Source organism: Epinephelus moara, chromosome 21 (genome assembly GCF_006386435.1).
Source record: "Epinephelus moara isolate mb chromosome 21, YSFRI_EMoa_1.0, whole genome shotgun sequence".
Lineage (NCBI taxonomy): Eukaryota > Metazoa > Chordata > Actinopteri > Perciformes > Serranidae > Epinephelus > Epinephelus moara.
Window position 1 is genome coordinate 17,585,542 of NC_065526.1, and position 72,089 is coordinate 17,657,630.

At 41.9% G+C, this 72,089-nt stretch overlaps 1 protein-coding gene across 1 annotated transcript; it reads left to right on the top strand.

Moving 5' to 3' along the window:
- The first annotated feature begins 2,559 nt into the window (after window positions 1–2,559).
- Window positions 2,560–43,589, top strand: LOC126383012 (BMP/retinoic acid-inducible neural-specific protein 3-like). The gene is made up of 8 exons (XM_050033361.1): window positions 2,560–2,964; window positions 3,111–3,399; window positions 12,027–12,229; window positions 24,422–24,642; window positions 32,619–32,724; window positions 32,806–33,042; window positions 38,777–38,999; window positions 42,295–43,589. Exons 2-8 carry the CDS (start codon window positions 3,143–3,145, stop codon window positions 43,427–43,429), a joined length of 2,382 nt encoding a protein of 793 aa, XP_049889318.1. The 5' UTR covers window positions 2,560–2,964; window positions 3,111–3,142; the 3' UTR covers window positions 43,430–43,589.
- The last annotated feature ends 28,500 nt before the right edge of the window (window positions 43,590–72,089 follow it).

A 72,089-nucleotide genomic window follows, 5' to 3' on the forward strand; every position in this document is an offset into this window, starting at 1 on the left:
AGTTGCGTAGCCTTTCCATTTTGGAGAGACTTTCAAAGAACAATGGGCAAGTGGCACACAGTGTGTCCATGATCCGTTTCACACTGCGCTCATCAACTACAATTCATTCTTTCACAATAAAAGGTGCAGGAGAAGTAATTACTCAGTAAAAACACGGTTTTAGTCGAGGGGGAGCTACGGTGTGTTATCAGTCGAAACAGAAAAGTGTCTCTGGGAGATGCCAGAGCTCTTGAGAGAAATTAGTCATTTTTATGTCATGTCAACAGAGACGGCGCCAGCCTTCACATGCACACAGTCACAGACAGTCCTGTCTCATGCCAAAGCCTTCATGTCATAAGGTGCAGCCGAACCTCTTTCCCCTGACTTCCTCACGTGGGAAGAAATCACAATGTCATTCTTGACTTGTGATTACTTTGGCACATTGCATGTTACCGGGCTAGAGGCGTTTGTGTTGAGGCATATTGACACCACCACCGCGTCAAGCCCTTTCACATCATCTTTCTTCCTGGAAAATTCTGAGTTTCCCCGCCCTTTTCTCATCCGCCGCGAGAGGTTGATTCAGCGGGACGGTCGGGGCGTAAATGATCAAAATCGGCTGCGTTCGTCCTAAAGCTCAGCAGGCGGCTGAGGAGCGGAGGGAAGAGGAAGGGGGGGAGGGAATGAGTCAAACGAGAGATGACAGAGAATTCAAATAGAGAGGAGAAGCAAAGACGCCAAAAGAAAAGGAGAGACTGCTGGTTTCGGGGTGGTGGAAGGGAAGTGAGGGATGTCAGGCTGGGAAACTAGGATAGAGAGAGGAAAGCAAAGGCAGGAAGAGAGGAACGGAGGGGGGCTGGAACTTTTCAATTACAGCACACACAGACAACAAAGACCCAGATTTCAAGAGACTATAACAGTCTGCAGCCCGGAGGGAAAAGCTCATTTAGCCTCCTTCATTTCTCCTATCCTTTCTCCACACAAATTACAAGTTGGAATATTTAATGCGTTCCTTTTGTTGCACAAGCAAAATGCAGACTTCTGTATCATTACAGATGTCCCGAGTTCAGCTACCTGGGGAGGCAGATCCTCCTGTTGGAAGATTACAAGGAAAAACTACCCACCCCCCCTGCTTTAAATTTCAAAGTGTTTCAGGTGATTGAGGCCGGTCAGCAGCTCAGACAGTGACTACAGCTATTTAGGCTTTGAAGATGAGATCCCTGGTTATTGAACTGACTGTCTTAATTTGCGCTTGAAAAAAAAGGAGAAAAAACAAGACGTCCCCTGGCATCCTGGGGGGAGCTTGCCAAATAACATTAAAGCAAAAGGGAATCAATGGAAGCAGGCTATTGATTCAACCCCATCATGGATAACAGACACTCTCCTCGCAGCCCATTTAACACAGGGAGGCCTTTGTCAATCCGGTTTTCAGTGTGAATGACAAGCATAATGACAAGATGGCCAGAAAGAGCGAGACAAAAGACTCTCCTGGCAAACATAAACTATAATTGCCCCAACATCAAATAACTTTTGGCTGAGGAATTTAGCTTCTTTAACGTTGTTGTATAGTCCCTGAAGAGCAGACACAGGAGTCTAATTAGAGATTCATCTGCTGTACCTGTCGACCCCCAAACACACACACACACACACACACAGATCTACATACCAGCTACCTCCTTCACCTTAATTTGAAGGCTTGTGGCAGCTAACTTCCCTCTAACGTCATTCAGCTCTCTCACGTCTGAGAGATTTGTCGACTGCGCGTCAAGTAGTTGTGATGTTGCTGCGAGGAAAGGCAGGTGGGGAAAAAATAATCCACATCAGCATCTGTTCCTACACCTGTCTCGCCCATCACTGTCTGAGAAACACCATTAGCGATGTGAATCCACACTAAAAAGGTTTGGAGCGTTCAGAGTTTACAAGTTGCAGGTTAAACGTTTCTTTCTGTGTAATTATGAATTTCCTTTTACACTCAGGTTTCTTTCTTCTTCTTTTTCTTTTTTTTTTAGAAATGCAAATTATAACGCGTGGAGATGGCAAAATGACGATGCACTCTTGAACTTGAATCATCCAAGAAACCTGTTTCCTGATGATGGCCTGTAATTATTCTCACTGGTAAATCCAGCATGTCACCATAGGAAAGGTGGACCATTTAGTCAAGCAAAGCTGCAGGCTCTGAAGCAATGGCACAGGACAATAAAGGCAGAAAAAAACAACACTGGGGGATAATTAGCCTATTATCAAGCTCATTTGAACACTTTTAATGTGGCACGTTCACACAGAGAGGAACACGCTGTGGTGGCAAATAATGAGGATGAATTATAGGAAGGTGTAATGGTGGTGGTGAGTGATGGAGGAGGCAGATGGACTACTATCATCATCATCACCTCAGAACTTGAATACACCCTGACTGTATGTTCACCCTCATCATGATGCACTTGCTCGCCCTCTTGCTTTCTCACTTGTAAAAAAAAAAAAAAAAAAAAAACCTGGGGAAGAAAAAGCTCTCTGTGTGGAAGCAGACGCTCATTCATCCAGCAGCTCACTCTGCAGCGGAGGAGGAAGAGGAGGAGGAGGGGGGAGACCAGCTCACACGCAACGTTTAGCAAGAATTTAGCAGCAACTTTAAGGATCATACGGTGCGTAAAATGGATTTCTGCACAGGATGGAGAAATTTTGCATTCTGGAAATATGTGTGACCGCGCGGACGGGATGAACTCCTCTGTGCTCGTGCCTCCTCCACTGCTGCTGCTGCTGCTGCAACTTCGGGAGCGGGTGGATGGTGCACGGATGCGGGAGGATCATCTCCAGAAATAAAGTTGAGCGAGAGCCGAAATCAAGTTGGAGTAGCGCTTCAAAGAAAGCACTCATCACGACTTAATGAATTTGGCCGGATCACTCAGCTGGAGAGGTTTTATTCGCAGCTCTCGCAAGACAGAGTTCACTTATTGCTGAGAGCGCATCGTTTGATCTCTATTGCAAAATCAGGTAAGTGTTTACAAAAAATATTGGCACTGTTTTACTCTTTCATATTGGTGTTATTTTGTGCGCGTTCTGCGCTCCAAAATATGCGCGACGCACTACTTTCTCCATCCATTAAAATGTGTGAAACTGTTCTGTCCTCTCATCCACAGTCCGGAGAGAATGAGGTGTCGCTGGGTGAAGCATGAGCTGTCAGAGAATCAGTCATAAGCGGCTGTCTCTGCTATGGGAGGGGGCGGCTCTCAGCCTCTGGCTCTGCTGCTGCTGCTGCTGGACCTCCGGGGCCGCTGGAGCCGCATCCGCCGCCGGACAAGGCGACGGCGCCCCGGGCACCCTGGGCTGGCTGCTGTCCGATAAAGGGCCCTTCCACCAGTCACTGGAGTTCACGGAGGCTGCGGAGAGGTACCAGCAGGGCTTCACCACCAGATACAAGATCTACAGGTGAGGCAGATAGAGAGCTTTCTCTCTCTGTGTGCGCGCTTTATGTATTTATGTTTCTTTCAGGTGTTTCGAGCTGCGAGTGTTTTTGCAGGTTTTCATTTCACCCAACATGCCACCGGATAATTTCACTGATGAGCACTTTGAGCCGGAGAGGAACTAATCAGTGAAAGCAGCTGCTGTAGTGTTTGGATTGAAAACCTGCGCACTCTCAGGATTGCCCTCACAGGTATCAACACCTGCACCGAATTAGTTGCAGGCTGATGAGCAAATCTGAAGAATCACTGTAGCGATGCAGAGCGCGCCCTTTGCTCCTGCCTTTAAGTATTCGGACTGAAAAAAATATGACTTTCTGCTTCAGTGTTTGACGTTTGATTATCAGGCGGGAGTTAATTCCCTGACACTGTGTGAACAGTTCCATCCTTTTAGTGACTTCCTGCAGTGTCGTTGAGCTGCACTTTGCTGCTGCCTTTGTCTAAATGTTCCTCACCAGCATTCTTAAGAGGCAGTGAACTGTATCTTTGCTTTTGTGCAGCTGTTAGTAATCTATTATGTGGACGGATGCATCATTGTCTGTGGTTAAATTACACACACATGCAATAAGATGGGTCTGAATTAGATATATTATTACATACATGTTTTTGTCAGACGGCTTTGTTTTTATTTTGTTGTCTAATACAGTTGTTAGGGTGTATATACGTTTAAATGTTAGATTTTGCTGAGAAAAGGACATTATATGGTTATTATCTCTGCCAGCTGTTCCTGTGGAACAAGGCCCTCCTGTGGCCTTGAGGGAATCATGTGTTTGGCCGTTTGTGTCTGTCTGTCTGCAGCTAGAGCTGCAAACTACTGGAGCTATCTGCCTAATATTTTGCGTGCACTTGTATGACTGTGTGCTCAGGAATCTCTTGTGTTTGCAGTGATTAAAGCCGTCATTAAAGAAGTATTTCACTGCTGGAAAGATGGCCTTTTAATAATAAAACTGGGATGTCTATGCAGAAGACGGACGCAAATACTTTTGAAATTGCTGCTACGTGACCATAGAAAAGGACGCTTTTTTGTAGGCTACACCTACCAGAATGCACTGCGCTATACTACACCGATAAATGCACCTGCTGGTGGGTGATGTAATGCGAACATGTCTGTTTGGGAGGGACAAGTCCACCGGGCGTAGCTCTACACTGTCAGCCTGCAATCCGGTTTTGCTTCGTCCTTTGCACAGCATCATACCACACTGTGAATGTTTCAGAGGTGGGGCTTTTGCCTGTCCAGTTGTAGACTTGCAGATTTTGCAGAGTAAGTAGGCTATGTAGTTCAATGAGGGGTTTTTTTGTCTTTCATTTTGTTTATTGTTGTCATTTCCCACTTTGTTGTGCTGCAGCCTACAAACAAAGTTAATATCCTTAAGATTCCAGTCATGAACAACTTGGATCAAAGATTTGCGGCTGTGTTTAAGATGTTCATCCTCATAATGATACTGTATCTATATTTCATACAGAGTGCCTGTTAGCAGGAGAATTTGATCTGCTCTGTGCAACACACTGCAGCTCCATCAAAAACAGACAAGCATGTATTTTTATTAGTTTCTGGAACGCTTCTGAAATGTGCTGTGCCATGTCTGCTGGAATTACAAGAACTGTCTAGAGTTGCAGCAATCAGCTCAGGTGGTGGAGATCTGTAATCTACTAAGCGCACTATTGTCGTTACATATTTGGGTCTATTATTTTGTTGAATGTCTTTGTTAATATCTGCAGTTGTTAGGCTGTACATATTTGAGGTTTTCAGGTCTTGCTGTGAAGAAGACATTCTTGTGAAGTCTGTTTATTGGGGCAGTTTTCATTATATTTAGCATTTAGGTGACTTATCAGTGCCTCGAGGCCCAAGTTTCCTCTTTCGAAAAAATATACTTTGTGTGCATCTGTAGGTGCATGAATCAACTGGTCTGTTATCTCCTCTCAGGAATCTTATAGGCTATGGTGTTTATCTCTCAGTGACAGCTGCATTTTTTTTTTTTCAATAGACCTGCTGCATAAATGTCCCAATAGCCCCCCTCCCTGAATTGAGGCTGCTTCTCTTCCAAACCTCTTCCATATTTAGTGAAAATCATTGAAAGTGACAAAGGATGGGACAGCTCTGATTGTCAAAGGCGGGCCACCGTCTATACTGGCTGGCTTACAGCTCGAGGGTCTTTTACCCTGAAGCAGTTGATCCTTCAACCTGTAAGGTGCCTGCTCGCATTTCGAACCAAAAGGCTGTTTTAAAGGTTCAGTGTGTAGGATTAAGGGGGATATATTGTCAGAAATGGAATACAATATAACAAGCATGTTTTCTTTGGTGTATAACCACCTGAAAATAAGAACCTTTGTGTTTTTGTTACCTTCAAAAAAGCCGTTTATTAGGCTTAAGCTGAACACTTGGATGAGCATTGAGGACGAGTATCATCCAAGTAAAATGTGTCAATGTCCATACTTGTGATGAAGGAAAATCTTCATTTGGGCAGCTGTGTTCAATCTCTTACTCTTGTGATGAAAAATAATCTGAAGCCTAATTCTGAGATTGTTCTGTAAATAGTTTTCTGATAATTAACCATAAATATAGCAAGTTCTAATCAGCCTATCAATCATAACAACAACTCCTGGTTAGGCGCCCACCCGCACTCCCCCGATTGCAGATGCGGATACAAATTATGTAGTTGAGTGAACACATACAGATAATGGTGTACTTGCTCAGTCCTACAATTTACATCTACTACTGCCATGTTGCACAGCCATATTTCTATAGTAACCCAGAAAAGACAAACCAAACACTGGCTGTAGACAGGGCCATTCACGTTTTCGCTTCAGCCACTGTAGTTCACAGCACCTCTGCGATGAGCCAAACAGCGTCGGCAAAACATCAACTTTTAACATGAAAATGCTTCAATCAGTGTGGGTACCCACAAAATGAGGCCTGAAAGAGGCATACGCCACTTCCCATGCAAAAGTTATGATCTATAAAAAAAAAAATAACTTGATGGGTGAAACTTTGACCCATGCTCATGAACATTTTGGAGACAAGTAATTGGCGACGCAGATGGTGAGGTGGAAGCCTGATTGTAGAAGTTGTCGAATACTTGGCTTTTGTTCGGACGAACATTTTTAGTATGGATCCTACACATTCTTTTATAAACAAGGCCCCAGATCAGTTTGTTTTGGCAAGGAGGAGACCTCTATGGATAATTCAGCTCCTGGTTAAAACCTCCTAAACGTCTGGATCTTAATGTATCAGAGGTGAAAAAAAAGGAGGAGCATACAGCGCAGGAGCTGAGCTAGCGGTACAACTGTGATGAGCCAAACAGCATCGGAGAAACACTGATTGGCAACGTGAAACTGCTTTACGGCACATTTATACTCCTTTTATGTGTGTAAATAGATGCACTTTTTCAAATGTTGTAAACGTCACTGCCCTCATAGATACAGCCAATAGATGGCGCTGGAGTTTCTGACAACAACAAATGAGGTGACGATGGAGAAGGTCTTAATAATACACCTGTTAATGGAGACAGCATTGTAGACTCCGTCCACATTGTGACATGGATGAAGAATTATTTTCACTATATTGCCAATTTGTCCCGCTCTGCCATTTTTAAAATGTCTTCGGCATCTCCTACAGTCGTATGTCGCTTAAACTATGCTTCACTGCCCCCATGATCTCTGGGGAATGAAATATCTTTCATATAAATATGAAATGAATGCAGAGTATGGACAGACAGGTCCGTCCGTGTCCATATACATATCTAATGTTAAAGCATAAATGAGCCCTTTTCAGTGTTTTACCAGTTTTCATCACCCAGTCTGTTTGCATTGGAGAGAAAGAGACCTCTGTGTATAATTCGGCTCCTGGTAACAGGGCTCCTGAACGATGAACACTATAAGGAATTCTAACCTGGAGTTCACGCTTGGCACACACATTTTCAGCTGGTTGCAATCTGCAGTTATCATCACTAGATGCCACTAAATCCTGCACACAGCTCCTTTAATAATTAGGGATTAAGGGTTTCGAGCAAGACTCCAAAATTAGACCAAATTTTGGTTGAACAACCACTGCAACAAGATGTCAATTTGTCAGTCAGTTTTAACCTGTTCATTTGCCCCTTTTGCCCTATCATATAATGTCTTGTGGAGATGGTATCAGGTAAATAATAAGAAGGCGTTTACTCCTAGAAATATGTCCTAAATGTAATTTCCACACACCCAGAGTTGCAGATGCTCAGTATTTTTCTACATAGCCTGGAGTCTGAACTCCTATTCTGCCTCTGACCTCTGTAATAACTGAAACACCACCATGAGCGTCACATGGCCGTCACTCATGAAGCAGCAGCATGTGATTAAGCTGTCCATTTGCTCCTCTCATATTGTTTTCAATCATAGTAGATGTTTTTATCACTACTGATTGCTTCCAGTACGTACAGTAAGCCTTCGTATTTGAATTGCTGAGTGCAGTCCTACGGCAAACACCCTTGTGATTGTCATATGTGAATGCTGATGGAATAGCTGTAGGCTAAACCCTGGGCTGGAACCACAACACCCATCTGTCCACCGGGGACGGACACTCAGCCTGTCCCCTCGTTATAATGATTGGCTGTAATGACACACTCCACACTGTCCCGGTTCCCCAATTATTTCGCTGCCGATCATTTTTCTCGTGGCAGTGATTTGATTGCCTCCCAGAAGGAAAGGGAGGTACACAGAGCAGCAGGCAGCACGGTGGGAGAGGTAGACATTAACTGATGCTATGGAGGGAGGCAGGGATAGACAGAGTGAGGAGCAGTGATATCTCCCAGACGGTTTGTGAATAGCTAGAGTTCAGCGAGACTTGTGTCCAAAGGGCACAAGATAACAAATGATGGCAGCTGATGATGTGAGACTATATTTTGGTTTCACGTCTTTCTGTTGCTGTGGGAGTTGCAGCGCTGCATTACAATAAGTTCTGTTTTATCCGTGCAGGAGTTATTTTAAGCTGTGACAAGCTTGTTCAGACAACGGTGACAGATAACAAGAGGTTCCCAACCAGGGGGTACGTGGAGGTATTGAGGAGTAGCTCAGCTAATTTGAAAAAGAAGGAATTATAATTTGGTTGAAAAGTATATATATCCGCATATGTGTCTGGCTATGACAGGCAGCCCGAGTCAGTTTTAACACCAGAGCACCACTAGTCTTATTTAACAAGGAGTTCTTCAAATTGACATTTGATATTTTGGGAAATTCGCTCATTTCTCTTGAGTTAGATCATTAATTCATAAAGAGAACTGAATAAGCTGAGTGGATTAAAGCCTGATATTAAAACAAGTCATTTAGCAGGGGTTGTTATGAAAGAAATGTATCCCCTGATTTTATACTTGCTCTTTTACAGTGTAAGTCTATAAGGAAAAAGTCTTTTTGGACCCAAAGGCGTCATACGATGGAAGTTAAATTAAGGCCAAAACACACCGGCGGTGAGCGGCGTGTCAAAAACTACACCACTGTTATTTTCATTGTATAATGCCACACCTGCAGCTAGACACGCTAGGCGCTCTTAGACGCACCGCCCTGCTGCACTTTACGCCACTGTTGTATTTCCATCCTTACTGCCCCTAGAATTAAATGCATTGTACATACCGTAGCTCTTTTTCTCTGCTCCTATGGCAGCTCTACTCTTCTCCTCACCACTGACGCTAAGAGAACTCTCTTGCTGTTGCTTTGTCTCGTTTTCAATGAAGACTGGATGAGGAGAGACTTGTTGAGATCGAGAAATATCCTGAGTTTAAACGACTCACAATCCCGTCAGTATAAAGGTGGAAGAGGTACAGATCTTTCAGTAACAATCATTTTGTGTGGTTGTCTCTTGATGAGCTGCAGCGCGACGTGTCTGGGGTGCGCTGGGGGCCGCACTTGATGCATGCTAACTGATATTATGTGTGGAGGCGGTGTCAGTGTGTTTTCAGCTTTATGATGGAAATACATTTGTGAACCCTAAATGGTCCGGCTTGTTCCGACTGGTTTTGCCTCAACTGTTTTCAAAATGGCAGCCGCTGCACAAACTTTCTCATTTTTCAGCTAAACAGTGCACTAAAACATTTCATAATAACATTAATATTTGAGGTTAGAAAAAGACAGTTTCTGTGCTCTAGGCCCCTGGGGTTTTTGCCAGAGTGCTCTGAACTCCTCAAAAATAACTTCAACTCTAAGTGGAAAATTAGCCCATATGATCTTTTGTTATCTTCGTCATAAATCAGTTTGAGAGGCGGGCCTTCTGTGGTGGTCACGACAACTGGTGGTGGCAGTTGCTAGATATCCAGAGCTATACAGCCCAACGATAGACAAACTGCCCCGAGTCATCCTATAATATACTTGGAAATGCGAAGCTCCTGGACCAGCTGGTGTTGGGCAGAAGCCTCAGGTGTTACTAAAATGACACTGGGGGCAGCCTTTTGTGTTGTATCTTGACACAGAAGGGGTCTGCAGCTAGGTTTAGGCACAAAACTACCTGGTTATGGTTAGGAAACGACTGCAGATGTTGCTTAAACACATCCAGCTTTGAGTGTCACCAACGTGGCAGGAGAGGCAGCAGTGTGTCGCTACAAAACACCTGAGTTTGAGTGGCACAAACACCTCAACAGAGGTTGTTGTATGTTGGTCCCGAACACCAGTCTCCTGGGTCAAAGTCCTATTTTTGCTGGACCCTCCCCACCAGAGCGGACTTTGACGCTCTTTAAACTACATCTGCTGCTCTCAGCGTCTAATAATGACACGAATGGGTTTACATTGGAGTTGGTGGAAAGCCCTGTGCATCTCACACAGATGCTTAATGGCAGCCAAGCAGTGAATTCTGACACCCTGGGAGCGACTGAGAATGTGGATCTGCATGATACATGGACCTACACTTGTATAGCACCTTTCTAGTCTTCCGACCACTCAAGGTGCTTCTTACACTACGAGTCACATTCACCCATTCACACACACATTCATACACTGGTGGCCGAAGCTACCATACATTCTCGGGGTAATAATGGACTCAGACTTGAACTTTAACAGCCTCATCAAATCAATAACATCAGCAGCTTTTTACCATCTAAAAAACATTGCCAAAATCAAAGGTATAGTGTCTAAACCTGACTTGGAGAGACTTATCCATGCATTTGTCTCTAGTAGGTTAGACTACTGTAACGGCCTGCTCACTGGCCTCTCCAAACGGGCCGTAAGACAGCTGCAGTACATCCAGAATGCTGCTGCTCGGGTCCTGACCAGAACCAGGAAGTACGAGCACATTAGTCCTGTGCTCAGGTCTCTACACTGGCTTCCTGTGGCTCAGAGAATAGACTTTAAAGCAGCTCTGCTTGTGTACAAGTCTCTCCACGGCCTAGCACCAAAGTACATCTCTGACATGTTAGTGCCATATGAACCATCTCGGACTCTGAGGACCTCAGGGACCGGCCTCCTGCTGGTGCCCAGAGTCAGGACTAAACATGGGGAATCAGGATTCCAGTTTTATGCAGCTAAAATCTGGAACAGTCTTTCTGAAGATGTGAGACAGGCCTCTACTCTGACAATGTTCAAATCTAGGCTCAAAACAGCTCTATTTCACTGTGCACATGACTGAAAGGATCTTATCTGCACTCTTCTCTTTTAAAGTTCATTTTATAATGATTATTTATGTTTTTATTTTGTATTGTGATTTTAATGCATTTTCTTGTTCTGTAAAGCACTTTGAATTACTTTGTGTACGAATTGTGCTCTACAAATAAACTTGCCTTGCCTTGGCTTACAAGGTGCCACCTGCGACTCAGTTTAAACACATTTACACACCAATGAAACAGCCATCGGGAGCAAATTGGGGTATAGTATCTTGCTCAAGAATACTTCAACATGCGTGCTGGAGCTTCCTGAGCCACAGTGTCCCTCAGGAATGTAACACTCCCTCCAGGTTGCTATAAAACCCCCAAATTTTCTGACAAAATAACTAGGACATGACCTCTGTGCCTTAGCTATGGTTAAGAGTGCATCAAAAAGAGTTATCAAGTGAACAGACATTTGAAATGAAAATATAAAGTGCTGGATAAATGACTAAAATGCTGAGCTTCTGCTCCGAGTCGTAGCAGTACAAAAGCAGATTTGAGCGCACCAAAGCAAACGATGTCAAGCCTCAACAACAACAACCCACTTGTATAATGTATCAACGGTGTTAAATAACATCCAACGTCGATCAATGCGAATGAACACATCGTTGCCTTAATAGACTTAATGTGATTCTCAGGGGAAAAATAAAAATCTAAACAGTGGATAAAAAAACTGGCCACAACACAACCTGTTTGCCAACACTTATCTTGTACTTCCTCTGGTAAAGAAAAAATACAAGAAGGTAGTTGTTTTCTTATATATAGGCATTTTCAAAGGCATGTTATTAGAGCTCCCTGGGGGAAACATTACAGCTTCATCGCGTGTTAATGATTTATGTGCATGTGTGTGTTGTGATATATGTAACACAGATTCACCTCATCCTTTGCTTTCTACACAGCTTGTTAAAAGGCCACCTGGGGCCTCATACACCACTAAAGGCTGAAAACCAAGTGAGCAAATGTCTCTGTGCATGTGTGTGTGTTGTTGTGTCTCCAGGGAGTTTGGTCGATGGAAGGTCAACAGCCTGGCGGTGGAGAAGCGGGACGGTTTTGGTGGCAGCGGCGGCCTGGCTCTGCCCCTCGACCCCGACTTCATGCACACCATCCGCCAGCTGGGGAGGCGGCCAACCCTCCAGACGATTACAGAGAGTCTAATCAAGAAATATGGCACCCACCTCCTCCTCTCTGCCACTCTGGGAGGTACAGTGGAGTACGCAGAGCTTCAAAGCAAGCCTGATTCACACTGTTTTTAATGTGATTTTTTTTATTTTCCTTCAGCACATGGGGCACCGTTTTTACCGTCTGTTGCTTTCTAAACAACAAAGCATATAATAATTTTTCTGGATCAGTGTTTTTTTGGCTCAGGGAAAACATCAAATTGCTCTGGTTTATTGTACAAAAAATAAATTGGAGAAGGCAGTGAAAGGCAGATTTTATATTTATGTGTGGCTTTAAAAATTGCATGTTTCCCTTTGCGGAGCTTCAACACTTTTGTGCAGCACTATCATTTGTATTCATTTGGCTTATCTTTCCTTTCTTTAATAAATCAATATCAGAAATGATCCCTTATTAGGCAAGGTGAAAATGTGGGTGTGAGAAGTGTCTGCTTGAAGAAAATATGAGGGAGCTATCCAAATGCAGATTTTGTCAAGAACAGCTATTGGCAATGTACCTTGAAATCCAGGATTATTTTTGATGTTTCGAATCGCTTTTATCATATTCCCACAAATACAGCAACTGGCCAAAAAAACAATCAACAGTAAACATACGGTTTGGCTGTCAGTATCTCAGAACTGAGGACAAAAAACAATTCTTTATAGTTTAAACATTTCATACCAGTGTTCAAAAATCTCTCAGGCAGAAATCCATCATAGGAAAGACAAAGATACAATCGGCTCCTCTGACAGTGGACTCAGCACACAACAGAGAAATTTTTTAATAACTCTTGTGTTCCACCTGAAACAGCTCTTGATACAAGACGTTCAGACTTTGACTGACAGATAGCTGATGCTGTAGGTGGTAAAACTTGATCCACTTGAAGTAGAAGTCTACCGCAAGCAAAAGTTTTGAGCAGTCAGTTCAAGTGTTTGGGGGAATTTGGTATCACTTTATCACTTTTAAGAAAGCTGTTTGCTCAAATGTCTGATATGACCTGTGTTAAAGTTTACCTGACAAGAACCTCCAGCAGCCCTGAGAATCATGACTTCTGTCTGCCTGAGACGAAGGCAAAAGTCAGGTGACTGTTTTATAAAGCAGTGAAACATCATAGGGAGCGAGTTGAGGTGGATGGATACTTCAACAAAGGGTGTAACTTCTGTGTGCCCACATATAAATCACACTTTGTTTCTGGTTGGTTGAAGCTGTTTCCAGTAAGTAGTTATCAAAATCATTTTTGTAAGCCTCTTTTGTGACAGTTTTCAAAGGCACCGACAAGTAAGCCTCGTTTCCACCAAGCAGTGCAATTCCACTGTGAAAAGTTGTGGATGGTACCAATGGGACCATTCCGTATCGTCCCCATTTTTGGTCCCCCCTCTGTTGGGGTACCTAGCACACAGATCTGGTACTAAAAGGTGGAGCTGTGAACACTGCAGTCTGTTGATTGGTCAATAGAGGACGGTCACTCTGCTCAGGGCTGAGCTGTGGCTGGTTTCGAGGCTCATGTAACCACTGTTCATACCTTGGCAAGTTCTACATTGGCAAACTATAGCTATAAATATATGAAATGATGTTTTGCTGCCTCTCACAGCAGCTGTAGACAGAGAAAAAAACTCAATTCAGTGGGCCGACTGCCGGCAACTTTTAAGGTAGGACGTTAACTTGTAACGTTACTCAATTAGTAAAATAACGACGTGAATCCATCAGCACACTTCAAATTTCAATATGACAACCTTGACCATTACGTTAATTTTTATTCTCTCTTGGATGAGATACACTTTTAGTAATGAGTGGATCTTCAAGCGTTTAAAATATATACATTAGCTTCGATGTGAAATGCATATATTCTTATCCTCACATGGAGAAAGAAAAGCATCGTGGAGCATCAGTCCTGTGGGCTCCAGCCGGCTGCGCTTGCCTGAGAAGGACTAAATGCACAAACCCGCTATTTTTAAATATCCCATAGAAAGAGACTCTCACTGCAGCCTGTTCTATTTTGTTCTGAAAATGTCGGCATGTAGCCGAGTTCTGTGGACGATAAACGAGGTGCAGACTTCCCTCTTTGTCACCAGTAATGAGGAAATACAGTGAGTGCTGGACGGAGCAGTGAGTGACAACAACACCGCCCACATTTAAGGGTACTGTTTGCAGTGGAAACACTTAACGGACCTAGGATCTAGGTAACATATCTGAAGTGTTTGGTGGAAACGGGGCCGTAGAGCTCTTAATCTCATCCCAAGCCCAAGGGGTCCCAAAAAGCCTTAAAGGTCAGACCGTGTTCGGGCCGAAAATGTGCGGGCGGGTTGGTGAGGGAGCACTTTACTACCCTTAATGTATTTTATTAATATTTATGTAAAATGTAAATTCAACATATATTATAGATATTATATATTGATTGTTTTATATCTCTTGTTTCTTTTGCTGTAGCCTGGTGGCTTTTGACCAATGATCGGCCTAGTCAAACAAACCGAGGGGATGGCGTTAGAGAGCTGTCAGTGTCAGTGTTACTGTTAACCAGGTCAGAGAGAAGAAAATGTGAGAAGATGGAGGTGGTGATAATTAAGTTGAAGTTAACCAAAGGTGGATATAAGGTCATCTCCCAGGTAGCAGCTCCCTCTCCTTCTCTCTTTGCAGGAAGAGAAGGAGAGGGAGCCTGAGGGGGGGCTCAGGCTCAGTTTTTCATGTGATGATCTCGGATAGGCCGGTTTCAGGCTACAACTCACTCGGGTCAGCTCAGTTCAGATTTTAGTTTTTTTGATCCGTGGATAACTCTACTGACAAGTAATGTCATCTTGCCAATAGGCAAACATTTTCATGTGAATGTTTTATGATCTGCCATCACCATGATCAAGGTCTGGATTGGTTTAGGCCGGGCTCAGACTGTCAGAGTTTTAAAATCCTACCTGATTTTGAAGTTGGGTTGCGTCACGCACATAAGGAGAAACTTTACAAAAGTTTGCAAGGGGACAAAAACAGATTTTAATGACTCAAAGAGTCAGTTTTAATATCTGTCATCAGTAGTATGCTAGCTAACGTTAGCCTCAAGGGCTAGAATGTTTACTGTTGCTTGGTAACAACATCAGCTGCTCTGTGCTGACATGATCATGACCGATCTGATTTCCCAGAGAGAAGCACGACTAATTATTACGCAGAATGATGTCTCCCAATCTTCGTATTATGGCATGATCCGCCCTACTCTGCCTCTGATTGGCTTACCATAATATTCTTATCCCAACCTTAACCAATTGCAGTCCTCATGCCTAAACCTGACCAACCCAACCAACAAAGGACAGCAGCACTCTCTGAAGCAGAATAAGGCCTTGCGTTTCTGCGCTCTGCAGCACTCTGAACTCCTTTAGTTGAAATAACTTCAACTCAGGGCAGAAAAGTGCCCCACGTAATCTCTTTTATCATCATCTTTTTCCCATTGTTCAATTGGATGATTTGAGAGGTGGGTCTTCTGTGGCTGTAACAACAACAAGTTTACAGTTGGTAAACAATGGAGGAGAAACTGGTGGTAGCGGCTGCTCGATACCCAGAGCTATGCAGCCCGACAATAGACAGCAGGTTGTCAAACTGCCCCTGAGTCATCCTAAAATCGGGGTGAAGCTCCTGGACCAACTGGTGGTACTCCCCATGATCCACCCTCTTTATTAGGGTCTCATGTACCCACACAGATCTCTGTTTCCCTGTGCCCAGCAAACTATTTGCTGACAGCCTCTCGGCCTCAACCAGAGCTACAGCGAGTACCCTCTGCCTCAACGTTTTAGGAACTAGCCACTAATCAGTGTGAAAAAAACAAAACAAAAAAGCAGTATATTGATTACACGGGGAGGTTAGTGTAAGGACATGATGGGATGGTTGCCTGGCAACAATAAAAAGGCACAGTGGTATTCAATTTTTTTTTTTTTTTTAAAAAAAGGCAGTGCAATGCGCCTTGCGTTTTGCAACCTCCAAAATTCTGTCTGTGTGATCAGAGCCTAGGGCAGGTCATGCCTTCACCTTAGTCAAAGGTCAGATGAGTCATTCTGCATAATAACCAGCCTTATGTTTCTGTTTGGGAGAGTGCTGTTGGAGGAACAGACTTTCGGAGGGTAGCATGTTGTTGGACAAATGGGCTTTTGGTCCAGTGGCACATATTTTGGACTACTGGGGCTTCGGGATTACGACCCCTCAGAACGAAGGGCAGTCCTCCATAAAACAACAGAATTCATGGTTAAAAATGTTGCCAGTTAGTAGGAAATGGGAAATGACAAGCTCTCTCCACATCAAAGTCACACAGTGTTCTTACCCGAAAATCAGTGTTGTTTTCCTGTAACCATGACTAACCATGACTGTGATTTTTTTTCCTGCATGCTGTTTTAGTGACTCAGCCTAAGCAACATCAGCCAAAGCAGTAGCAGAACAGAACAGTCATATGAGTCATTTCTGTAATCGTCACATGTAATAGTTATAAAAAGCATCGACAACCAATGGCATGGGTCAGTAAGTGCTTATGCTTTACTTTGGAAGGAAACTTTATTTTAGTTTCATTTAGTTTGAGGAACTTTTCATAATGACGCACCATCGAGCAATGGCTCATATATTTATTTGTGTGGTCAAATTTGGAAGCTTTGGATGAGTCAGATCTGGGCACTTCCTAGTTAGAATTTTTGCTAATTAAACTAACGTGAAGAAAACCAGAAACCTTCGGCTTATTGACAGCTTATTACAACACAGGATTTCAGGTATTGACCCTTGTTTGATTGATTGGAACATGTCTGCAAGTGGATATTACTGATAATTCCTTGAATCAATTAAATAGAGAGCATTAGCATGAGCATTGCAGCTACAACTGTCACCTTATATGGAGTGACATTCTGTAAATGTGGCAGGAGACTAGTTTGGGAAAAGGGCCAATGAAACTTGTATTGACTAAATGGCCTCGACACGCTGTTGGAGTTAAGAGAGGATTTAATGTTGTTAAGGTTTTCTAAAGAGCACCCACTGTGAACACACTCTGTAATTCAGACTGCACTCAACACTCTGTTCACTGAAATCCAAGATACTGGCTGTATTTTCCCGAAAAAACAGCCGTTAAAAAACAAACATTGCTCTTATTAATGACCTGTTAGTTATGTAGGTCATAGAGTAAACACTACGCTTTTGCTTTTTACCTGCAAATGTAATAACCCACAGCTGAATGTAGCAATTTCACACAATTTCTCCAGGGCACACATTGAAAGTTACACTGAGAAATGTGAAGAAATCAACTATTGCAATAGAGGCACAGTAGATGAGGCAGTTTGAGAAGAAATGTCAGCAACAACACCAAACAAAAAAAGTAAATTGCATCACTTCATCACAAAAACGTCCCGGGGCCAGCTACATAAAACTTATGACGAAAACTTGGTGCACTCACAAAGACAAAAATGTGCATACACATTCTTTTCAATATACAAGTAGCATGTTCACCTGATTCTGTTTTATGAATCCTACTTCTTGAGAGCAGGCACATGTCAATTTCCTGTCGACAGCACGATCATGTCCCCCTTTGGGTGAAAACAAGCGCTTTAAGTGCCAGTGCCAATTTGACAAAAGGAGTGTCACCATGCCTAAAAGCTGAGCGTTGTGTTTTGCACGTCAAAAAACACACAAAAAAAATACAGTTAATGGTTTCCTTTAATTCCCCAAAGAGTGAAGGACAGTAAAAGAAGAGACACATGGCTTTAAGCCATTTGCAGAGAAGATGAAAATGGTAAACTGTGGGATAGAGGACTGCACTGGGATTGGGATCCAGCTGGTCCTAACACAAATCTCACAGGAACAGGCAGTTTTGTCTTTGCCATGGGAGCAGGCGGTCACAAAATAAATAAACATGCAGGTCCCAGAGATTTATTAGCATGAAGTTCAGCTACTTTCACTCCTGTCTCTCTGAAGCATCTCCTTCTTCTCACATGGTGAAAACTATTTTTAAGAACATAACAGAAAATGCATCAATACAGTGTACAAAGTGTAGCATGACAGAAATGAAGACAAAATGGCTGTCAGCGCGAAAATGAGAAACACAGTTAAATAAAATACCTCGTTGGCTGCTTGTCATGAAAAGAGTTTCCCAAAGCTCTTAAAGTCCTTCATACGTCTCTCAGACCGTCAACCACCAGCTTCAGCCTCAGACATTTACGAAACAAAAGTCAAGCCTAGCGAGATCGCCACAGAAATACCGACGAGGAAACAATGAAGTAATTGCACATCAACTCGATCACATGGTCCATCCCAATACTCACACTTCCCCTCAAAATTGGCCCTAGCCCTTGTTTTTGCACGTTCCCGCAAAGGGCTAGGGCATCCCAAACTTTAGGGAAGTGCTTTTCAGCCCTTAAAATCCCCACTTAATTTGAAGGGCTTACGAACCCATCTCAACTGAGGGGAAGACTGAATTTCCCAGGATGCATTGCGAAACTATCCAGCCAGGTGAGTTTTCCAGGAAGATGGCAGCCTTAATAAGAAAGCCAACGCACAATTATAAGTACCACATGTTAGGTTTCTGCATATGCATTGTTAACTGTAAGCGCTGACTTAGAATACGAATGCTTGGAAATCGCTAATTCACGATGTAGCCAACATGAATATCTACAGAGTTCTCCTTGAAGCCTACGTTGACGATACGCATGACGTAGGTGAACACGTCTGTTACGCTAATTTGCATGAAGTGGCGTCCCAATTCCTGGGTAAAATTCCCTACCCCTCAACACTACCCCTTCGTTGTTGAGGGGAATCTATCTGGCGAGTGCACTTGAAACCAAGGGGTAAGGTAAAGGGAAGAGAATTGGGACTGACCCTTACATTTTATCCTTAATGAACTAAATTATTTATCCATGTATTTATTGAGTTAGGAACTTGGTTTTGCGTCGTGCACAGTTTAAACTAAACATTTTTAAGCAGCACTTACATGAAGGATGGAGATGTCAACATGTGAAGTAGAAAGAAGATAAGACATCACAATAAAAAAGAAAAGGAAGGCAAGTTGGATATTTGGAGGAATATCTCAAGATTATTACACTGAATCTCAGAGATAGCACAATAACTGTAATTTTAAATGTAATTATGCACAATTAAATTCTCTTTACTGACAGGTATTCATATATCACTTAATGCTACAGTAAATCATGTGTTCTCCCTGCAGGATAGGAGGAGACTCACTCTACTGATTATCAATCTATTGTGTGGGCATGTATGGTCAGAATGTTCAGGGGCTGACACATATCCTGCGGGAATGGGCGGGAATAGATAACACACTCTTCAGGAACAGGCAGTAATGGTCAGAAATCCAGTGGGAGCAGGAAGGAGCAGGATTAGGAAAACAGTCCTACAAAGGTCTATACTGTTGGACGCAGCCAGTCCATACATGTACATGTGTGGTAAACACTTCATCACAGGTTAGTTAATAATGTTAAAGTCAACATTTATGATGTTAAAAGTCACAGGCTGTATAAAATAATGCACGTAGCTACCGTGACATCATCCACAGGTTTGTGGTCTCCCGTTTTGAAGCCTTGAGTTTGGCATTTCGGTTATGTTTTTTTGGAACCAAAAGTGACCATATGTGAGCGAGAGGGTGGCGCTGTCGAGGAGCGAGGAGTGGATCTGACTGATTAGCCGAGGACACTATCAGCAGACAGCCTCTAACTCAAAGCAGTCCACCCTTAAATATGCGTAACTTTAAAAGGAGCAATTAGCGAAATTCATCATTTCTAGATTGAAGGAATTAAAAAATTGCTATGTGAAGAACTAGAGGTGTAATTTCATCTGGAGTATAGCATGACCTCACACACCCTCTCTCTGTGTTGATCTCCAGCCCATTGTTTACAAGCCGGTCCGGCTGCGCGTTCATGTACGTTCATGTGAATCCCCCCCCCCCCTCCTCCTCCTCCTCCTCCTCTCGGAGCCCTTGGCCCTCCCTCCCTATAAAAGGCTACAGCCAGTGAGAAATGAAAGCGTGTATTTTCGAAATGAAATGGCAGAGAGCAGAACGTCCACCTGAAGACGACCAGGATCTGACATTACCTCTAAAGAAACAACGGTTGTTGGCGAAGAAGTTGTCGGATAAAGAAAGGGACAGAACTCGGATTAACATTGGCCTTGCATTTCCAAGGTGGAGAGCGCTGCAAGAGCTAAAGGGGCTACAATCTGACTTGGAGCTAGCTCTTCTTCTCCTAGACAGGTACAACATGAAGTCAAATGTCTGTTTTAATTAGTGTTACAGTAGCGTTAGGCACATGTCGCGATTCAATTAAATTTAATGTTACAATCGTAGCATGGGTTAATGTCTGGAGCTTGAGTTATTAGCGGCTCGGTCCCAGCAATGGGTCAGGCATTTCAGTTGTGTTAGGTGAGTAGCCCGGCAGTCCAGCTAACATTTGCAATTAGCATTGTAAAATATAGCCCGGCGGGCAGCCTGGCGGCTGTGTTTAGCTACTCCCCTGCCTACTTCAATGATGATGGTACCTGTAATAAATGCAATATATTTGCTGAAATGGAGGCGAGGCTCAGTGACTAGAAGAGCTGGTAGAAGCACTCCATAGCTGCAAGCTACTCCAGTAGCCGTAGTAGCTCTAGTGCTAACTCTGGGAGCTAACGCTAACATTCCTCTCTTCTCCATGAGCCGAGAAGAGTTGGAACGTTAGCATGGCAGCTGACTAGTGCTAACGCTAATGTCCCCACGCTTAAGCAGGCTCCTGGAACGTTAGCATGGCAGCCGACTAGTGCTAACGCTAACGTCCCCACGCTAGAGCTCACTGGAGCCGAGAAGCAGGCTCCCGGAACGTTAGCATGGCAGCCAACTAGTGCTAACGCTAACGTCCCCACGCTTCTCAGCTCCGACTCACGGAGCCTGGCAGAGAAGCGTGGGGACGTTAGCACTAATGGGCTGCCATGCTAACGTTCCAACTCTTCTCTGTGAGACCGTGAGCCCGGCTCCCGGCTCAGTTGGAGTTGGAGCGTTAGCGTGGCAGCCGAGTAGTGCTAACGCTAACAGGAAAGCAGGGAAATAGCTAAACACAGCAGAGACCGAGAGTGAGTGAAAGACATCGCTAACTGTTAAACTAAGGTGGCTGTTTAGGTTTTATTTCCTCGCCCCTGTGGCGAGTGAATCTGCCTGCAGTGAAAGCGGGGGCTAACCGGTGCTTCCTCCTCATGCTCCACTTCACTCAGCTGTTGGAGAGCAGAGGTAGAGGGACGAGTGGCTCGTGACACACTTTGTTTTGCTCTACAGGCAGTGCACAACAGCGAACCTAGCGGTGAAATGATTTCGCTTATTGCTCCTTTAAGCCTCATTAAAATGCAAACAGGTGACGCTCGTTATAAGGCAACAGAGGATTTACAGCACCTGGCATGAAACAATACACAACACGGCCATGGCTTGTGCTAGTGTTCCTTCAGACAACAAAACTACCTGTGCTGCTGAAGCCAGTTCATAACTTCTTTTGGATATTTGAGGACATTTATGAAAAATCTGAACAGATTCCAACGGAAAACAAATCTCACATTTTTATGCAAATTCTGCCAGTTCTGAAAAACTACAATGTCAGCCACATCCACAATGAATTTGAAAAAACACATTGAGTTGAAGCATCCAACTGGTATTGGGAAATATTTGTAAGTGAATGATGAAAAAAGGAAGGCACACACACTCGGCACAGGAGGGAAGAAGTCATCAGACATAGCTACTCAAATGTAGCCAACATTATTGACATTACAAATAACTTCACCAACCTATTAAAAAAAAACAATTTTTAAGCACTACGCTGAAAATATATGGTCACACTTAGGCTGCAAAAATTGAAGATGTTTTCAGGCTGTCCGTGTGTTTCTTGACACAGGATCTTAAGAATATCTGGAAGGAATTCCTTCAACTTTGGCACAAACGTTCACTTCTCAAATAAGAACTGATTACAATTTGGGGTCAAACATTAAGGTCACTTTGACCATCTCATTCTCGTGAACATATATCTCAAGAAGGCCTTGAGGGAGTTTCCTCAAATTTGGTACAAACATCCGCTTGGACTCAAGAATTAACTGATTAGAATGTGATGGCTGAAGGTCAAAAGGTAAAGGTCACTACAACCTCCCAAACACATTTTTTGGCCATAACTTAAAGCCATAGTTGGTAATCCTGTTCAGAAACACTTTTTGTTATACTGGGTGAAATGGTCCTTCCATCCTGAGAGTAGTCAATACATAATGTGTTCAGAAAAAGGAATGAAAAAAATGTGACCTCTGTGGCAGCTGCAGGCCTGTAAAATTGGAAAGAACCAATCAGATGCCTTCATGTCTCATATTGCCTGAGCCCCCCTCCGTCCCTCCCTCCTCCCTGCGTGCACTCATCACATGTCACTGTTGCCGGAAATATTCAGCACACTCAGCAGAAATACCGAGTTAGCAGGAGTTTGCTGAACAATGGCAGAGAAAATGCAGCCAAAAGTACCACTTCCAGCGTTACTTGTAATGGCTCACCCCACTAAACAGGCTGAGAAGAGAAAGTCAGAGGCAGAAAAGGCTGCGACGAAAAAGGCTTTGGATAAAGTGAGAGGACAAACCAGACATCAACAGCAGTCCAGCTTTTGAACGGTGGAGACAACTGAGGGAGCTGAAGGGCCTGAAAAGTGATGCAGAGGTTGCTGTCTTTCTGTTGGACAGGTAATTATTTGTTTGCTTTGGGGGGATTTGTTATTTTACTCGGCTCTCCTCTGCTCTGCTGACTGCAGGATGCGCGTTCAGGCATGTGGCTTTGGACCGAGCACTGACGGGAGGGGGAGCAGGGGGTGGAGCTTAGAGGAGGTGCCACTTTCAAATCTTGCTAGCTCTCCAACATTACCAACTATGGCTTTAAGAATTCACACACTAATTATGACAAAATTTCACACAAATTGGACAAACTGATGAAGTGATGACAGTTTAGATTATAAAGGTCAAAGGTCAACTTCATTGTGACATCATTATGTTCTGCAAAAACACTTTTCTGGCCATTACTCAGCATCATAACTCAGAAACAGTCAGATGCTAAATTGGTGACACTAATCTGATTGTATAGCTCTTCTTTGCTGACGAGGGTAAGGTGTGTGTGAAGCATCCATGTTTTCACCAAAATGGATAAAAACTGTAAGCACAACTTGACTGGTTCGTGGAGGTATACAACCACAAAGAGGTAATTCTAGTTGGTTCTGTAATCTTAGTTCAAAATTCAACTTGCAAACTATGATGGTGAACAAGTTCATTTTAATCTCTATGAACTGACCTAACAATCTGTGAACGCACACAGCACTGGTTGTACCCGCTGCTCCACTCACGAGTCCTGTCAGTGTGAAGAACAGCAAAGAAGCAGTGCCGTTTCGCCAGTTCTGACTCATCGGCCAAGTTCTCCAACAGCACCAGAACAGCTGTCATTACGTACAGCCATTACACACAGCTGTGGCTATTTATAGCGCCCATACCACTTATTCATCACACGAGCCTGTAAACCAGCTCAATCATCATTATTAAGCGTCAGAGAGAAGATCAGTGGTTAATATATCGAGCTCATGTCAAGACAAACTTCACAAAGTGTTTTAAGATTCAGGAGAAAAGAAAGAAATCATGGCACTAATGTAAATAAAAAGAATGATCAAATTAAATTGGTAAACAACCTAAACACTTCTCACCACTCACATCTTATCATATAGCTATTTTAAAATTTGTGTGTACGCTGGTCTGAAGTCTCACACTCTCACAGCACATTCTTCTTTTATAAATACCAGGTTATGTGTGGGGAAATGGTGTATGCAGAGTTTTTGTGCCTTTGTGAAAAGACTTAATGAATCTGTTGTATAAGTTTAGTTTTACTGGCTGCTTTGTATTTACCTGCAATATCTGTAATTGTTAGAGATGTTATCAAGTGTATTATATACTTATCTACCAGAGAAGACCTGAGATCTGATTTGTCTTTAAAGTAATTTTTGGCCGATGTAATTAAGATAATTAGAACAATTAGGGGAAGCTGATCAATGATCTTGGATAAGCTCTGCGTTCCTGATGAGTTTAATAGATGCAGGGACCTTGCCTGTGCCTTTTCCTCCAATCATCCAAACCATCAGTTCCCCCACAGCACTTAATCACTACTGTGCTTTTTTATCCGATCTGAAAAGATACTAATGAAAGGTGATTAGTGCTGCTCTGTCAGAGCTAATGAAGCTCTCCTTCCCTCTGCCTGACTGTTACCAGGGGAGGAGTCTTTGACAATATTTGTGGACAAACGGAAGCTCAGCCAGGAGTCTTCGCCCGCGGGGGCCGATGGCAGCCGTAGCGGCAGCAGCAAGAGCTCAAACACTACGGGGATGGTGACCCTGGAGGCCCTCCACCAGCTGGCTGCTTCCTACTTCACTGACAGAGAGAGCACCCTGCGCAGGCTGCACCACCTCCAGATCGCATCAACCGCCATACGGGTATGTGGAAGTCAAGGGAAACTGTAAATACAGCAGCAATCTGTTGGTAGATGAAACACTGTGCAGCGTCTGCCCGAAGGCAGCTGTGTAGTTTCCCTGGCTTGAGGTTTTTTAGCCTCCAGCATTTATACATGGGGAGATATGAAGCAGCGAGGTGGACTGGCTCGTTTTTGGGTTCAGCTTAAGTTACTGAACATGTTTTTAATAACTTATTCAGTCGTCAGGGGAGGAAGTTATTTCAGTCCTGACCAATAAATGCAGACACATATCACAAAGTTGAATGTGGCTCAATATGCGTCAGTACAGCACCCCAATGACATACTGGGTTATTTTAAGTATGAACATATGTACATGCCCACATAACTTTAGAGATAAGCAAAATGTATGTATTTATTAGGGTTGTCAAAATAATGCGTTAACTTCAATTAATTAATCACAGAAAAATAACGCGTTAAATAATTAACGCTGATCAATCGCGTTCTGTGGTGCCCTTTGACCTGGTGTGTTATTGAAGGCCACAGTGGCTTTGTCACATGATGGAGGCAGACGAGAAGATGCTGCTTGGCCCCGTGAATCGAACATTTACATTTACAAAAAGGCCCAGATGTAACCGTTGATAGGAGCACCGTTCTCTGCAATTTCTGCAGTAAGGAATTTTCACACTATCAGAGTACTTCGAGCCTGAAATATCACCTCAACACAAAAACGTTTAGCAGCAAACCCTGAGGTCTGAGTTAGCACAACCTCTGATGTTAGAGCTGGCAGCCAGACTCATCAAGCCCCACTCGAGCAGGCTTTCAGACGCAAACTGAGAAAGGCCCCGATCAGACGGAAAGCGCTTTGCAGGTTGCAAATCACTGGGCATGCCGTACTGCCTTTTTTTGTTTTATTAAATGCCACTAGGTTCAGGTTCAGGTTACTTTATTTATACCCATAGGTAGATTTCGACGAGGTTTTTTAAAATTCTTTTTAATGAGATTACTAGTGGGGAAAAAAACGGTTGCTGCGCCTTTTTATTGTTGCCAGGCAACCTCAGACAAACCTCCTTATAATAACCTTTCCGTGTAATCGATCTACCGTTTATTTATTTTAGTTATTGATAGTAATTAATATCTAGTTCCTAAAATGATGAGGCAGAGGGTACTTGCTGTAGCTCTGGTTAAGTAAATAGTTTGTTTGGTGCAGGGAAACAGAGATCTGTGTGGGTACATGAGAACCTACAATAGAGGTTGGATCATGGGGATTACCACCAGTCGGTCCAGGAGCTTCACCTCAATGACGGCCGTTTCCAGGCATATTTAGGACGACTCAGAGGCTGTTTGACAACCTTCTGTCTATTGTCGGCCGTATAGCTCTGGGTATCCAACAACCGCTACCACTATCTCCTCTATTGATTCAAACTGTTAACTTGTTGTCGTGACCACCACAGAGGGCCCGCCTCTCAAATCATCCGATTGGACAATGGGAAAAAAGATGATGAAAAAAGAGCTGACATGGGATGTTTTTCCGCTTTGAGTTGAAGTTTTTTCAACTGGAGGAGTTCAGAGCGCTCCGGCAAAAATGCCACTAGCCTAGAGCGCAGAAACACAAGGCGCATCGCAACACAAAAATTACAAGCAAAAAGCTTCATTCTCATTAAAAACAATTTTTAAAAAATGCCTCCAGCTGCTAAAACACTTCCTGTGTGATCAGGGCCTAAGTCCACCTGTGACCGAATAACTCCCTTACAAAATGGATTGCAGACCAGTTTTAGCAGTAGAGGATGGGGGGACAAATGTGTCCAAAATCCAGCAGCTTTACTAAGACACATCTGCCAAAATTCATTTGAACTGATTTTTTTTTTTTTAAATACTTTCACAGTAAAAATTGATGTATACGATTAATTTGGTTTAATTAATCACAGAGTGTGTAATTAATTAGATTTTTTTTTTAATCGCATGACAGTCCTGGTATTTACTGTTTGTACTGTGAGCTTAAGATGAAGCATTCAGGTCAATTACTTTAGTAAAAGCAAGGAAACGATAAACAAATGAAGGGGTATGACGTCAGTGACAGCATTGGAATTTTGCATCGGAGCCAGATGTTGGCGCCACTTCTGTTGAAGTTAGTGAGGCAGGCATGACAAGTCCCACTATATTCATCATATCTGTGTTGTTTCACCTTCGACTGAAAAATGCTTCCACACATTACGTGATGCTGACTGATGTTTTTCATTTAAATATCCACATTTGTTTTCCTCATACTGGTCTCCAAACAGATGATGGCTCTGTTCAGCAGCTGCATTTAGCTCAACTCACGCCCCTGTTTGGTCATGTGTCATGATGTAGCGATTTTGGACCAAGCAGGGCAGGTCAACCTATTATTGTTGACCAGACTGCGATTATAACCAGATCGATTCAATAATGGCTCTAATTATAACTGGCTGGACTCAATGAAATGGCCTGTCAGAGTGAGGTAAATATCCTAAAGCCAAAAGGATCTGACTGTATGCTACAATGCCTTGCAGTTTACCTCAGTGATTTACATTGAGTCTAGTTGATGAGCCTATATTATTAACTTGCACACACATAAGTCTTGACAGCAATTAAGCTCAAGAGGCTATAACATTGTTGTGCTCTCTGTTGTTTCTTTAACACCTCCATGAGGATTATGTCTCACCAGCCTTAACGGTTTTACCTCTAAATTAATGTAGGATGTCTCAGCAGAGATATTGCTGTCGACGACGTTTTATTAACAGTTTGAAAGTTGGTGACAAATATGTTTAAAATACTACCCGCTGTTTGGAGAAAAGGAGATTGGTACCAGTGTGTTCAAGCACTACACACTGACATAACGACCCTTCCTTTTTTTTTAAGTTTCCTAGCCGATACCAGTGGTTCCCAACTGGTCCAGCCACAGAGTCCAGATTTCTCCTTGTAATTAGGTCCACACAGTTTAATATCTTCAGCGTCATACTTGCGTTTGGCCATGTCGTCAAGCTAGTTTGCTGTCTCTGTCAAGTAGCTGTCCATTAGCCATTCACCCTTTAGCGGGAACTTAGACTTCAAAATAAAAGCTATGCGCCAGAAATTCACTTACTTCAAAATAAAGTGTGTTTTTTTACAAACTTGACACGTTCACGAGTTACTTGCAGTCCATTCAGAATGGAAACGCGACACACTTTTGGACCACAACCCACTAGTTTGGAACCACTGCACTATACCACACTACACCACAACTTTTTCATTTCATTGCTTATGTTGTAAATGTTACATGTTTGGCATCAAAATATAGTTTAAAATATTATAAAATTATAAAATATAATTATAACTGAGGCGGCGCTAGCTAGCTCCAACCCAACCCAAGTGGTGCGCAGTACAGTAAACATACATATATGCATAACCAGTCAAAAATATTCTCCAGGATTGACCATTCATTGATTAGCCGTTGACATCCCTGCCAGTAGGGCCTGATTGTAGCTTTAGAATAAATGTAATGGAGTGCTCCAGGAATGAGTCCTAAAACCCAGACATGAGTCAGCATGTTAGCACTCTCTGTTCCCTAATCTTGAAGTCAATGGGTTTATTGAATGGTTAGATGCCTGAAATAAGGTCTGTGGTTTCACTGAGATTTTCACATTTTGTCCTGCAACATAAAATACGTCAGTAAATACCCCACTCGTTAGTTTTGAAGCTTTCATGTGTCTTAAAAAGGCGGATGCTAACAAGTGGCTAAATGAGACTGAGCTTTACAGCCTCATTGTGCGATGGATTTTAAGTCATGCGACTGTAGTGTAGTTTGTTTATAGCCTAAGGTTAGCTTTTCATTTCTGGCAATTGCATTAAGGCTTAAAAACTCAGAGTGGTGGTCATTTCTGAAGATTATCTTGCTGAACAAAACAAATAAGTATCATAAGCGTTTGTTGCCACAGAGCTTATTTTCTACACTAATTTGAAATCTAATGAAAAATCCCATTGGCATTTGGACTTGGGAACTGCTAACTTCCATGTCGGCCAACAGAAAAACATCATCCCTCAAGCACTCTATGGAGCAAACGTGCAACATTTCTCCCAGAAAGTGGGTAGAAGAGCATAAAATATATATACTTAAGGAAAGTACATGTACCTCAAAGTAATGGTGAGGTTCAGTGCTTCTTTCCACCACTTCCTGAGATTCAGTCACAGCACGTTAGCCGAGCAAAGTTTAAATTCATGACACTTTGGTAGCTCAACTTTAAGATAACATGCACTAATAAATCCTTTAATTCCAGCTCAGGGAATTTACTTCCATAACTTCTTTAATCAGGTGGGATTAAGAACAAATGCTTATTTGCAGAATTGGCCTGACACCAGGAGATTCACCTGTTGTAGCTGCAGGGGTGCCGCACATCTAGCTCTCCTGTTTTGCTCTCTTCCTCTCGCAGCTTATTGTTGCATAAAACTCATGTGTGCAGAAGGACCAGGGACCATTTGATTTGCATCAGACTGATAAATGTATTTGTTGAAGCAAATACATTTATCAGTCTGATGCAAATGTATTTGTTGAAGCTAGATGGTCAAACGTGTCTTTGCCAATCACCCATTACAGACTAATTGACTGACTGTTTTAAAGCAGTGGAAAACAATATTACAAGATACAAGGTCTCCGAGCCACCGCCTCCCCGGTGTCAAGCTTTAAAGAGGAGAGTGAAGAAGCAGAGCGGAGCAGCAGCCGTGCGTCCTGTACTATAAAACACCAATCATCCATTTTATCATCTGAAGTGGCCATTAGAGTGTACACATTAATCAGCCTGAGGGGCAAACGTAGATGCTAAAGTGAGTAGCCGCTGATGAAGACAAGTGCCCCATACCCCCCCCTCTTCTTCCAGAACTGAGAACGTGCTCCTCTGGTTATGCATCAGCTTGATGGATTAGAAATATCATTCCATTAATTTCCAGCAAGGCGGACTTCCATTCATTTGCCACTTTGCGGTGTGTGTGGAGTTCAGGCAGATTGAAGATAAGAGAGAGAGAAAGAGAGGGAGAGATGAATCCTACGTTTTATGAGAGATGTAAAGCAGCACCTGCGATACACGGCCATTCATTAAAATCACACACAATATTGAGGGTTCAGTGAGAAATGGAACGGGATGCTGAGCACAAACTTATGCTAATATGCAGTAAGTTATGTGTTTTTGTGTTTGTCAGAATTTCAAAGTTTAACATCAAAATAAATTACTGTTCGAAATAAGCCGAGGAGCGAATCAGTTTCAAGTTTTCCAGTCGCAGGGAGGTTGATTTCTTCTCTCAGATCAGAGCAAATTTATCTGTCTGAGAAAGCTTTCTAATTGAAGACCTTTTTAATATTACCTCGGTGACTCGCTGCATTCAAATTTCATTTGAGGCATAAAAAGCCTTTGATGAGTCTTTTTATGTTCTACTGTCCTTCTCTATTTGAAAATACACAAGAGAGATGAGTCAATATAGGTCATGTCGATGTGACATGACGGATGACTGTCCCCACAGACTAAAATAATGCCTACCAAACACTACAAGACTTTGAAAAGACTTTTAAAAGACAAAAGTCTGACACCTGCTCACATCTAAAGACAAAGTGAATTTCCGTCACAGGCAAAGATTTTGTAAAGACTGGTGATCTTGTAGGGTCAATATTTTCAAGACTACAATTTCTTTTGAGATTATTTCCTTTTCTTCTCCTGATGGAAAATATTACACCAATCTCCCTTCAGGAAATATGACATATTAACAGTTCCTCTGCAAAAACACATAATTCAAGAAACACAGATAAAAGACGTCATATGTCGACAGTATTCTTGACAATTCACCATCAATACAATCCATAAAGATAAACTGTGTTTGTGTACAAATGTTACATTTTGGATTTTGTCGCCTCAACTTGCTGCCAGCCTCTGTTGTTTAGGTGCACTATTTTAGTTGGAGGAGATTTTGGGAATGAGAGGCAAACTGTTTCAAAAATTAAGATTCCTTACTAAAATAAGTTCTGATTGGTGGATCAGATACACGCCAAATGAAACACTGACTCCACCAGTTCTCCCCATTTTCCATAGTCCAAGAGAACCAAGATGGTCTTGTTCATGGTCTTGTGCCTCCCCAGAGTTCCCTCCATGTTTACAGAGGACCTACAATATGATATTATCCCGATACTTAGGTCACGATACGATATTATCGCGATATGTTGAGTATTGCGATACAATATATTGCAATTTATTACCTTTTTTTCCAACTGGGAAATATTTCCCCAAGGAAAACTTTGTCAACGTTTTACCTCATAAGAACAGTTTTCAGTCTGTTCATCTGACTTCAGTCATTTTTATTGCAGCAAAATGTGACACAAAGCAGACAGACTGACCAACACCATCATAAAACCTGTCAGAAATGCTGCATACACCTGACAAACTGAACTGTTAGCAGACTTAACGCCATCTGCAAGGCCAGATTAAGCGCGAGTGAAACATTTTACATGCATGTATCCTGCTAACTCAATGGCAACACCCATGTTAAAAGTGTTGTCTGTTACATTCTTGAGCTGCATTTTGCAGGAGGTCGGTGATGTGCGCTCCAGTGTGACTTTCGTGTACTGCTCTAGTTTGAAGAACGTGAGACAGCGGTCGGCCATTACTCTGTGAGATAATGTGCCGTTATTGTCACGTATGAATCCAGTGACCTTGAAGCCCAGGCGTCACAAGTTAATGCCACCCGTCCTGCTGTACTCAGATTCTTTAAGTTTATGCTTCACTTCTCTGTAGAGCTTGGGTACGGCCATTGGGACGGAGTCGCATACCTAGGCTCCAGTGTTTTTAGCATGTAACAAAAGCCTTTGTTTTCAACAGCTCTGTATGGACGCAGATCTTTGCACATGAAGTAGATGTGTTATTTTCTTCACTCTCTCAGAGTTGGATGGTAGGTTGATTTTCAGCAAAGCGGGTTTAGCATTAGCTTGGCCATCAGCAGCTAACACTATCAGTATTTTAGTCTCATATGACACAGCTTGCAAACGGCGTGCATCATATCCAAGTCCTCCTTTCCTCCCATGTCAAAATCCATTATATGTAAGTCCAGATGTTTGATTTAAACAAATATTCTGATTTCTTTCTCCAGTTCCTCCATCTTTGTTTTGATTAACTTCCTGCCAAATGCCACTGACTGAGACGTCTGCTGACCTCACCAGGAAAAAAACATTAGCACCATCTAGTGGACCGATAAAGCAACTTAAAAATACAAAAGTTCTATTAAAACGTGTTTGCAAAAATTAATAATGTATATAATAGAAGTATCAAAATGTATCAATTCAATCAATCAATTTTATTTATAAAGCCCAATATCACAAATCACAATTTGCCTCACAGGGCTTTACAGCATACGACATCCCTCTGTCCTAATGACCTTCGCAGCGGATAAGGAAAAACTCCCCAAAAAAAACCCTTTAACGGGGAAAAAAAATGGTAGAAACCTCAGGAAGAGCAACTGAGGAGGGATCCCTCTTCCAGGACGGACAGACGTGCAATAGGATTCGATTTGTATCGAAATGTATTGATACAATATCCCCATGCAAAATATCGCGATACAATGCTGTATCGATTTTTCCCCCATCCATAATGTTTTCTGTCTACCCAGTATGCTGCTTCCTGTTTGGTGCTAGAGAGAGCGCAGCTATTCAGTTTCACTATTTGCATGAGTCAATACTAAAACTTTGTTGTCATATCAAGACAAGATAAAGACTGACTTCAGAAAGCTCAGATCAATTTTATAACCACCTTACACCAACAGTAGAGTCAAGGGATGGCGCACCAACTGAAGTAAAACTCACATTATTTTATTCCAGAGTTGGAAATATGTCTGTGCCAGTGAAATCACTTGAAAGGTGGTTTGGTGTAAGGCTGGCTGTCTTGTTCTGTGTATTTAAAGAGAGGAGGCATCCAAACTCAAGAGCTGACAATTAAAGAAAAAAACATTGACATTCTGTTGATTTCCTCGCAGGTGACAGAAACCAGAACTGGGCCGCTTGGATGCAGCAACTATGACAATCTGGACACAGTCAGCTCCGTACTGGTTCACAGTCCAGAAAACAAGGTTCAGCTACAAGGTAAAACTGGCTAATAATTTCACAAAATTTATTTTCACAGGATCTCAGCCCATCTTCATTCAGTGTGTATTCCCTTCCCAGGGCTGCAGGTCATCCTACCTGGCTACCTGCAGAGCCGCTTCATTCAGGCAGCTCTCGACTACATCGGCTGTAAATCTGAGGGCCAGTTTGTGTGCCAGAGCAGGGACTGCTGGTGTGAGTGCAGCGCGGACTTCCCTCAGTGTAACTGTCCTCTCTCTGACCTGGACACTCTGGAAAGCAACCTGCTGCGCATCAGAGACACCTGGAGGCTGACCAACCAGGAGTTTGAGGAATCCGGTGAGTCAGGGATTTTAATTCACTGTGACACACCAAAATGGAGCCTGAAAATGTCAGCTTGAATGGCGCTTTCAAAAACCCACGCTTCTAAAATTCTCAGAATGCTGGACTTCAGAATTCAGGGGTATTTCTGAATAAAAAAAGAATAAATTCAAACTTGGATTTAAGAGCCAGCGTGAAGAAAAACATGTTTTGTTTTTGTTCTAAATGCATTCTTGGCTGTTGAACACTGCCAGCTGCCAGGCGCTGAATCCAGAGACCTGTCAGTCATTGTGTCAAATCAAATGAGGCTTCTGGTGTTCTCTAGGTGCTCAGGGCTGCAGTGTGTGAACATACACAGATATTTTTAAAGAGTCCATCTGTTCTCACCAAAGTGCTGTGAAGAATCACAATAGAAAGTGGAATTAAAGGCATAGTTCAACATTATCCAAAAATACGCATATTTGCCTCATCTCACTCGAATATGGGATTTATTCCCCAAAATCCTAGACTGTTACTCTGAAGTATTGTCAGTAATTTAAAGGTATACTATGTTGGTAACTGTTTGCAATCACAACATTCATACTTGGACCCCCCTGCCTACACTGCTTGTACATATGAATGAAAAGCCAATACTTTAGGAGGCTAACAACAGCCCCCCTCCCACTGCACTGGCTTTTGTATGTAATGGGAAAGGTTACGATCGGTATTCACACACAAGTCAAATGACTCTGCTGTAGTCACGTGTATTTATCAGCTCTGGCTCCAACAGGCAATGATGGAAATACAACACCTGGGTGAAGGTAATTTTAGCCCCTTTACCGATTAGATGCAATGACACACCACCACAAAATACCATCTGTCTCCACCCAAGCAGCGCTCAAACATTGTTTCAAATAGGGATGCACGATATTGGATTTTGCCGATATCCAATATGCTGATATGTAACAACTCATTTGACCGATAACTGTTATCGTGATGGCCCAACAGCAGATGGAGACCTGAAATACAATACTTTTCAGTGTATGTAATATTCAGCCATTGTGCAAATTAAGAAATACCATTTTGGCCGATACTGATGGTTAATTTTAAAGCAGATACCAGCCAATAACGATGACGTGCCGATATTCTCATGCATTCCAAGTTTCAAATATTGGAGGAAAAAATGAACTTCAGGCATTTATAGATGGAGCAGGAACAAATGCATTTGAATTAAGTTAAAAAGCCTTTATTCAAAAACATGGTGCTTATATTAAAAAACAGGTTTTCATCAGGGTGCTTTTCAATGGCTTTTTAACTTAATTCAAGTGCATTTGTTCCTGCTCCATGCATGAGTGCCTGAAGTTCATTTGTCCTTCCCATATGCTGACACTTTTCTTCAAGAGCACTTGTGATTTTCTTGAGTTTCATATGACACAAACAGCCCTCGAGCACACCACTACCTCGTTCTCCATTGTTTCAAATTAGTTTGCGCTGAGTTTGAAGAGACTGGATAAATAAAAGATATATAAAAAAAAGTAACCAACATTTTCCCTGACCTCCATGCTACTTTCTACTGTTTATTAACCTGTTTTCTGGTCTGTACGTGACACAGGCAAGCATGCTTGTCTACTGCAGAGCCATGTACATTACTCTAGTCTATTGGCAATGAAAAAGGAGTCTGTAGCCTATTTTTAGTGAGTTTTTCTGTATTTAAAAACCTGCATATGCGCGCTAATTTGGATGTAAAAGGGTTATAAGCAAACCACTGGCACCTACAGCCTTGTTTCCACCCAGGAGTCTGGTTCAGTTCAGGTCATTACACATTAGAACAGTTATTTTGGTGTTTCAATTGTTAAAAGTTGTGGATGATATCAACAGAACTGCTCCGTTTCATCCCATTTTTGCGTTACCCCTCTGTTAAGAGTCAAACAGAGAACAAACATTGCTCTTTGTCTTCTCCTTTCTGTTAATGTGCTAACTGGCTAACTAGCATCTTGAATCTATCCTGTCTGTTTCCCTTGACAAACCAATTAGTACAGACTACCGCCACCTGCTGGTATGGATTTCCTCTCATACAGGCGCAAAATGTACATGCAAGTTGGGTGTTGGCTGTCTTTGCGGTGTGTTCAAGTGCAACATTTTGGCTGAGACTTATATTGTGTTCACACCAGGCGCGAATAAGACACTTTGCGTGAGTGGATTACATGTAAAGTCAATGTAAAGACGTGATTAGACGCAAATTTTTGCCAGGCAGCGCTATGGACAGGACGAGAATGACGCGAAATACGTGAATTAAATGGTCCGAATTAAACAAGTAGCGCCATTTCGCGTCATACACTTATTCGCGAGAGTTGAAATATCTGAACTTCAGTGACCAATTCGCGCTGCAATAGCCAATCAGCGTTGAGATCCTCTGGGATGTATGACGCCAAGGACATACCGGCAGAAGTTTATACATCTTTTCAGTGATTTTACGCTTGTGTGACACACATTATTCACACGTATGAAGAGAGTCAACACAAAATATTTTAGCATTCAAACTCACACATCGTGTTTGATACGCTGCAACAGTCAACCTTTGTCATCACTAGTTCTGTGATGTTGGTTCATAATGGCAGAGGGCAGAGTCTGTGCAGCTAAATACACCACCAGACACTTGATGGTCATATCTGATAATTGATTACTTTTGTACGAGTCTATACATTGTTTTTTTGTATCTTGCATCGTATATCTCTAAAATAATAATCTTTAATATATACTTATAATAATGTATTCTGCAAATATGCTGTCTACATAAAAGGGTATGAAACATACAAAAAATAAATGAAAAAAGATGATAAAAGGGAAAAATATGAATATGAAATCATAATGATGTTGAACTACTCCACTTCAGTATTGAGCTAACCACTACAGCTGGAGCACCACTGAGCTTATCATCATGGATGGTGAATGTAACTCTGCACCACTGTGGAGCTCCTTCATTGATTGTATGTCATTGATTGAGAGGCCTGGTGTATAAGAGCACACTGTATTCCCCTCATTCATGGCTCTTATAGTCATTTCAGCTCTGCGCTCTTGAAAAGGGCATCTACACACTTAAATGGACCAACAGTTACACAAAGGCTGGCCTGCATCCAAGCATCTAATAATATATTATTGCATTAATTTTGAGACAGTGCTATAATTACCATAAACACACCATACCAGGAGATTAGTCGCCCCGACTGGCATTTACACAGCAATTTACGCAGATATTTGCAGCTCTGATTGATTGTTTGTGGCACAAAAAGGGAAGAGGAACCTGCTGTTAGAAGAGGCAAAGTTTATATGGCTATACTATTACAGTATCATGGCAGGATGTATTGATGTTTGTAGAAAGCTCCTGTGACACAAACCCCTGTGGTGCTCATACTGAGTGTTTCAGGTTTGTGTCAGTTTTTTATTTTAAAGGGGCAGTTCACCCCAAACTCAAAACTACACATTTTCCTCTCTTACCTGTAGTGCTGATTATCAATCTAGATTATTTTAGTGTGAGTTGCAGAGTGTTGGAGATATCAGCCGTAGAGATGTCTGCTTTCTCTAGAATATAATAGAACTACATGGCACTCAGCTTGTGGTGCTCAAAGTGCCAAAAAATACATTTGAAAAACTCATCATCAATGTCTCTTTCCAGAAATCATGACCTGGTTACTCAAGATAATCCACAGACCTTGTTGTGAGCAGTTTCATGTAGGAACTATTTTCTGTCTACCAAACTATACCTGCCAACTGTATCACCACGTAGAAGAAAGTGTGCATCTATTCACAGATGAAAAGCTCCTGCCTGTGACAGAATGAGATGTTATCATTAATGGCGTCCTCATCAGCTGAACTGTAACCTTAGCTAGTTGCATACTTGCTTGTGCACATTAATACAGTTGTGTTAGACTTCCTCGCTGCCCATCATTTTGATGGACAGGGTTGTATAATTGCATCATAGTCTATCATTACCCGTCACTTTAATTTCCATTTTTAATGATAATGAGACATATTTAACAGCATTTAATTATCAATCATTCATTTTTATTTTGTAATAATTAATATGTAGAACAAGCTATTAAATTGTGCATTTATATGGAGTGGTGTGATTTGTTTGAATACTGGAGCGCACCTATGAGGCATGTGCATGCATGCAAGTTGTGGCTCATTCCGAAGGTTATGTAATAACGGTTCCTGATATAGGAACGACCCTGATTCCTGTCACTGCGGGTGGTGGGCCCATAGGCCAGTGGCAGCAGGTAACTTGTTCTGGCTAAGCCTGGCCCAGCCCGGCCTGGCCACCAGTCACTCGCTGGCAAGTTCCACCCCCAGGTCTGGCTCCAGGGTGGCGCCCCGGTGTCCCCACACCAGGCAAGGTACTCAGTGTCCGAAAGTCATCAGGGTCTTAATGAATCGCTCAATGTCTGGCCCTTCCCCTGGGACCACTTTGCCTTAGGAGACCCTACCAGAGGATATTAGCCCTGGACAACACATCTCCCATGGGGACTTGCAAACCCCTCCACCAGGTTAAGGTGGCGATTCTCTCAGGAGGGCTCTCCTACCAGTGTGGCACGTCCCACTGGTAGGAGGGATGAGGGTCTAGTTACTGAAATGTCGCAATGAATTTATTGTTTTTGCAAGTCAGACAATTAGCGGGAGTTTGTCAACAACTTGCAACAAAATGTTTTTCGTCGTTGACTAAATTTCTTTTAATAGCAGATAGAACAGGCATCCCATATGCGAAGGTTATGTCCTTGCCACAGCGGCCGCAGGTTTATTTTCAGGTTGCGGCCCTTTGCTGCATGTCATCCCCCCTCTCTCCCCCCATCACACTTAGACTATCATATCAAATCCAATGAAGGCAAAAAAAGGCCAAAATATGAGCTAAAAAAATAAATAAATACATAATGACGGAAACATGGGAAGGCCATCCCTCATCCCTCTCCTATGCACCTGTTATGAAATAGATGTGTGAAGTACTCTTTTGTTCTGGAAAATATTTGGTTAACATGAACTCTGGTTCCTATAGATTATCTTGAGTAACTGGGTCATGATTTCTGCAAAGAGACATTGCTGTTAAGTGTGTTTTTGGTGCTTTGAGCACCACAAGCCATGTGGCATCTCGTTTCATTATATTCGAGGGAAGGCTTTTCCCTTTAATTCAGCCTGTTCAAATTAAAAGGAATGTATGAAGAGAGTGACAGAGACTGGAATGCTTTAATGTGTGCACGTTTGTGAAATAATTTGTACCGGATGAAACACAGATGTGTCACCGTTAGAAAAGTTTCCTCTTGTATCAGAAAATGTCAGGCAACTTTTCAGACTCACATCATTTTTTGTTATGTTTGACACATGTGATTTAAGTCACTGTGCCTGTCCCTCCCTACTTCACATTTTTGAAAGCAGGAATAGCAATTTTGCTTTCAGTGTCACTCATGCCTAATTAGAGACCAGTTGCTTTGATGGTGTATAGTACTGCAAGCAGGTAACAGGTGGTGATTAACATATATTTCTTTTCACAGAAACAAAATATGAAAGGAGTTTGTTCTCTGACATGCTCATGAGATCAGCATTCCTCCCTCCAAAGAAAATCAAAACACGCTTTCTTGGCATGTTGCAGCTGTTATTTCTCCTCTTGAGCTGTTTGCTTTTCTGGGACAAACAATGAGGAGTCGACAGTTTTTTGGGATATTGTTACCCTGCGGCTCATAGCCACAGGCAGAGTTTACTTATTCATGTTCTTTTTCCCTACCAGAGGAGTTCCAAAGCTTTGTTGGGAAACTGCCAACCCATTACGCTGTAAACACATCTGTCGTGGAACACATGTGGAGGACGGATGCCAGCCTGCTCCAGCGCTACAAGCAGCTTGAGACCAGTAGCGCCCAGCTTTTCACCAAAGCTCGCCGCACCGCTAACAAGCTCTTCGGCCTCAGCAAGAGGTGCCGGAAACAGCCCAAAATAGTCCTGCAGAGGCCGAGGTAAGAGGCAAGGCGAGAACAAGAGAAGAGAATATTTATACTGCAGCCTGTTAACCCAAGGTGCTCCCCAAAACTTATAATTATGAAAATGATTTATGCGCCGGGCGCTGGGAGAAAGCAGCAGAGCGGGACGGTACTTATTAGAAGGCACTTGAGGAAAAGTAGTTGTGGAGTGAGGTGAAAAGTGCTGACAGGAGTAAAGCTGCTCCTCTGTTCCACCCGGGGGGAAAGACAAACGGGATCATGTTTGGCCAAACAGACGCATTTCACTGTCTGCAGGTTTAAACAGCATCACAATCAATCCAGCGCCTTAAAAATCCTCATATAATAATCCATTTATTTTAACCGAATCACATCCAGGAATTTAAGCTGCCGTGGCCAGTAATACATGACGACTTTGCTTATATTTATGACTGTATTTTTTTTACTGTTACAGCTGCTGCTTCAGCAGCACTCCCACCTGGATACTCTATTTTAGCAGTCTATCAGAGACCACTGTGGTCATAACTTCACTCAGATTTATGTCTCTCTCATGTGCACTCTATGTTGATAGCTATTTCTGGCAGGGAAATTAACTAAATGACACAATCCATCAGCTCACTAGTCAAGTGCAGGCACTGCCTCCTCAGTCCACAATCCAATTACACGTCTTTATCACACCCCCTCTGCTTGTAAAAAAGAATTCAATAGCGGTTTAGGGTCAGTGGTTAAGTCTGTTTTTTTGTTTGGTTTTTTTGTCCATATAAAACTGAGTATTTGTGGTTTTCATTTTCACATCGTAATTGTATTTTTAAAGTGTGGTATGTAACCCTGGAGAAAGGTAGTTGATTGTTAAGTCTCATTCCCAGGTCGTCAAATACTGACACTTTGGTTTGGTGATTCGATCTGACTACCATACACAAAGTGTCCTCATACAGTGGTTCGTATATTATCCAATAAATTAGCGCCCCATGAATGTCATCATCACTATGGCTGTACCTGACTCAGAATTAAGCCAGTCGAATCAGATTTGGCTGTTCAAAACCAATATTCAACTATTCGTTATTTTTTTCCCATATAGTGTTTGAGAGTTTAAACAGGGTTCAGCAGAACGTCCATATGACAGTGACCTTCACGTAATATAATAAACAAGCTTACTACGCTAATGACTGATCAGAAATGTGCAACAACCAGGCCCCCAGGAACTGTGCCGGGCTTTGAAGCCAATTTTTATAGTGGCCAAACAGTGGTACTACAATTTCCGGGGTCTGTCATGTGATGCCACTGGGCCCAGAAAGACTTCTTCTCATAGACTTACATAAAGAAAGAGACATCTATAAATCCGTGGATACGTTTTTTTGAGTGTCACAACCCCATCAACATGACTCATTCCACTGTCAAGATTTAATCTATTTGGTCCGAGAACATTTCTAAAGTTTAAAAGAGCTGCAAAATTGATTTATTTTACCCCCATACAAGTTAGCGAAGCCAGAAACTGGAAGTCAGCCGTTCGGCCGACAGAAGTTGGCCTCTAAGCCACACTCAGCTGCCATAACTCCCATAGGCGCCTGCTCTATGGCCCCAATGATGTGATAGCAGTGCCGATTATCTGGGTAATTTCATACTGCAGAAATAGAGCAATTTTGGCTTCATGTGCCACTGAGCAACTTTCAGAAGAATGAACAAGGCCCACCACCAATGCTGTATCCAGGTCTCTTATTACATCAATGGCAACAACATCTTTTGCCAACACTAGATATCAAACAAAAGCCAGGGGCGGTATCTGTGAGGTGTAAATTCACCACTTCTACACAGAAGGCGGAAGATAACCTCTCCTCCTACGGGCAGCTGCCTCTGTGTCTGCAGCTGTCTGTATCAAAGAGCAGTGTGAAAGCGAGGAGCGCTCACTCTGCAGCTAAATTTGGGGACCAAAGTGTCTCCAGAAGTACACTGCACACTAAATGATCAAAAAATAAATTACAAAAAAAGGGAAAGGACTGCTCAACTTGAAGGAATCTCAGTCGACTGAGGGGTCTTCGCCTGATGTTTCAAATCTTCCACTTAGTGGGGACAGCCCTAGTTGTCATGTTACGTACTTAACATATAGTTACATACTTGGTGTAAAGTTATGTAGGTTAGGTTTAGGCAAGTAAAGTTACTTAGGTTAGGTTTAGATGGTTTAGGTTGGGTGTTGTTGCGTTATGTACTTCACATAAAGTTACACACGTTACGTACAGTAAGGTTTAGGCAAATAAAGATATGTGGGTTAGGTTCAGGAAAAGAAAATGGGTCCCTTAAAATAACTCAGTTCACTTGGTTTCACATGGTTATTGAGCAGTGATTTCCTGGGAAAAAAATTGTCTGTTTTTCATACGATATCCTTACAAATAAGCATCCCACAAATTACCATCCCAAGAATGGCGTCATCACGTCAACGTATGAACTTAACTGAAGGTTTCATAGGTTAGGTCTAGGCAAGTAAGGTTACGTAAAGTTAAGTTGGATATGTTGGGTTAAGGAAAAGAAACATGGTGACAACGTACCCTAAAATAACTCAAAGGTTTCACATGGCACATGAACACTAGTCTCCTGGGGCAAAGTCATGTTCTTGTTTGACCCATCCACCCCAACCTGCCTCATTAGGAAGACTTTTGCTCTTTATATTACTTTCCTCTTTACTCCTGCCAGTACATTGGTCATGTGATCACAGCCTTCCCGATTAGTGGGTTATACACACATTACTGGCTCATGATTACATGGGTTATTTACGAATTGTGGTGCATTACTTTTCATAGTTATATGTGCAAATAGTGCATGAGAACAACCTGACCCAAAGCACCGGTATTTGACAACATGAGAATGAAACTCCAGAGTTACATACAGCACCTTTACTATGATTTCATTGGGCTGTATCTGCTGTAAAATTAGTATAAACCTGAAACAAAAGAAAACAGAATAAGAACAAAATAAGTATGTATGTGCATCTTTTTGTATGTGTGTCATCCCCACCCATCTGCACTACAGAGGGGGAATTCAATAGATTAAAATATTCATTTTGATCTGATTTTTTTCTTCTGGAACTCCAGCTGAGTCGGAGTTTGACTAAAATTGTTTTTGCCGCACATCAAAACAACACATATTTTTTGTGAAAGACAGGATTAATCTTCATGGTCAAAATATTTCCTTCATTGCATATTCACAAAAAACAATGACAAACACTCAAAGAAACAAATATGAATCACTCTGTAATAGCCAATACAGAAGCGTTGTGTCTGTAAACCTGAAGTGTTTAACACAGCTGTCATCTCGTCCTCAGGCCTCTGCACTTCTGGCTGAGCTACGCCCTCTCCATTTTATACTGCAGTGAGAACAACCAGGTTGGTGCTTACAGTGATGAGAGCCGCAGCTGCTCCTGCCAATACAACCATCCACCTTGTCAAGGCCTCATTCCCTGCTCTGTGGGTGACGGTGTCCGCTGCGCCTCCTGTTCCACAGAGAACAGGACACGATGCTCCAGCTGCAACCTCGGTTTCACCCTGACCCAGGGAGCCTGTCGGCCTGCTGTTCCCGACCCTACGGACCCCTACCTGGGCTTAGAGAGTGACCGAGACCTGCAGGATCTGGAGCTGCGCTACCTGCTTCAGCGGCGAGACCCACGCATCGCTCTGCATGCTGTGTTTGTGAGCAATGATGTGCGTGTAAACACTTGGTTTGACCCGTCCTGGAGGAAAAGAATGCTGCTCACCCTCAAGAGCAATCGAGTGAAGTCCAACCGCGTTCATATGCTCCTCGGACTCGCCCTTCAGTTTTGCCTCACCAGAAACAGCACTTTGGAGCCGGCGTTGTCTCTGTTTGTGAATCCCTTCGGGGGCAGCCATTCAGAGAGCTGGACCATGCCTATAGGTCAGCACGGATACCCAGACTGGGAGCGAACCAAGCTGGATATCCCCCTGGACTGCTATAATTGGACTTTAACTCTAGGAAACAGATGGAAAAGCTTTTTTGAGACGGTTCATTTCTACCTGAGGAGTCGTATCAGGGACCCCGTGGGAGTGACAGGAGGAAACAAGAACATGACGGTGTACTATGAGCCTCTGGAGGCAACAGAGCCGTCTAACAACATCGGCTACATGAAAGTGAACAGCATGCAGCTGTTCGGATACAGCGTGCACTTTGACCCCGAGGCAATCCAGGACCTGATTCTGCAGATAGACTACCCGTACACTCAGGGATCACAGGACTCGGCCCTGCTGCAGCTGGTGGAGCTGCGCTACAGGGTTAACCGCCTCTCGCCTCCAGGGGCCCCTCACGTGGATCTGTTCGCCTGTCTGCTGCGCCACAGACTCAAACTGTCCAGTGCAGACGTGACCAGGATACTCACTGCCCTGCAAGCTTTCAGTGCCAGACAACCAAACTACGTGGAGTACGAGGCAAACAAACTGTGTAGTTAAAGGCCACTATTTGATGTTTTGTACTATTTCCTTGCCACAGACAGGCCTGTATCCTTTGTCAGCTGGATCCATTTGTGTCAAGTGTGTGGTTTGTTGTTCAAGGCTTTGTTGTACATACACTATGTGCAATTAAATTTGATGTTTTCATAATTTCAGTGTAGTTTTATGGATTAAAGCCCCTAAAAACTTGGTTTCAGATCTTAAGTATTTCACTTTAATATTAAAAATTTGTGACAAAATAAGCAACATTGAAATTGTCACTTCATACACACAGTAGTACACGAGACAGATACAAAAAAAAAAGAAATTTCCCTCCTCCTCCTATTGCCTCTAGTGGCATTTTTTAGATCTACCATGGCCCATGGAAAAGGGATGCACAACACTGGATTTTTTTTGCCGTATTCCAATATGCCAATATGTAACTTATTTGTCCAATAACCAATACCAATATTGATATATCTACTTTTTCACCACCTAATTTTAGTGATCATCAAGTCTCTTCTGTAGTGGAATTAACATCATATTATGCATGATGGTCCACCGGCAGATGAAGACATGAAATACAATGCTTTAGAATGTATGTAATATTCATTCATTGTGCAAAATAAGACAAAGCATGTTGGCCGATTCCAATAGTTAATTTTAAAGCTAGTATCGGCCAATACTGATGACATGCCGGTATTATCGTGTTATTTAATGTCAATCACTGCTCGTGAACTGCGGTCAATCTAGGCAAAAAAAAAACAGAAAATCGAACCTGTTCCTAAAAATTTTTATGACGGATAAAAGTTTCGGACTCAATGTGCAAACATGACTGACACAATGTGAGATTCTACTTATTTTTAGCCATTTAAGACTCAGGGCCGAATTCACAAAAGGATTGCATGGCTTTTGCGGCCACTAAACCGATAAAAATGGAGCAAACAGATACCGTCTAATTCACAAAGCACGCGCAGAGGGTGAAATGCTCCACTAACTGCGCTGCCAAGCAGATTGTGTCTCGGTGCTCCGGTGTTATTTGCACGTATTTAAATGAGGTAATATGCATATATTTGGCGCAAAAATCTCTCCCTCTCTATGCAAATGAGCCTCATTGATAAACAACGTCTAATTCACTAACACCAGCGCTAATAGCCACACGCAGTTTGAGTGAAGTAAATAACGTCTTTAGAAAGCTGTTGCAAACTCGGCGCTCCTCTGTGGAAGCCTCTCGCCCAGACTTTCCAGTGATCGTGGCAGCAGTGATCGTCTGTTAAATCAGTCTGTAAATAATATTTTGACATTATTATTATAATCATTACTTTTATGGCATCCGCAGATATTGATGCGTTGAACAGGTGACAGTCTGCGGTCGTTCTCAAGACGCACTTCTGTCACGCACTTCAAAAGCAACTTTCAATAATTTATTTTACGAAACGGGGGCAACAAACGTGAACAAAAACGGTTCCATAATTCATATTAAATTCAAAAGATAACGAAAAAAACAGCTACAAGTGAGAGGGAATAGTGATAAAGTGGTCAGACTTGGTCAAATCCACAGCCTCACCCCATCCGACACTGTTAGACTGACTCACCAGCAGACATCACTACATGAGGGTATTCAGTACTTTGCCAAACACTTACCATGCCATGCCATGCCATGTGGCTAAGTGCAATCAGGGGCAAATCAGGGGCAAACTGCACTCAGCTGCCAAACTTTGTGGGCGTGTTTGCGCTGGTATATCATTAGCGCAATATCCTTTGTGAATAGGACGTTAAAACGGAGCAAACTGTGGGTGCAAGTGAAGTGCAATTCAAGGTGCTATCAGTGGCCGCAGTTCATTCTTTGTGAATTAGGCCCTCACAGTGGCCGCAGTTCATTCTTTGTGAATTAGGCCCTCAGTGTGCAAAGGCCTTTAGACAAGACCAGGGACCCACAGCCTACTGTAGATGCCTGAGCTAGGCAAATGGGAGGCCCAGCTCTGGAAGACAGCTGGGTACCCCACTTTGGAGGGCAAAGCAGGATCCCCCAACCCCTAAGACACCCTTCAAAGCCCCTGAAAAAGTGCCCCGCCCCTTATGCGTAACACAGTTAACACAAAGACGAGGTGTCCACTGGCAGCCACATCCAACTCATGCAGGCCCAACGGGTGCCCCTCTGCAGTCCTGGAGGGCCAAAGAAGGAGGTAGAGAGGGGGGAGCGCCAAAGGGGCAAAAACAGTAGACTTTTAGAGTCGTAGGGCCTATACATTCTGTACAGTGTCAAAAACAGGTTGTGATATCATTGAGGAAAAAAAGGTGAGAAAATTTGCCAAATCAGGAGAAATATGGGAGAACTGTGACCCCAGGAGCAAACCGGGAAAGGGCAATGACAAACAGGATTCTCCCGGGAAAAATGGTAGGGTTGGCTGGTAATCGCACCGCCCACCGCCCGGACCAACGTCCTCATTTTACAGCTAAACAGTACACTAAAATTTGTTTTCGAAAACATCTGAGGCAATGCAGTTACAGAATCTGAATTCATATTTGATCAGCACTGCCTAGTTTAACAGTTTGACCGCAGTGATTACCATGATAAATGCTACATTATAAACGACTTTGCTCTGAATGGCTGTTTTCATTAACATGTAGTAATACCATTAGAAACAATTCTAGAGGGCAGAAGAATAGGATTTTTTCCAAGAGCAACTTTGATATGTACGTTGTGATTACAGTAACAGTTTCAGCAAATATGACAAAAAGCTATTTTCATGAAGGTTACCAACTACAGCTTTAACGGCAAAAACACACATAGCAGTAGCGAGATGTGACCTACGGCGAGCTGTTGTGCAGTTGCCTGTATGCTGTCAAACTTTAAGTTGGGATACAGTAAACAGGGTCCTACGACGCCTGTGACACATTGACCTATGTGACAGAATTTCTTCCTGCCTGAGAGACATTGACACACCACCCAGCCACAGCAAAATATGACTATTGCCACTGCTTGGCATGTTTTCTGCCTCATAGTTCAACATATGATAATCTGCTTCATCACGACAGTGTGGGTGTGTTTTGATCAGATCTGACTGACAGTGGCCTGACAACACAAGCAAACAACCTGCCAACTGTCACCGTGTTCTGATACAAGTATTGCTCATCTCTGAGTGGGGCACAGAAATGCGTGACATCATCCTTTCCAAATTTGCCAACTTCAAATCAGCGAGGGAAACAATGACAAATCCAGAGATCTCTCATGTGAGATAACCAAAACTGTTCCAGAAAATATTGCACTCATGTACGAGTCCATTGCTCCGAGTAAGAAGCAGAAAGAGAAAAATAACTTGTTATTATTATCACGTTACAATTTAATCATTTTCACACAAAACGGTAGCATGCACAATATCCTCCCAGCCTTTCTAGTTATCTCACTGGAAAGTCTCAGTGCTGTGTGCTGTGTTGTTTTTGCCCATCTGGAGCCTCAGAACACAAGGTCTCCATTCTCCATTGAGGGAATAGCCTCGGCACAGATTACTAAGTATATAGTGAGAAAAGGGAGGGTCGGAGCAGCCTGCCTCTGTTCCTTTGCCGTCCCCGTCCGCCATTCACAGTTACTGTGATAGATGAGCTGGGGCGCCACAGAGACATGCCCAGCATCAAACAACAGTAAGCTAGGTATCAGTGGCAAGGATAGTGCTCTCGCCCTGCACCGGAGTGAGTTGGACCCTCACAAGAGCGACTCTGACCAAAAGGGAAATCAACTTTAATCCCCCAGGGGTTTTCGACAGCAGAGCCGCGGGCTAGCAGCATGGTGCGGCTTTGATTAGACGAGCATCTAAAGAGCTTGTAGCAAAGACGTAGCTTCATCAAGATTCACCTGACATGTTTCTCCTGAGATTAAAGCCAGACACAATTTGCTCTGATGCTATCATTCAGAATGAATACGAAGAGGTTGTTGATGCCGTTGTGATTGTGAGATGAGGTGCTGAGCATACTACCACTACCACCGCCCCTGCTGTCATTCAGGTTACTGTATGATGCACCATGCTGCAGTGTTACAGTAAAAAATCTGTTTAATCAGTGTATGTGGCACAGGCTACATTTTCAAAGTTTAAAATGGTGCTCAAGGCATTAATTTCAATACAAGCATCTTCTACAGGGCTGCCTTTGAGCTTAAATATTGATTTTACAATGTTATTGAACAATTTTAAGACACAGCTGCGCCGTCTCTAGGCTGTAACACAAGTCTTTTACTGAGCCGAGACATCACAAGAGCATAGTATTAACAAGTTATCATGTTAGAATCACCCTTTAAATTCCCTTTATGCAACCCTGCCTTTTCATTTTTTTTCTAATGCTCTCATTTTATAAGTTATTTCACTTTATAGCAGTTTATGCACTGGAGGCAGTTGCTGTAGTAATATTTAACACGCCAAAAATCTACAAACCTGCACTGGGTTTTTTTTAATGACTGCAGGGGAAAGGTTGTGTTTGAGAAAGATATTGAATCTGGATCCCATCCCAGAAAGGGTTAATTCTAGTGGTTAAACAGTGAGCATCTGGTGCGATTTTAGAATCTTTTTAACAAGCAAATATTCTGCATCTGGGTCTGAAACTGTGGTGCAGTGTAATTGGAAGCAGTCCAGTGTACCTCTGGGGTGAGACACAGGGAAGAGAAGGAAGGAGATTGTTGTTATGAGCAGAACTGGTTTAGAAGACAGGGTTTGGTTTGGCATGCTCCTCCTCAAGATCAGCTTGAAAAGGATTTTTAATATAAAGAAGACATCATCCTAGACTGCATTTCTGTCAGAGGTTAATGGACTTAACACTTTAAAGAGAGGTGTCTTTATTTCTTTATTTTCAATTGATTTGGATAAAACACGGAAGCCACATTAGCGAAAGTAATTACATAGAAAGTAAGTACCTTAAAACTAAAGTTTTAGTGTCACTTAAGGGTTACCATTAATTAGGGCCAAAAAGCATCTGAAACAAACCTTTTGAAAGCTTCACTAAAACCTCAAGGATTAAGTGCACAAAGAAAAAAGTTACGACCAAGGTTAAAAAATAAGCTTCGCCATCATTAAAGCAATAGTTCAACATTTTAGGAAGCGCACTTATTCACTTCCTTGCTAAGAGAAGACTTACCATAATGTCTGTATGCTGAATATAAAGCTAGGGAGTGCTGATAGGGCTGCAACTAACGATTATTATCAGCTGTTGATTATTGTCTTGATTATTCGATTAGTTGTTTGGTCAATAAAATGTCAAAAAAACAATAATGTGAAAATGTCAATCAGTGTTTACCAAAGCCCAAGATGACAATCCTATAATAAAAAAAAAAATCACATTTCAGAAGCTGGAGTCAAAATTTTTCCCTTTTTTTTTGCTTAGGAATTGCTTAAACCAGTTAATCATACATGAAATTAGTTGCCGATTAATTTAATAGTTGACAACTGTTGCAGCTTTAGCGGTTTGCTCAGTGTTGCACAAGGATTAAGCTAACATGTCATTTTAAGATTTTGTTTTTTTAGCAATCAAACAATTATGATGTAACATGTTAATTAGTGAGCTTTAGAGTTTTTAGCAGGCACATTTGGTGACATTTAGAAAGTCAGTGTGGCTTGTTATCCCCGTTTCCAGTCTTTAAGCTAAAGTTAGCCAAGGGGCTGCTAGCGTTAGCAGACGGTCTATAAAATATCGATCAGCGTTTACCAAAGCCAAAGTTGACATCTTTAAATGTTTTGTCCATGACCCAAAGATATTCAGTTTACTGCCATGGAGAAGTAGCCTGAAGAAACCAAAAATTATTCACATTTAAGAAGCTGGAATCAAAAAATTTTCTTTTTTTTTTTTTTGCTTAAAAATAGCTCATACCAATTAATCATACATTAAATTAGTTGGGGATTAAATTAATGGTTGACAACTGATCAAGTTATCATTACAGCTTTAGCGGTTTGCTCAGTGTTGCACAAAGATTAAGCTAACTTGTCATTATAAGATTTTATTTTTTTTTAGCAATCAAACAATTACGATGTACAACATGTTAATTAGTGAGCTTTAGACTTGTTAGCAGGCAAATCTGGTGACATTTAGAAAGTCATTGTAGCTTTTGTTATCCCTGTTTCAAGTCTTCAAGCTAAAGTTAGCCAAGGGGCTGCTAGGGTTAGCAGACAAGGCATTTAACAGGCAGAACTTGACATGGCATGCCAGAATGTCAACAACCAACGCACCAAGGGTACCTTGTAGGGGTGGGCCACGATTAAATCAATTTATCCCCAGTCAAGTTAGCGGAGCGCTAACCATAAGCTAGCTGCTCAGCCAGCAGAAGTCTCTGGTACGCTTCCTCTGTGAGCCCCACAGAATGAAAGGCAATTTTACACACGGGAAGTCAAACTTTTTTGGCTACATGCATTACTGGGCAACTTCCGTAGGAATAAATTAGTTCCCACCTAAAGTGCTGTATCCAGTTTTCTTTTTACATCCAAATAGACAGCACAAACCCTATAGCTTAAATGAATGATTTTTAGATTGTGCTTGTTTGTCTTACCTGTCCTCCCCTGTGTATGCCAAACTTACCACTGAGGCTTGCAAAACCTTAATGGCTTTCTCCTTTCATTTTGTCCTTAGATGGAATACTTCATTTGAGTTTCATTTTTAGCTTAGACAAGCTGCATGACCATCATATGTCACCACTTTCCCCCGAAACAAATGTGGCAAATGGGCTTTTCACAGCGTGCAATTTTGAAAATCCTCTTTGTGAAGTCAGGAAATTATTAATAAGAAAACATGCCCAGGGGACTATTCCTAAAATGACCCGCCGACAAACAACTAACAAGAGCTGATTTTTAAATAACAGCCTGAATGTGAACTTGCTCCAACAACTGGACACAAGTGAGACGTTAATGAGAAAATCTTTAGTTTAAATTACTAGAAGATTTGATTTGAACAGTGAGGGCTTGCTCTGTTTATTTTCTCACTAATCGCGGTGTAATGGCCTGCTGCTGGTGTTTAGCAGGAGCATACTGTTTGTGCTCATGCAGGAGCTGACTTGATGTCTTTATAGTCCTATAGGAAACAGGATGCTCCACTGCACAGGCCTGGATCCTGTAACACATCCGGTCTGTTAGCTCTGCAGATTAAGTTCCCCACACTCATGTTTTGATTTGGGTTTCCTTACAGTTGCTTAGCTTACCCAGGGGTATGTTTCTCAATCTGATGCTTGAGAATAGCTCTGATGTGCTTGACCTCAACACTTTTGAGGAACTTCTACATATGCAGATGCAGCGATGTGTCAGCCTTCAAACTCCATTTGACCTGCAGAGATTTATGCCTCAAAGGCAGCATTCCTCTTAGCACGGATGAGTCTGAATATATGTTGCGATGATACGTTAAACCATATATCAAAATATTTTTTTATACGATACTTTATTTAGCAGGTTACCTCTATTTTTATTCAAGTGGATACATTTGCATATGTGCTCCTCTGCTAATAGATTCTGGGTCAAATCCTCTACAGTTCAAGCCAAACAAACCAAACACACTCGGCAATTAAGAGGTAGGATGTTGGGATAAAGAAAGTACACATACTTCGAGAGGTTTTATCTGAGGGCAGAGCAGGAGTATAAATGTGTTCAAGCAGCTATGCACACACATTTATTTACACACACGCACACACATGGGGCAGAGGCTGAGTGATAAGCAGGAGCTTTGGGTTGGCAGGCTTGTGGGCCTCGGAGGAAACATGAGTTAGACTAATGTGTGTGTCTGTTTAACAAGCATGCTGGTGAAGGGAGGCAGGGGCTCAGTGAAGGGGAAGAGTTTATGGAGAGGACGACCCCATGGGAGGCATCAGGAATAATAGCTGACGATACGTCAGAACAACCCAGACAGCTTGCTTTAAAAGCCATGAGGGAGACCTTCCTCGGAAACTAACTGTGGAGTGTTGCCTCTTTCTAGACCTTTTTACAATAAGCAGAGCACACAAAGGAGAAGGAAACAGGATATCGATCACGGCACGTGTTTCACATTTGTATTTTAATGCACAAAAATAAATCACTTTACGCTTGCGAATACTCCCGCTGCTCGGACACCGTTTGTCTGCTTCATATCCTAATGGACGTCTGCAGGTGCCATCAGTACTTAATAAGAAAATCTTCTGTCTACTGGAGATGTGGGTGGGCAATGGGGGCATTCATATAGCTTTCCTCTCTTTCGCTCTAAATTCAGTCTACTGAGAGCTATTAAAACCCCATTCAATTAGCATAAGGACATGTTAATTTAGAAAATTAAGAGTGGGGCTATTCTGCCAGCGGTAATAGGGGGTCTAATGTAGACTGGAATAATGATGAGACATCAAATAATGTGACACCAATCCAGCAGTGTAATACGACACTTGCAAATCAAATGAGATCTGACACACCGCTGTTTGAATATGGTGTCACAGCTTGGGAGGATATCCAACCTGAACATTATGATCGCCAGAGATCAGATCTCTGTTGGAGTTTACTGATGGCTTTTCTTTTTTTTGGCACTTGTCTTTTTCAGATTCAATCAAATGTAATCATATATGTCAGTGAACAAACATGATGTATCGCACAACAAATGTAAGCTTGGCATCGACCTGTCTTGTTCACATTGTGTTCACAGAGGCAACACAGATACAGACACACAGATAACCTAATTTTCAAATGCAGTCATCCATATGTTTAACCAGACACTCAAACGCCAGTTGGGAAACTCTGAAGGGTAGAGACAGAAAGGTCAGAAAAACTGTACCACCACTGTATCTGCACTGTTACACAATCACAAACACACCTGTATTTATGGCGTCAGTTACATGAGGACAGTGTCAGTCAAACTCTTCGACAACCCAGTCGATCCACCCTCTTTTTTAGGGTCTCATGTACCCACACAGATCTCTTGTTCCCTGTGCCCAACAAACTATCTGCTGACAGCCTCTCACTCTCAACCAGAGCTACAGCAAGTACCCTCTGCCTCAACATTTTGCTAACTAGATACTACAAATATACACTCTTCGATCTTTCCCTCCATTGTTGGACAGTTGGTGGCCTTACATTTCTCCACAATACTGTGATCTATTTTTTTGCAATCAACGGCAACACCCCAAGCAAATACGTCTGTTTTTTGGTGTCAGTGTTCCCTGGAGTCTCTCCCAGTATAAAGAATGCTGGCTCTAAAGGTAAGCCTACCTCCATGATTGTCTTAATCTCCAATATGTCTCTCCAATATTTATCTAATTTGGGTAAATCCCCAAAAAATATGGGTATGGTTGCCAATTCTTCCACATTGTCTCCAGCATAATTCAGAAGTGCTGCTGTATCTCACAGCGTCTAAAATACTCTCATTTTAGCTCTCTACTGAGACTCCCTCCAGGTAGGGCTGCTTGTTAGCTTGTGACCCTCCCAACACGTCTTTTTACACATTTCATCTGTAATAATAATATTCATTTCTAATCCAATATCTGTTTCGTTTCCACAGTGTTTCCTGTTAAGTACCCTTGAAGTCCTCTGTGTAAGTGACAATCAGATTATTTTTTATCATTCCCTCCACAGTCAGCAGGAAGATCCTTTCTAAATTAGAGGGCAGTTTACACATCTGCTCCCAGTCATCATGTATCTGTACCTGTATCTGACTTCAAAGTTTCCCCACAGAAAAGCTGATCCACAGTAATTAGCCCTTTATCTGCCAATTTCCTGAAGCCATTATCTATTTTACCAGGTAAGAATTCAGAAATAGCTGACTGATGGTTTCTCAGTGCAATAATGACATTCCTACACTTGTGTAGATGTAATATGTAAATTATCTGCATTCAGATGTCTTAAACAACTAGACTCATTTTATACAATTTGTTGATTTGAGCATTTACATGATCCCAAATGTTTCCAACAATGTTCAAAGTGAGAGGAATGTAATTTTAATCAACACAGTCTATGCCATTTGGTCGCCTTCGTCTGTTAGAGGCATCATATCCCCTTTGTGCATTTGTCAAAGGTGTGGTTGTTTGCTAGTATCTGTCAAGAAATAACTTTTTATCCAGTTCAAGCCACAGTTTTACGATACACTTTTTAGATCTTAGTTGTTTTTAACTATATATTTTAACCGTATGACAGATTTTAAGTCACTGGACATCAATCTTGGATCTTAAAGAGTAACACCAGCTAAATGAAGAATTCCAATGTTATTTCCATTGCCAAGGATATGTTCACAATATTTGGCTGAGGGGGGAATTCAATTTTAAATGGTCGTATTTTGTGTTTATTTTAAATGCCCTAAGAACCCCAAAACCTGCAAGTGGGCTTGAAAGATATGTTTTTTTAAAAGTCACCATTATCAGCTCTTTTACCAAAGCCAGAAATTGTGAACACAAAAATTATAGTTGGATTTTAACACTTTTGACAGTCCTTGAACACATCATGTTTGATGAACGCTTCCATAAAGATCACTTGGCTCATTTAAAATGTCACCAAATAGAAACCGTTGGCACTAACCAGATCCTGTAAATGTCATGGGGTATAAAGTCTGGAGCTGCTCCTTGGACAAATATCGGACTGATTTTGTGGACCCAGAGAATATTTGTTTTCTTTTTTATACCCAAATGAGCTTTATTTTAATTTTGTGTCCTCAGTTTTGAAATAAAAAATGTGTCTGTGTACTCAGAACATTTTCTTGGGTGCTCTGTGTCATGTACCATTCATTGTCTATGAAGCAACTCCATACTTTATACTCTTATGACATCACAAGTTTGAGTTTTAGCACTCCAGTTTTTGGACTTGGAAGAGAGTTGTTCATGTTTAGTTATGTTTTTAGACTGTCTAAGACCATAGATATAACTTGTATGAATTTTTAAAATAGGTGTTATTACATCAGAGAAATAAACTGAGCAAACTAAGTGGCATCTTGGCTCCAGCCTCCTGCCTGCAGAACAGCATTGGAGAAAGCCAGATTTTTTTTAATGTCAAACTAATTTATTCAGTGTTTTTACCGGTTTAAATCACCCAATCAATTTGTTCAATCGAGGAACAGACCTCTGCTAATAATTCCGCTCTTGGTGAAGACCTTCTAAACGTCCGGATCTTAAGTTATCAGCGAAAAAAAGGTAAGCACACATTAGCAGGAGCTAAGCTAACAACCTCTCCACAAAGAGTGATTAGGAAACATTGATTTTTAACATGAAAGTGCTTTATTCAGTGTCTTCAAATCACCTGGTCCATTTGCTTTGGAGAGGAGAAGACCTCTGTGAATAATTAGGCTCCCGATAAAAAACCCCTGAACATCTGGAGCTTTAGCTCTCAGAGAAAGAGAGATGAGCACAGAATAGCAGGAGCTGAGCTAGCAGCCCCTCCATGATGAGCCAACAGCAACGGAGAAACACTGATTTTACCATTAAACTGTTTATTCAATATTTATACTGGTTTAAATCACCTGGTCGGTTTGTTTTGGAGAGTAAGAGACCTCTGCGGATGATTCGGCTCCTGGGAAAAACCTCCCGAACAATAAACACTGGAGGAATCATTATCAGGATAAACTACCTGCAGTGACAGCATTGCTCCGTCTTTCATTATTGTTTGGACTGAGAGACCCCTAGCGGCGGATAATTACAGATTGTACATTGAGGACACACTGTCAGTAATGTGTCTATAAAATGTGGGTATTTTCCTGTCAAAAATAGTAGTGATGTGAAGGATTTTACTCTTGACAGGGTGGAAAATCCTCTCAATCAGCACCAACCCTAGACCATCTTTTGACTCTATAAATAGCACAAAATAACCTAGACTGATGGAGTGATGAAATCAGTTGGAAAGGCAGGGTGACAACCCCGACGTTTAGTGTCAGGGAGAAATCTGACATAAGTATTTAAATAAGGTCCAAATCGCAGACGTTATCTCAACACATTTTAGGTTTTAGGGAATTTCGAGGGGAGGAAACTCTAACGAGGACATCGGATGCTAATAGAAAATGGAAAGTATTCACCCTATACATCTGCAAACCAATATTTTGGTTTGTTTTGCTACTCCGGAAGATTGTCCATTGTGCGATAAAACAAAATGAAGTCACTGATTAGATCCTTCAGAATAATTCAGACCTGGCTATTTGCTCCCCACTATCATCAGCCATAATCAACATCATCATCTTATTTCATTTTGAGAGCTGCGTGCTGCACAATAAAATGCTGGGGATCGCTTCCTCACCAAGATTAACAACAACAGAGGCTTTTGGATTTACATAAAGTCTTTCTATAATGAGTACTGCCGGTGCCCCCCCCCCCCCTCCTCTCTACACACACACTCATAATACACACACACACTCTGTACAAAAGCAACGCAACCAGAAGGTTGCAATTCTTCACCCCACTCTCTCATTATCGCCGCAGCGCTAATGACGCAGCGAGGATCAAGGTGCTGTATGGAGATGAAAGAGGAGATGTGAAGGATTTACAATGCTTCCCAGATCACTGATAAAGCACAGCGTAAACAAAACTTTGCCTGGGGTTTGCACCACGAGGGAGATGGGATTTAGGCTCCAGCTTCAGCGTCATCCTCTTTAAACTCGCAGCATTAGAGAGGCAGAGTGTAGAAATCCTGACGAGGCTCCAAACGGCAACATTTGAGCAAAATCACTCGGTTTGGATTTCCAGGGCTCGTACACATGCACTGTCTCTGTACTCATTATCCTGCCGCCTGTGGAAACCCTGATGCGTCCTCTAACTGGCTCTAGAGCAGAACTTACTGTATAATAGTCCATTAATCAGTGACTCGGGAATACTTGTCAGCTTGGAACTTGAGGATCCTTGAAGTGCAATCATACTTAATGATAATCGTCGAGACCACTTTCACTTGCATCCAAGGTCCCTATGGCAGTATAACCATGATACGTATCCCTCGGTTGTTTTTTTCTCTGTGAATGACATATAGTAAAGTGAAGATGTGCAATGTGCAGTAAGCTGTTGGAGAATATTTCATCACCTCATTAACAGAAGCCACTATCTTTGCTGCCATCTCCAGCAGTTTCCCCTTCAAATGTTTACCCCCCAAAACTTCCCGAAAACATTATATAAGCTACTTTAATTATAAATAGACACAGTTTCTCTTTCTTAAGGGAATAATATAATTACATCAAAGTCCAACTAATGTAGCCTCATTTATGAAATGCCCTAATGCCAAGGCGGCCGCTGCTGTTACTGTTAATGGGTATACGAAGCTACACCAGCCACGGCGCATATTTGTCCCAAATGGTGATTTCAACTGACGGCCTCATCTATTCAATGTTATTAATATTTCAAATCATAAACAAACAATTAGTTCTGTTCATTTATTCAGCAGTGTTGGGTGACACCTCTGAGCCTGGCAGCACTTACAGCGCTCCCCGATCACATTAATCAAACTGGGGCTGACTCGCACAAAAAAAAAGGCATCTGGAGACCGTTTTTGCGATTAAGAGAGAATAAGTTCTCTTATAAAAGCAGTCGGAATCAGCACTTTTCGGCCTGTGGGGACTGTTGGAAAGCAGAAGCTGCCATAACTGGACAAACAGCAATCTCACAGCCGGGAATCCTGTGTCCAATTATTGAGAGGAAACTGGCATATCCAAGGACAGCTCACGAAAACCTCAGCTAGATGTAGTAATTATGTCTCAAAATCACAAGTTATTCATCTCTCCGAACGCCATTCACCAGCAGAATGAATAAGCAGATGAAGACATAGACTGTCGATTACTTAGATTAGATTTATATGTCTGCCACAGTAATGACTGTTGTAGTAATCCCAGTCCGAGGCTCAGTGTGCTCGGAGCAGACGGGAGCAGGGCGAAGTCGCGTTTCTGATGACTAAGCCGGTGACTAAGCTCACCTCCAGTGAAAATAAACTACCTACCTAAATGCCTTTTGAAAGTTGTTGTGTCTTCCCTTGCTAAGCTGTCTCTTCAATTAAGAAGGAATTTAGTAAAGCAAAGCCAGGTTGTCTGCGTGGAAGCGGCAGCCGAGGATTCAGTTTAACTGGGTCACAGTAAATCCAGTCAGATGATCACATCACATTTTTTGCTTGTGGACCGAGGAAGGCCACTGAGCTTTAGTGCAGCAGCACTCGCTGACTCACACGCTAGCACGCACACACACACACACACACACACACACACACACACAGCGACAAACCAGGTTGAGATCACCTAAAGAAGGGCAGACGGATGAGAGCACAGGCTTTTATTCTCTTAATATTGTGCCTTTTCGCTCAATTTAAAGATACAACACAGCCGTGCAGCTCTGTCGTATTGTGCTTAGTTGCTTTACAGGAAATGCTAGCGTCACTTGTGTTTATATACCCTGTTCACTATTTTACGGTGTGTTCACACAGAAGTAGAGGCAAATTTTAGCATCGTACAATTACATATGGAATCAATCCAGAAACATGAGTAGATATGTATAAAGGCAAATTTGCCCAGGGTGGCGCACACCGAGGCAAAGGCTAATTTACGCACATTTAAATGTTTCAACTTCAGTGATGGATCTGCACTTGGCCCTGGGGCTTTAGGAATCTATACAAGGTGAGGGAAAGGAGAGAGACCCACTGCAACCTCTGGGGCTAAAAAAGGAAGCCAACGTGAAAGTGCCAAAAACTGCAGTTCCTTGGACGGCCACTTGAGGCTGGCTCCAGAAGTTAGTTTATCCCCATTGGCCCCCGTGTTAACATGTCCACCTTTATAACAATAATAAAAATTTTCACAGCCTGGTACAAACAACAGTTTTGGTCTCTTTAGTCAACCCAGTCTCACTCCAAAGTCATCGAAATCTGGCACTTGGGCACTTCTGGTGTCAGACACCTATGACAAAAGCTGTCCTTTTACATCAGCATGATAAGCCTCTGGGCACCGCTATAGTTTAACGGCACTCAGCAGCATCAGGCGGAACAAGAATGAAAGGTGGTTAAAGTCCAAGTGGGGCTAGTGGGTGGGAGGGGTGTTGGATGGGTCCAACAACCACTGGCTTTATACAGGAGGGCAGTGTTTGCTTCCCGTAAGATTGTAAAGCCAAATCCTGTTCTTCTTTCCTAAACCCAATCACGTGTGTGTGTTGGCAGCACCTAACTGCTTGCGTTTGTGGTTGAAGGAAAAAAACTGCCAATTTGCAGTGTTGGACCAATGTACCAACGGCACCCCAGAACATCAACAACCAACGCACCCAGGGTACCTTGCACATCATATCTGGATGTGGAAGGTCCATGACCAAAAGTCAATATGTGATGAGGTCAGAGTGAGAATGCGTTGCTTTAGTTAATATCCCCCTTCATGACAACTGTATATGGTCACCTCTGGCTCTAAAAATGCCAAACTCAAGCTATAAAACAGGACTCTAAAAATTAACAAGTGCCATCACGGGAGCTAAATCTGTTATTTTTATACAGTCTATTTTTGAGACTGAAGGAAATAACAAAAAGAAAAGAGTTACTGGTGAGCTCAAGAGTAGGGAGGGTCAATGGGCAATTGTAACATACTGCACCAATCAGAAGTGGTACAGAAGCATGAAACTAATAATGCACATGGTCTGTGATGATCTCTCTCTGCCTGCAAAACAGTGTTAATTTCGTTTACGAAAACTATGACGAAAATTTTTCATCAACCTTTTTTCCATGTCAAAAACAAGATGATGACGAACTAAAAAAATAGATACTAATAAAAACTAAGACAAAATCTATGTTTCATAATCGTTTACAAGACGAGACATGACGAAAATGTTTGCAGTGGACGATTGGACACTGAAAGTCAAGAACAGCCATGCTAGTAATTCTCCAAATGCCACATGAGTAACAGGCTGGTAAACTCCAGTAAATAGTCGGCGCAAGGATGTTTCACTAGCCACTGAATGGCAGCGGAGCAAGCAGCCAACAGCTGCCGGACTTCACAGCTAATCACAGGACTCCACTTAGTCTTAGTCGAGAAGGTTTATGGGTTGATGCTGTTGGACAGGCAGGTAGGAGACTCAGTTATCTGTGAGTGTTGCTGTGCTGTATGTGAACAGTCTGAACTCAGATCAGTTTTCTCAGACAGAGATAAAAGTTTAGTTTTCACCAACTCTGTGAGACATGAATTTAAACCTCCAGACTATCATGCTGCGGATTAAGGAGGAAATCAGGCTTTAATTATTTTTCAGCTTCTCAACAGCGAGATCAATAAGTCAGAGTTTACAATGAACCTGGGAACAAATCCTAGTTGTCTCAGATTAGTTATGTGGGGTGTCAAAGTTTTTGAGAGCATAAATAAAGAGATGTTGAGCTTTTTTCAAATGATTTTCAGTCAGTGTGTGCTCAGCCCTTAAACCTGTCAAACACTGCCGGAGAAATGCTGAAAGTTTGTGACTCTGTAGAAATTATTTATAGCTGAAGAAAAAAAATGTCTGAATTGAATTTTATACAACCTGTCACCTTGATTTGATTTTCTGATACATGAATTAGCCTCACTGGATTAGTTTAAAGACTAAAAAACATATAGAAATCATATTGGCTAAAAGTAATGACTAAAATGTCATGAATTTTCATCGACTAAAACCAGACTATAACGATGAAGGATCAACATTGAATTGACTAAATCTAAAATGGCTGTTAAAATTAACACTGCTGCAAAAGGACAAACTGGTGTCTCGTACTACTTGGCTACCTAGACTAATTTTGAAGATATGGAAGTAATTTTTTTCACCTACCGTGTTTTTTTCATACTGTCTTGACCTTTAATGTAATATAAATCTGTCTAGTTTAAATGACCATACTGTTGTCTAACATTTTATATCTTTGTCAAATGTTAGCTTCCAGGCAGCAGAATAGCTCGTGTCATGGGTGGTACAGTCGGGGGTGATTGTAACGCTGTATTACAATCCACCCAGACACAATCAAAATGGTGTCCAGGTTAGTAACAACATGAAGATAAAAAATTCATCTAAAAAGAGTGTTTTAGTAACACTTTACAATAAGGTACACAAAAAACCGAGTAGTTGCTAAGGAACTAATGAGGAACGAATAAATTAGTAACCATTAGTTAATGGTCAGTTCTTGAGTAACTCCCAATCAAATGTGATAGAGTAGCTAATCCTTAGAGGAGAAGTATACTTGCTGCAGACAACACGTGCGCGTACGCATCACGGCTGCCATGTGTATTTTGCAGTCGTTTGGCGCGTAGGCCACTCACTTTGACGCGAGGTAACGTGACGCGTGTGCGAGATGCAATATTGACATGAACACTAGAGGCGCTCGTGCGAACTAGACTTCTAGAGACCGTGAACGTGAGGTTGGAGGTCATCACAATGGTGGACAATAGTTTTGAAGAAAGGCTGTTGGAACTTGTACACAATTACAGGCATCTGTATGATACCTCCTCACCCATGCATAGCGACAAGCATGCATGTGCTAATAGCCTACTACATCCGGAAATACAGTGTCTCTGCCTTCTTCACTTCTCGCGACCTCTGTGTCTGAGTGCTGTGTTCTGCTCCTAGCGGAGACCACCAGTTTCAAAGTAGCGTTTTGGCTGCGTCGATGAATGATCGTGCTGCAGTAAGTATACACACAGGCGCAGCACACTATGTACGTGTACGTTTGGCCACGCAGCCAGTATACTTGTGCCCTTAGTTATTGATTTGTTAATTGAAAATGACTGAGGGAACTATTCATTTTTTGTGTACCTTATTGTAAAGTTTCACCTTCAGTTTAAATCCCTGCATACTCTTTTCCTCAGAAAGTAGTGCTTGAGTCTCCTTTCAATCTGGGGATCCACAATCAATTGTAAATGGATACCAAATTGTTTAAATAGATAGATAGGCGTTTATTATCATTGCACAAGTAAAATGAAATTGAATGGCTGTGCTTGCAGGTGCAAAGAGCCAAAGTAAAAGAGCATGTCTGCAAAATAAGATCAATAAAATATAACTATGAAAAGGAAGTACATGTCATATCGCACATTATGCTGATGGGTGCTACAATCATATTGCACACAGAGTACACAGTGTTCGTATTGTTCTAGTGTTCATACTGAGTGCAGCAATGGCCTTGGGATAAAATTAGTTTTTTACTCTGTTTGTCTGTGATTTAATGGCCCTGAAATGCCTTCCTGAAGGCAACAGTTCAACACCAACACCAGCATTCTTGGGATTTAATTGTGTTTCTTAGTATTTATAAAAAGGTATTATGTGCATTGTTATACTTGGCCCCTGTATGCTGTGATGCTCACCCCTGCATGTGGGGCAGCTGTGCCATTTGACTTTCAGCGTTCCAATCAATACTGGGACTCACTGCTTGTAAGAGAAACTGAGACTGAGACTGTTAACAAGTAGAACACAAATACAAGTTACCTAGGTTAACACTGTATCCAAATAGTTCAAGAGGTTTTTTGAATAACGACATCACAACCAAAAAACGCCAGTTGCTTTGGACGAATACCCGTAAAACTTAATAGATATAATATATATGTATATATAAAAACTTAATAGCCCCGGCTATTATGTGCTTAACTGACTTGTATAAAAATTAGGCTCCAACATAACATAACATAACATATGAATTACAAAGCATTCATTTAATCTAGCTCCGACAGACAGGACATCAGAGAGAGAGCGTTATGACACTCTTTTTACAGCACTTGAGGCTTACGGCACCCGACATACCGACCCAACACCACTTTATCCCGTTAAAACATTATTCACAACGTGGATTAATAATTATGAAAAACCCTTAAACCTTTCCATTCTTTTGACAAGTGGACCCTTAAGGACCAGAGGAATATGAATAACTTACCAGGCAATCAAGAAATGGACTCTAACTCTGACATCTGACTCTGACAGCTTCAGAGGAAGAAAGTAACAATTTTTTTTTCATCATGCCGGGACTGTAACATGCTCATGTTTAATCCAAACAATGTGTCATGTGACTGCAGTTGGTTCAGATTGAAGTCAGAACATGTTCTCACCACAAACAAACATCACCAGAGTTCGTTTGCAACTGGACCGGGACCACCTCTTCAAGAAGGTCTTTGGTCCAGTTGTTTTGGTGCACACCTGAGTGCGATTGCTGTGTTCACACCTGCCCTAACGAACCGCACTTAGGGGGCAAACAAACTTGAGTTCAATTGAACTGAACCAAACAGGGCAGATGTGAAAGCACCCTAACTTTGTAGGTGAGAATTTTGAGCTGCTGGTGGCACTAGATGAAAAGCCAGAGGATAACTAAAGTCATTGAGACTGATCCTCTGGGGACCGTGAATATCTGCACAATCTCATTTCGGTTGATCAAATCGTTGATAAGATATTTCAGTCTGGACCACAGAATGGCTTTTATTTTCCCAGAACCACACCACTAGCAGAATAAAAATATAGCTGACTTGATGGGCCTTGACTTGAACTCTAACAACAGACAGACCAAAAGAAATCATAGGAATGGAATTTCAAATTATTTCAGCTACCAAAACGTTCAAGAAACTGTAGCTCCTCACATCGCCTTCTGTCACCCTGACGAGCCACTCTTCAAACACCCCCATGCCCTTGTTATGCTGCATTGTAAGCCTGCCATTCGGAGCCTTCACTCTTAATTTCCACTCACATTCATCAAGCACAGTAACAAGGCTAATTTCAGGGTAAATAATTGTCACCTGCCCGTGTCCCTCACAGTGGGTGTGTGTCGTGTCTTTAATGACTCCTCGTTCTGCCTCTGAACGCTGCAGACAAGAGGGGAAGTGGGAGAGTATATTCTTTGAAAGTGAAATCTGTCTTTCCTCCCTGCAGGTAAATGCGTCTGTGCTATGAGCATGCACATTTTTCAGATGATGATGATGAAAGAGCGCTTCAAGTCTGCTTGAAGATGAAAGAGATGTCTGTGCTCCTCTCTGGATTCATTACTCTCAATTCAGGTGTCTTTTACACACTCGTCTCCTCCACTATACCTTCCTTGAGCCTTCCCGTCCTCGCCCTCGCACCCCAGAAGTCACTATTCAAACCCCACAATCAGCTGTCAGATCCCGCTCGCCATGGCTCAATGAAGTCATCCTTACCCAGAGCTGTCTGCTAATAGGATCACAATGATGCTCAGAGGACTTTGATGGGGAAATGGAGACAAATCGGTTGATTTTCAGAGGTTGCTGTATCGCACCGCCTTGCGTTGACTAATATCCTCGTAGCAAATCTCACTGTCAACTTTCAGGGATTTAACAGACAAATGAATGCTTTGTGGAACGTGTTTTCAAACTAATGAACTGAAGGTCACATCTGTTTGAATACTTACATTTTGGTTTATTTCACGCCTGCAGGAAACAAAAAAACTGTTTTTTTTGCTGCTTGACATCACTGAAAATTCTAAAGATGGTCATGCTGGGTAAATTGGGCAGGGTTAGATGGGTCAGGCTGCATGTCTTGCTATTTTTCTCTGTGCTTTGTTGTGTTTCGTTGTTTTGTTTTTTCACTGAATTCCATCATTATATTTTCTGACTGACTCTTCATCAGATCTAGGTTGGCTTGTCTCTGTAGATTTCCTTCAGACAGGCTTTTGTGATGAAGGGCTATACTGTATAAATAAATCTGACTTCCAACAAACGTCAAAACTAGTTGAGCGGTTTCCAGCTTATATGCGTCATAATTGTTGAATATACATTTAACTTGGCACTTCACAGAGAGAGGACCTTTATAAAGGAGCGCAGCATGCAGGTATTGAAGGATGGTGAAGAGAGAGATAGAGAGTGAAAGTAATCAAGTATTTACTTCATTCTCTGTCTGCAGCGCATGTCGTGTCGATATGACAGATAGCGAAAACAAATTACAGGGAACAAGGCTCGGGAATGAGCGTCTGCCTGATGGTGTAACCTAACGCTGTTACACCGTTAGTCATCCTGATTGACTGTCTGACAGAGTTGATAACCTCGTCTCTTCTCTTATCTGTCACTGGCCATCCTCCTCATGTGGCCCACTCGTCTCCTGGCAGAGGAGGAAAGAAGAAAAGAGAAGAGAAAAACAGAGGAGGGACGAAGGCAGCCCCAGCTCTCAAAATACCAACATCTGCAGCGTCTATTTCACGGATCATAAAGCATCAAAGACACGCAGGGTGACAACGACAAGTCTGACCAGAGACACTGTCCTCATAAATCCGACAGAAGATGAAGGAGCGATTTAGGAGCGATATCCTAAATTCTGTGGCCTGTACATCCCATTTGAAGTTTTGGATGAGACAAATGAAAGTCAAGGAAATAATGTGTTTTGAGGAGTGATGGACTGTGTAAGTGTCGAGAATCAGTCCCACAGAATTTGCTGTAAAACAATTCACACATTTCAAGTCATCGCCAGAAAAATGTTGGCACTGTGCTTTTTTGCAAACCACACATATATAACACATTTGCATGTGATAATAAAGCAGGGACATTGAAACTAAGGTTTCGGTACAAAAACCTCTTGGTCATAGTTAGAAAGATAATGTTTTGGCTTGAAATACACAGTTTCCAGGGCACAATACTGGCAGGGAAAACAGTATTATCTCAGGAAAAAAACAACTGCTTTTCATGCCACTCTCCCAGCGGAAAAATGTGTGTCTCAGTAAAAACACTTTTAATGCCACTGTCCCAGCAGAAAAATCTGTGTCTCAGTAAAAAACAATTACTATTTGTGCCACTATACTGGCAAGAAAAATCAGCGATGTCTCCGTAAAAACAACTGCTTTTCATGCCACAATCACGAAAAGACAAGGATCAATATCTCTGCAAAAAACAATCGCTTTTTATGCCACTGTCCTGGCAGGAGAGAAGCAATGATATGTCCGTAAAAAATGACCACTTTTCATGCCACTATGTGGGCAGGAAAATAAGCAATGTATTCGGATAAAATAACTACTTTTCATGCCACAATCACGGCAACACAAGCAGCAATGTCTCTGTAAAAAAGCACCACTTTTCATGCCACTTTCCCAGCAGAAAAAGCCACATTTCTGTAAAAAACAATTGCTTTTTGTGCCACTATCCCAGCAAAAAAAAAACAATGTCTCAGTAAAAAAATACAGCTTTTCATACCATAATCCCGGCAAGACAAGCAACAATGTCTCTGTAGAAAACAATTGCTTTTCGTGCCACTATACTGGCAGGAGAAAAGCAGTAATACGTCCATGAAAAACACTGCTTTTCATGCGGGCAGGAAAATAAGCAATGTCTTATGAATATTACTGCTTTTCATGCCATAATCACGACAAGACAAGCAGCAATGTCTCTGTAAAAAATAACACCACTTTTCACGCCACTTTCCCAGCAGGAAAAACAGCGATGTCTCAGTAAAACAAATACTTTTCAAGCCACTATCCCAGCAGAAAAAGGTACATCTCTGTAAAAAACTATCATTTTTTTGTGCCACAGTCCCAGGGACAAAAAGTTGCAACATCTCTCTAAAAGAACAACCACTTTTCATGCCACTATGTGGGCAGGGAAATCATAATGTCTCAGAAAATATCTGCTTTTTGTGCCATAATCGTGGCAAGACAAGCAGCGATGTCTCTGTAAAAAAACACCACTTTTCATGCCATTGCCCTGGCAGGAGAAAAGCAGTGATATGTCCATAAAAAACAACCAATTTAATGCCATTAAGCGGGCAGGAAAATCAGCAGTGTTTCAGAAAAAACTAACTGCTTTTCATCATGTCATAATTGCAGCAAGACAAGCAGCAATGTCTCTGTAAAAACAAAACAAACAAACAAACACACACATCACTTAAAATGCTATTACCCTGTCAGGAAAAGCGGCTATGTCTTGGTAAAACAAAACAAAACTGCTTTTTGTGGCACAACAACATGTTGCTACAAACCACCCACATCTAGAGCCTAAAACATTGACTGAAACACAGCAATGACTCGCTAAAACACAACTAGTTTTGTTGTTGCCCTGTCTTAAACAGTGGTCTGCAGCTTGGCAGGCATCACGTCTATGTGACACGCCATCCACTATCACCTCCATCTCCTGATGATGAAGTCAGCTCATATACTATGTCACTTTAGAAACATTGACATATGTATGAAAGGTGCAAATTTAACCTATTTGTGATTTGCATAAACGTACAATGGCAACACTTTCTTGTGCTGACTGGGCTGCACATATGCGGTACTGTATGGAAGGTTATATGGCATATACTGTACAATGTAAAGACTAATTAATCTAATTAGTCTGTATTTAGCTTTTTTCTCTCTTTAGTTTGATGGCATTTACACCTTTTCCAAAACTTTATAATTCACATTTATACAATGTAATGGATTTGAATACATTTGCACCTTTATAACCACACTGTTAACAGTGACTCCAGGGTAGTTGCCTCATAATCCAGCTGAATTACCTTTTCATTTCACCTCTAAAATGGAAATATGTGTAGCGACTCAGGCTGATTAAACAGCTCAAGTGGAAAAAGTTTCTTTTTGGAGCCATGAAAATGTGTAAAATACAAAAATAAGGGCTGTATAAAACTGGTAATTATATTACACTTTTCTCCTAAAGCCATAAACAAAAGAACAAAAGAATTTGTCAGTTTTTGTCTTATTTTAGTATGCTTGTTATATCACAACTCTGAACTAACACCCTACTCCCTGCATACTGTGGACCTCCAGCAGAGCTCTGAGACACATATAACTGAGGACGTTATATAAACTCCTCCCTGTGGGCTTGTCACTTTTCCACTCCGAACCATAACTGTGAGCTGAACAAAGAGGTAACCAATGTGAGGTAAAATAAGGACATTTCACCCTTAAAGTCCTATTTAATATTTAATGAAATTCTTTCCGAGTTTAGTGGATTGTTATCCCTGGGATGGCAATGTCAGTCCGTTGGTCGATCAGCCCTCCACTTTGGTCCCGGCTGAAATATCCAAACAAGTATTTGATGGATTGCTAGGAAATTTTGTGGAGACATTTTTAGTCCACAGAGAATAAATCACTCTGACCTTTGTGACCTTCTGACTTTTCCTGCAGCACCACAAGCAAGTCTTCAGGAACAGTGCTGGGCTGTGAGGAGACTTGGGCATTGTGGTGACTGTACGTACTGAAATTTCCCTTTAGTACCAGTATTGGCATGCTGATATGTTAGCATTGTCACCGTGTGCCTGTTAGCGTGTATGGTGTGTTGAATGTAAAAATTCAGTTATAGTTTTCTAGCTGGTATATTTGAAATATTTAGCTCACTTTCCCCACATTTGAGACAGAAATTCATGTAAAACAACATGTGTGTAATCGTTAAAGTTCCGATGTAGGGTGAAGGGAGATATATTGGCAAAAAATAGAATATAATATTATGAGTATGTTTTATTTACTGTATCATCAGCTAGAAACAAAAATCATTTTGTTTCCATTACCTTAGAATGAGCTGTTTATATCTACATAGGGAGCAGGTCCTTGTCTACAGAGATTACCAAGTTGCATCGCCGTGTTTCTACAGTAGCCCTGAACAGACAAACCAAACACTGGCTCTAGATTGGGCCATTCACATTTTCACATCTGCCACCATAGTTTGCAGCTCTGCAGCGCTTTCATTGTCTACCATGTGCTGAACAGGGTAGGAGACACACTGATTTGTAATGTAAAACTGCTTCATTCAGTGTTCTTTCCAGTTTAAATCGCCTGGTCCGTTCATTTTGAAGAGGAAGAGACCTCTGTGGTTAATTCAACTCATAATGAAAGCCCTCTGAATAAGAGAAAACATATTTATTGTGTTAGTCTGACTAAAACCAGATGCAGTGGGTTGGGTTCAAACAGTGTAACAGCAGCAACAGAAAGTTTGCTGATACAGCAAGGTGTCTGGGCAGTTCGGGAAAGTGAGCATAATATTCAAAATGTATCTGCCAGAAAACTGAAACTCAAGCTCAGTGAATCACTGTAGCTTAGTATCAAGTGGCAACCAGCGGGACTGACACGGAAGTGCCAAAAACTGCAGTTCCTCTATGGCCACTTGAGGCTGGCTCCAAGGTCAAGGTAATCTCCATAGACCCCCATGTTAGAGTGCCCAAATTTAAAACAGAAGTAAATATGTTTACAGCCTGGTACAAAAAACAGCTTTGCTCTCTATAGTTAATTTCTGCCTTTATGACAACTATAAGGAGGAATCCTTTCTTTTTTTTTTATAACTCACTCATTTACATTTCATTAAGACTTAAATTTACACATAATTATGGGCATGGACATTTTGAGTGACAGGCTGTCTGCTGATAGTGTCCTCAGTCAGATCCACCCCTCACTCCTCCACAGCTCCAGTCTCTTGTTCGAATGTGGTCACTTCTGGCTCCCAAAAAAAAAAAAAAAACCTGCAACAGCTAAAATGCTGAACTCTTCAAAACAGAGTCGACTGTGGGTGATGTCACAGTGGCTATGTCCATTATTTTGTACACTCTATGCTCAGCATACAGAGTCACAGTCATGGGCACAACTGCAGACTCTTGTTACTGAACTCTAATTTGGTAGATCTCTGATAGAACATTTGAGGACCATAAAATGTCCCTTTATGTGTAGAAAATGACCAAAAATCTCCAAACACACTCCCACTGTGACCTTTTCTAGCTTTTCCAGGTAGTCTTAATAGAGCTGCACATCCCTACCAGACATGAACTGGGAGAACTACCGTACTCCCGGCTACAGGAGACTAATATGAATGTTCACTAATGCATACCATTTTAATTAAAGGGAATGACTGACCGGCCATTATGATTAACCTGCGTATCATCTTTACACACCATATCAGGAAACGTCTCTTATCTATGTATCACGGTCGTAAAGGGTATTTCCAACATGACCCCTGTCTCTTATGACATGTTATCCTCTATTAGCGAGACGTTACACCCATAGAAGCCATGATTCTTAATTAAACATGATCAGCACAGGCTAAGTCTTCATTTCCGTCTTGATAAGCCATAAGAGCTCTCCTGGGTAAAGTGGGAGCTAACATGCAGCGTGGGGGATTACGATTAGCTTTAAGCTCTGCTTCGTTCCTGCTGTCCTTGTTCGTCCTCGGCAGTCTGTCCTTAGCAGTCTGAGACGCCCCAGTGAGTTGAAGGAACATGCATTTATATCACCGATGTGGCCGTTAAAGCTCTCCAGAGTTTTCATCTCACTCCAGCGTTGGAAACTGACATTTTAAGCTGCGTTGCAATTAACTGACTCGCATTTGGGCCGGGCCTCCAAGAGGACCGTTAGCATATGCTAATTTGGCAACTGAAGGCTTGGTGAATTACTTAAGGGGGTGAACTATATGTAAGTTTTATTACTGCTATGGCAGATGCTTAATGACCCTCAACAATGATAAAATATCTTATAATGATCAAACTCTAAGAACTCCAGGCAGGGGTGCTGCAAGATGGGTGGAAGGAGACAAATAATTTAGCAGCCCTCTGTCTGTATAGAGCTCAGTAACATTTTAAATACATCATGAAGACAACGCAGTCTACAAGGGCCCTTATGTCACATGTTTTTCTGCAGTCTCAAAGTCCTATCAGCGCTCCTGACTGACAGCCTGAGACAGTAGGAATGATTTAATATTAAAGCCCTTTCCATGTTTGTTAAAATATTCAGTGTTTCTAATTAAAATGGTCCATTATGTATTCAGAAAACATGCAAAGCTCCCAGAACATCATAGTGTAAATATTACACCTGCAAGCATTTCTGCATTACATTTACGTGAGAAATGAATGGATATGTTAGATGTTAGTCATGTTAGATATCTTAATATACTGATATTCTTTCATGAAAACATATATAATGTCTTTTCTTATCTTTAGTCCTGCACTTTACGCATGAATTCATTCATTATTGCAACGTAAATATCATAAGATTAGTGATGTTCTTAGTCTGGCCTGCTGAAAAAGATGTATTTGTTATAGCTAATGGTCCTACAAGAGCGCAGCGCTCCAAATAGCTCCCTCTTACTGAAAAGACTATCAAAATCTCTTTGGAAGGTAGACAAATCACTTCAATGGCTTTCATCTCCATTTATGAAATTACCCTTTTAGCTTAAGTGCTCTGATAAATTTGCTCAAAATTGAACATACTGAAGATGTATTTTTCCCTTTTCTTCATTCCCACATGTGACTGTAGTTCTCTAATAATATGTTCAGACGATTTCTTGGGCCTTATATGGTCATTTAAAATAGTTCATGTTAGATACATGGGCAGTACTGTAAGCATAATGTAAACCTGAAGGTCAACCACTCTCAGCTCTGCAGAGAACAGAGCAGAAGTTTACTGTCACATAACAGCCCTTGAAATTACTTTTATAGAATTGGACATCTTCAAAAAAAAGGGCACTTCAATTTGTGTTTTCATATTTTATATATTTTTTCTGTCAGCCTATATTATCTGTCAGCCCTGCTAGCAGCGTGGGGATGTAGCTCAGTCTGTGGAGCACTTTTTGGTCCAGACGGAAATATTTAAACAACTATTGGATTAAATCCCGTGAAACTTTTGGCACAGACATTTGTGGTCTCCAGACAATAAGGCCCACTGACTTAGGCAGCAGAATTCTTTGGTTATATGACTTTACCTGTAGCATGTTACCTGCTCATCCTTTTTCCCCTTCAAGGACGGTGGTGTTGTGGGTAACCTGTGAGGGTGTGACGTGTGGTTTATAGTGTGTGTGTGAAGGGAAGCAGCTCTCTTGGGTGGTCATGGTGAAGACGACAGGCAGCAAAGAGTGATGATAGTCAGCAGCATTAAGTGTCTAGATGACCTCAGGGCTGCTGTTCAACCTCATGAGGAGGCCATGTTTATTGTTTTGTGGTGAAGACTGCAATAAAGCAATTGTTGTGAATGGTCCTCTAACGCCTCGCCATCCTTCCTTCTGCAGAATGGTCTGGACCGCTAGAAGCTAGTTACCAGCTAACAACGAGCCAAACTAGAATTAATATTAATAAGTCAGCGTGTTCCCAGCGACGGTTTGGAGCCGGTAAGTTGTCTCTGAGAGGTAACAATCATCAGATATTTTAGAAGAAGACACCCCAGGTGAAAAGGGTACATTTTTTAATTAATAGATATCACCACTAAACTTATGACTTACAGCAAGGCCATTATTATTTTTTCTTTTTATTCTTAAATTGTATATTTAACCTCCTGAGACCTGAACTTTTGTTTGGTATGCATTTTTAATTCCTCCTAGCTATTTGGGATGAGTAGGACCCACTAAGTATTAAAAAAAAACAACAACAACATTGTCAACGATAATTACGTCCCAGTGTCCTCAGACAAGATGATAATAAAGTCCTAAAGTCATCAAACAAGTACTTCCTAGTTAACGGCGTCTTGGCTTGTTACTGTCAAATGTGGTGCCATATCAAACTGCAAACATTATTAATCATAAATAAACAAGTTTCAACCATAAAATGTGATCAGGTTTTGGACCTTGTCCACTTTTATGTCGGGATCGGCTGCAGACTGATTGGCTGGAGATAATAATGTATTGTGGTCTTACCACCACTAGATGGCACAAAAGAGTGTCCACGAATGAGGACAACAAGTCTAAGTTAAGTAGAATGAAGTATAAGATCAAGTAAACCCAAAACTTGATGCCTTCATATGAGGACACAGGGTCTCAGGAGGTGAAATATGCAATAAGGCATTATCTAATTAGATTTGCACTCATTTGCATACACGTCTAGAACTGAAATCTGAACATTAGATAAAGCCAAAATTCTTGTTAAATGTTATTGTCATATCAGAGTCTGAGGTTTTTA

Bases quoted from the DNA above. Each gene is read 5' to 3' on its own strand.
- LOC126383012 (XM_050033361.1), top strand. From the start codon at position 3,143: ATGAGCTGTCAGAGAATCAGTCATAAGCGGCTGTCTCTGCTATGGGAG. The intron at 12,230-24,421 runs GTACAGTGGAGT...GACTGTTACCAG, and splicing joins CCTCTCTGCCACTCTGGGAG to GGGAGGAGTCTTTGACAATA. The intron at 24,643-32,618 runs GTATGTGGAAGT...ATTTCCTCGCAG, and splicing joins TCGCATCAACCGCCATACGG to GTGACAGAAACCAGAACTGG.